Genomic DNA, 72,089 nt, shown 5'->3' with positions numbered 1-72,089 from the left:
ATAGTTACTGGTTGTACTAGACTTATTTCTTTGCATTTACTACAAATTGAATCTGGTTGGGAAACTTTATGTACTAGACGCGAGAAACACAAACTTATTATCTTCTTTAAAATGAAAAATGGTTATACGCCAGATTACTTGTCGGTTTTGGTTCCCCAGACAGTAGGGCAAGCTTCATCAAGAACACTTAGAAATTCATCCAATATATCTAGTTTCCGAGCCCGCACATCTTTGTATATGAATTCATTCCTTTCTTCTACAATATCTGCATGGAATTCTCTTCCAGTTGAAGCAAAGGCAGTCAACAATATCGCTGGTTTTAAATCATACCTCTATTCTGATAGGCCCAAAACACTCAGAATAATTTATTACGGGAAACGCCGGCTTCAGGTCCTACACACTCGCCTACGCAACGATTGTAGTTCCCTGAATAATCATCTCTATGTTAAAAATATTGTTCCGTCACCATTTTGTAGGTGTGGTAGACAGGAGACTACATACCACTATCTCTTTATTTGTCCTCTCTTTACCGAACAAAGGCAAAATATGTTTAATACTGTTCAATCCCTAACTGAGGTTACCCTCCGTTGCTTACTATATGGTGATAACACACTGACTGAAGAGCAAAATAGTACTCTGTATGATGCAGTTCATCGTTTTAAATATTTGTCAATTTTTTTTGAAAGCCAGTGATCGACTCAAACCACCAACACTCACACATCTTTTACTTTGCCTCTCCTTTTTCTTCTTCGTTCTTTCTCATACTATACTATTTTTTTCTACTTCAATACAGTTGATTAATTTAGAATAAAGTTGTTTGTTTTCTATAATAAAGGTTATAGCATTTAAAGTCTCTCATTCAATTGCCTAAATTTTAAACATTATTTAATATGAGCTTGTGTATTAATATAATTATAGCTTCATCACTAGTATCCGCCTCAAATGCTAATTGTAATTTATCACAACAGGGAAAGGAACTCTATTATTTTATTTCTACCGTTCCAATCCTGAAATTTGATTATGCATTTGTATTGAAATGTTGATAAATTTTGCTCAATAAAATATGTTTAAACCAACTTATGAGTTAAGATTGGCATACATAACAGTATTCCAAGAGACAATCGTGTTTTTTTTTTCAAGATAATAAGAATAATGCATTCGGAATTCCTCGGCCAACCTCGGATGTATGCCGGTACATCAGTTGAAGTAGTTCGTAAATTATTGAATTATATCATTAATAAAATGTAGTGTTTTAGAGTTGAGGGTATATACTTTCACTTGAACAGGGTTCAAATCAAACATTAGAAGTCGTTCCATCAATGGAGTTGAAAACCACCACTGCCATTTTGATTCAGGGTAAGTGGGTAACGTTGGAGGAACCCTAAATGTTGTAGATTTACATACTGATGGTTTAGCTAGGCTCTCGGAGTAACCCTGTGGCACGAGACAGAAGACTCCGGCTTCCCTGGCCCTATCCAGTGTGTGAGGTCTAGGCCAGTGTCCAGGGCGTGGTCTGTAAAACATAAACTGGCATACCTCAGGCAGCTGGCCACAATGGTAGGCACTAACATTGTCAATACTTTCATGATTTGTCATTGATGGCCCGTGTCTTATTATTTTACCAAGCTTACTTAAAAAGTCCTGTAAACCTACCGTTGCATTAGCCAATAACAATCTCCCTTCCAGATCCCACACATCGTCAGGACCGTAGTCACGTCTAAGTTTCTGCAAGTAGCAGTGTTAAGGAGGAGTGAGCTCATTCTTTAACACCAAGTAATTAAGTCTTCCATACTGCCATTGACTCAGGTCAAGGGCAACATGCGTTCTGTTTTCACAATACAAGTGGTCAGTATCAGATTTCATCCCTAGCGTCGTTGTGGCCTCACTCTGACTTCCGACAATGTAATAAGACTCTGTTTTACCATATGACATAAATATAACTTTGCTCATAGTCTCCCTCAGCAACTGTGTTCTCCTCCTCATGGCAATTATCCTGCTGTTGACTCCTATATCCTCCATCACTTGGGACAGCTGCAGGGAGAACAGTCTCTCACTTTCCCTGTCACTGTCCATAGCTTATTTCTTTGAAGATCTTTCAATGTGAACATGAACTAACATATCTAAGTTTATTTTTTCTTATCGATTCTTCTTTCGAATTTAGATAACATCAGTTTAAATCATGTGAATACCTGTTACTCCAAGCTCTGTCATTGAAATGGGTCTAACACGTGCACTTTATTCAATGCCATTTTACTGTAAAAAAATGTTTATGAAAAGTTTACTTTTGTTTTTCATTAGCTAAACTGAATTATACTGGTAATACCACCTGAAATAACCTTATTAATTCCCCATTTAGAAAAACCCCACAAACAATGAATACTCATTTATAATGTGAACTGTGTGTGAATTGGAAAGTCCAAAAGTCAATTTGTCTATTTAAAATATGCTTTAAGTTAAGTTTTCAGGCTGACTCCCTTTTAAGAACGTTTTTTCTTCCCATTATCGTGTTTTCCATGCAGTCAAAACCATCCACATATTTGCCTGAAATTGACGCATGTAGTTGGATACAGAGCATATATTCTGAATGCACAGATGATATGCAAAAAACTTAGTTGAAATACACAGAAGTCAGCTTTACTATATTTTTTTCATCTCTGGCAAACTATGCATGTAAACGATCATGATGTATTTTGAAAAGTTTTATTCCTTGCACTTTAAACCTAAAACAGAAATTAAAAAATGACCATCTACATGTAGGTAAATAACGATTGAACTAACAAACAAGACACGTAACAATGCGACGAACTTAGGCTTTCAATGATTAACAGATGAACTTCAGTCTGTGATGTGTAAGGAGCAAATATTTTATTGGCTACATGAATGTATTGAAGCAAGCAATTATTGAAAGGTTTGCAATCAATTTATATTGTATCGTAAATCACTTATTCTACAAGGGAGTTTCAACATATGGAACAAAGATCTCGGCAAGATCTTTTAAACTGCCTCTGAACATGAAAAACACACCGATACTTGACAGCCTACTGTCGTATGACCTTATATGCAGCATTGCATAGTGAACTTAGTTTGACCTTGACATTGGAGGTAGGGACACATGTCTTGCACACGACACATCGTCTTGATATGTCAAACACATGTGGCAAGTTTTTCAAAATATGTCCATATATGCAAAGATTACAGCCCTGACAGGACCACCTTTACTCTTAAGACCTTACATGCGGCAATCCTTAGTGAACAAACAATGTGTAACATTGACCTTAGAGGTAGGGACACGGGTCTTGCATGCGACACGTCGTCTTGGTATGTCAAACACAAGTAATTTTAAAAGCTGCCCACACAAGAGGAAGTTACAGTCCGAACACGTCCACCTTTACTCTTTGTCCTTATACGAAGCATTCCTTCGTTAACAATGACATGACTAAGTGTGACTTTGACTTTAAAGATATGGACAAGGGACTTGCATGCGACAACTTGTCTTGGTATGTCAAACACATGTGGCAAATCATTTTTAAAATCTGTCCATTCAAGAGAAAGTTACAGTTCGGACACGACCACTTATATTCTATATCCTTATATGCAGCATTCCATAGTAAACAAACACTAAGTTTGACCTTTGCCTTGGAAGTAGGGACACGGGTCATGCACGCGACACGTCGTTTTCCCAGTTTCTTCCATGTTTCTTGTTTGTATTTTTATGTTCTATGTCTATGGCGTTTATCCAGTGACATTAAACCGGGTTAATGTTTAAACTTTTTGCTACTGGGCTTGTTTCTGTAGCTTTTCGCATAAATATTAGTATGTCGAACACATGTGGCAAGTAATTTTAAAATATGTCAATACATAAGAAAGTTACAGCCCGGACACGACCACCTAAACCCTATTTTCTTTTATTCAGCATTCCATGGTAAACAATCACAAGAGCTTAAAGGAAGCAAGTGTAACCTTGAGCTTAGAGGTTGGTACACGGATCTTGCACGCAGCACATGGCCTTAGTATGTCGAGCACATGGTGCAAGTTATCATCACTCACATCCAGTTTCTTTCGGGATTTACCGAGTTTTCATTGGATTAAACCTATCCGAAACCGATAAGCCATATTTTATTTTTACCCGTTAGTTCTTAGACTCACGGCCGCGATTATTCCAAAATGTAAACAGAGATACACACATGTATTGATTTTCATTCAGTACGCGTTCATTTTGAAACTATTTGCGTATTCTGCTCTTTCTTATGCGTTTGTAACTCGTCGATATTAAATCAATTGCGCTTTCTATTATTCTTATTTTTTTTAAATGCCACTTACATTTTAGGAATATTCATTACAGTGCTACTTTAGCAAGCTACCTATGCAGAACGCATCTTCGTAACTTTAAGAGCAGATTGGTAATGTAAATTTGGTTGTTGACCACCGCAGTTCTAGCAGCTCTGAAATGGATACGCCCGTGCGCACATTAACTCGTCAACTATCAAAAATGTTATGTCGATCTGCCGATGGTAGATTGCGATTTACGGTTATATATAAGTCTGCAGGCCTAGCGGCCTTAAATTGGTACTAAATCTAAGATCTTCTACTAAAGTTTATTTGAATACTTATCAGAGTATATTTCATAGGAAATGACTAGTTGGTCCAGCTTTGTATTTCCTTATTGTTCGGATTGCCCGTGACCAAGAATGGGTGAAATGGCGTCTCATTAACTATCTAATATTGCAGATTGTAATGTGCGGTTGATCTGCACAATAAGTACTTTTTTTTTTTAAAACATAAGTGATAAAAGGCATTCACATATCTCAATATGAATTAAAAGTTGACGATTGATATGTTTCACTTAATAGCTATTTCCTACTTGTTTCATATCATTGCTATATTATGGTGATTTGTATGTATATACATGATAATTATTTATCCTTTTGCTAGGCCAATCTTTCATCCAAATAGTGATCATAACACATGGTGCTTAGTATTGCAAATGTCCAGTTCGTCAATGACCTAACCCAGTAGCAAGGATTTTGTACTTGTCTCATATACAATCGGCTTTCAATACATAATGTATTAATGGAATAATCTGAATTTCATACAATGATTGTGCAGTCCAATGCAAGTAAATTAAAGAACACGTCATCAGAAAGTGGAGGACTCCTCAATCTTTAATATATTGCGATATTAACAAGATATTGTGTCGAAAAGGATTAATATTGTCCCATAAATACTTGGTTTTATTGGTGTTCGTGTTTCATTGTCTTCTCACAATAAGAAGGCAGAAGTGTTCAACTCTGAATAGTATTTTCAACTGAAAGTTTATCATAACTTCATCTTAAGTTTTTGCATTAAAACCTTAATTATTTCAATTAATTGACAAGTTTGTTTTTGCAACGTAAGTGTAGGTAGTACGAACAGGATTGATACAAACATTAATGTTATCAACCCGGTTTTGTCTCTAACCGTTGTTCATTTAATTTAATGTTGATAATTGCACAAAATGTGTGTTTTCGGTCCGTTGTGAGTATGCGTTAACGAGCAAAAACTAGGCGATATCGATAGAAAACGTTCACAGTAAATTCACGTGCCGTTAACGACCGGCTTTTTGTTTTACATACACGCTTTTAGGGCTCGCAGCGTAACAAAGGACGCTGAGCGAATTATTAAAAAGGATTTACAACTTAATGTATACGGTTACAGTTCCAGCCTCAATAAAGAATTGAACAGAACAATAACAATGATCAATTTCTTATATGTATTTATATCATTACTGAGAATGTAAAACAAGTAGCCTACAAAATAATATGTCAAGTGTTTGACATTAAAATTGTCATTAACTTTGACATTAGAATTGACACGCAATACAATATATATATATATACGTCTGCATTTAATTCTTAATAATAGTGTTAAAAAGTGTGGTACAGTAATATATTCAGTTAACAATTGAAATAAATATTCATTATCATACGAATAAAAAAATATATAAAACAAACAAATATAAAAAAACCCATACGAGTGGCAAAAATTTCGTGTTCATTTCTTATACATTTTAACTGAGGTAATTTATATATTCTGAGCGTGCTCTTTAGCATAATGTCTACAAAACATATACCAATGTTGAAATAAAAGTACGCACGATTAACGTATTTATGGACACTCGAAGCGGGATATAAGTTCTCCTGCGGAGCACTTTAAAATATTTATTATGGTGCAGCAATAAACATAAATTTCAACTTTTATTTGCACTTAAGCTTTCTAGAAATATCACCTACTGTGAAAGATATATTATTTCAATAATTTGGTGTAAATTTCGAATATCCTTTTCATCTTTAGGATTTGAATGCAAACACTCACTCAACTATGACGTCAGATGTGGAACGCCAAATCTTCATTAACTCAAATAATTTAAGAGCTTTTCAAATCAATAAAAGCAGTTTTTAAATGATTTGAGGAGCTCTTTTATCAATTCAAAACTTCTTTAATTGATTTGAAAAGGTCTCTAATTAATGTGAGTGAAGTTAGCAGCACAGCAGCATAGCAGCAAGCTGCTAGCAGCAACAGCAGCTAGCTGCTGTGCTGCTGGCAGCTAGCTGCTGCGTTTTTACTATGAATATAATAATATATATTTACTATAATACAATAGTATATAATTGTTTTTTTATTTCAGCTGTTTATAGGAATACAAATAGGAGTAAGAAAAAAAAGATTTTACTGATTTAGCTTATTTGGTAAAATTTTGATTACGGCAGGTTTTTTTTCATGAGCGGCCCACCAATGCAAACATTTTGTTGAGAAAGGCCATAAATAATAACAATGTTAATGAGGATATCAATGATTCGGCGTTACTTTTGGCTTTGTGAACTAGTGCATGTTAAGAAAGTATGCTCATATATTGACATTTATAGTTAACTAGTGTGTGCTTCAAAAGGCAATGCCTGTTTTGCATTTAAAATAACCAAAACCAAACCAACTAGACATCTCTTATTTCTAACCAGGGATATGCATAGGTCTCCGAGTCACAACAATGATTCCATATTTCATTTTAATTTTAGCAGGGACCGACTACTCCCAAATTTGACATATACAAGAAAAGACCCTTTGTAATGGAAACACTTAGAGAATTAACTAGGATCTTTGTACTTCTTCCTCTATTAAATAATATTGGTATATTATATCAATAGCCGGACGTGACAATTAAACGTAAAAGGGGAATTAATAAAGAACCAACTTTTAACATCTTAATTTGACTTGAGTCATTTGAACGATAAAACTTTGTCGGCACTTAAACAGCGACTCGCAGTTATGTCAGCTAATACCACAAGCTGGTCAAATGCACGTGCCGCTAAGACAGTGTGGCTCGGGCTCGGTGAAGCTGCACTACTCAACCGGAGGTACGGATAATATCCCCCCGGATGATTGCCCCCCAAACATTAGCCCCTAGGACCATAGCTCTCCCGGAAGATAGCCCCCCCCCCCGTCTTAGTGAAAAAAACGGACGATATCCCCCCAATATTAAAATGCATATTATAACCAGTTTATTTAAGCAAATTTGTATGATATTCTCAGACCTCAATGACTCGAAATTGTGAGGACTATTTTTACAAGTCAAAATCGAACTTGTAACACTAATTCCCACAACATTGTCCCCTTCAACACTACAATTCTGTTAGATGGTAATAGGGACAAAAGGCCCGGAGCCAATTAACAAATACACAGGAAATGGCCCCTACTGTGACACCAGTGTAATATTAAGAAGATGCACGGCAGTGGATTATCATGGCAAATATTCCTTAAACTAGGCAGAAGTCAATACAATGAACACTCAAGGTCAATATAATTGTATTTTTTTCGGAACAATTAACTTCTCTGACGGAGTTATTAAAAATAAATATTTAAAATATCAAAATCAAGTTCCATTTCTAGAAATACATATTTGATATTAAAAAGTAATTACGAGATAATCGCCAAATTATAACCAATCAAGCTTAGTTACTTATGAAAATCCCTTAAACAATAAAGGTGTTAATCATAAGTATTTCCCTCTCATTGTCCTCTCGAATGTCTTAAACGATTGAGCAGAATAACGTAAATCTCTTTCGATAAAAATGGCCGAGGAGCTCCGAATGTCTTTTGGCTATATTGGACTAACTTAAACGGATTGAAGATGTTACACTGCGGAAAATGGTTTAATATACGGGAATATACTGAAACCCGTACATCCAATTTGTACGGTAAGTGTACGGGATGTTGAGTATACGGGTGTGTTCAGATTCGTATATTCATAAAACTCGCACATCTTGAGTATACGGGATTCGATGTATGGGCATGCAGTAACCCGTACATCCGTGTTGTAACAAAAAAAAACAATGAATTCTGTAGCCAATTTAGGTCTTTGGGGGTTTAATTTGATAGCACATATAATATGAAAGTCATTTATACCATTGACTTAAACATATCACTGTTTCGTAAAAAACAGGATGGTGTCAGTAAAAATTACCTTTGTAGAAAATTTAATGCTTTAATGGGTTTCGATAGCTTTTGATGAAATTTAAAAGACTGAGGTCTAAATTATAAAAATAAATAATTCGGACAATACTGAGTTGATTGACTAACGACTAGTACTTATACTATTTTGATGGATGTACGGTACATCTCCGTATATCTTGAGTGTACGGGCATGAACGGTCTCCATACATGTTGAAAATACGGGAATTTATGCTCTTCCGTACACTTTGAGAGTATGAGATTACACTATTCCCGTACACGATGAATATAAGGGCTTGTACACTTCCCGCATTATATGGATGTTCGGAAATAAACCAGTTCCCGTGCACACTGAGTGTACGAAATAGTAACAATTCCTGTACATTATGGGTATACGGTAATGTACCCTTTCCCGTACACACATGTTATAAAGGTTTTGAATTTTGTAATAAAGTCAGGAAATTTGGTGTTATATTTGACAGCATACATGATATGAACAACATTTAAATCATACACTGGTATACATTGGCAGGGAAACCGCAATGTGTTAGTAAGGGTCCCGTTGTATAGGAAATGTTATGCTTTTGGTGGGTTTTAACAACCTTTGATGAAATTAAAGCGACATGTTTATAATAATAAATAATAAAAATCGACAATGCTGGTAGGGTTGATGTACGACTGGTACTAACAAAATTTTGATGAATGTACGGTACCATACATCTCCGTATATCTTGAGCGGATGGACATGTATGGTCTCCGTACATGTTGAGTGTACGGGAATTTATGTTCTTCCGTACACGTTGAGCGTACGGGTTTATACCATTCCTGTACACGAAAAATATACGGGCGTGTACATTTCCCGTATTACGGATGTACGGACATATACAAGTTCCAAAAGTTACAATTCCCGTACCCTATGGATATACGGAAATGCACTCTTTCCCGTACGCCCATGTTACAAAAAAGTTTTGTAATCAAGTAAGGTGAGTGGGTGTTTGGGTATGTGGGTATGTGGGTGGGTGGGTGATTGGCTGATTGGCTGATTGGCTGGGTGGGTTGAGTGAGTGGGTTGAGTGAGTGAGTGAGTGAGTGAGTGAGTGAGTGAGTGAGTGAGTGAGTGAGTGAGTGAGTGAGTGAGTGAGTGAGTGAGTGAGTGAGTGAGTGAGTGAGTGAGTGAGTGAGTGAGTGAGTGAGTGAGTGAGTGAGTGAGTGAGTGAGTGAGTGAGTGAGTGAGTGAGTGAGTGAGTGAGTGAGTGAGTGAGTGAGTGAGTGAGTGAGTGAGTGAGTGAGTGAGTGAGTGAGTGAGTGAGTGAGTGAGTGAGTGAGTGAGTGAGTGAGTGAGTGAGTGAGTGAGTGAGTGAGTGAGTGAGTGAGTGAGTGAGTGAGTGAGTGAGTGAGTGAGTGAGTGAGTGAGTGAGTGAGTGAGTGAGTGAGTGAGTGAGTGAGTGAGTGAGTGAGTGAGTGAGTGAGTGAGTGAGTGAGTGAGTGAGTGAGTGAGTGAGTGAGTGAGTGAGTGAGTGAGTGAGTGAGTGAGTGAGTGAGTGAGTGAGTGAGTGAGTGAGTGAGTGAGTGAGTGAGTGAGTGAGTGAGTGAGTGAGTGAGTGAGTGAGTGAGTGAGTGAGTGAGTGAGTGAGTGAGTGAGTGAGTGAGTGAGTGAGTGAGTGAGTGAGTGAGTGAGTGAGTGAGTGAGTGAGTGAGTGAGTGAGTGAGTGAGTGAGTGAGTGAGTGAGTGAGTGAGTGAGTGAGTGAGTGAGTGAGTGAGTGAGTGAGTGAGTGAGTGAGTGAGTGAGTGAGTGAGTGAGTGAGTGAGTGAGTGAGTGAGTGAGTGAGTGAGTGAGTGAGTGAGTGAGTGAGTGAGTGAGTGAGTGAGTGAGTGAGTGAGTGAGTGAGTGAGTGAGTGAGTGAGTGAGTGAGTGAGTGAGTGAGTGAGTGAGTGAGTGAGTGAGTGAGTGAGTGAGTGAGTGAGTGAGTGAGTGAATTGATGTATTCATATTATATAAATTGTAACACCTGCTTTGATGAATGCTGATAAAATACAATCATATCTAAGATTAGAGACCGATTGCTAATTAAAAACAGACTATTGAAATCGAAATTGATTTCAAGTTTTCTAATTGGATGTTATTATTTTTAAGAAGCCAGATTTGTTTTTATCTTATATTTATCTTTATATTATATTTTTACCAACGCTCTATCGATTGAGCTCACTCAATACTGAAGGTGGTGGTGGTGTTAGTAGTTTATACTCCGGGTCCCGGCGTGAGCACATTTAAGGGTCCCAGAGTGACAGTTCAACCACCGCACAGCACTCCTGGGCAGAACCAGTACTTGGTGCCTTCACCTCTGCAAGGAACTGAAAACTTCTGTACATGCCAGGGGCAGTGGTACACTGCGAATGGTCGTAGAAAGGATTTCATAACAAATCACAACAGTAGTGACCTGGTCCGCCCGGGAATCGAACCCGGGTTGTCCGATTTTGAGTTTTACACTCTACCGATTGAGCTAACAGGGCGGACATACTCATAACTGTGTGGGTGTGTAAGCTTATTTATATTCGCACTCGAGCCTTGCCCATTCGGCGAGTGCTCCATTAAGATTGTTAGTCATTTTAGGTTTTTGGAGCATTGTGCAAAGACAGAATGTAACCCTGAGCTACGCTACACTGGTTCTTTAACGTGCACTAGTGTACTGCACTGTCACACGGGACCCCCATTTAACGTCCCTTCCGGAAGACGATTAGTTTTTGTTAGTGATGCGACGGGGGATCGAACCTGTGACCCCTGGATTGATAGTCAAGTGTGTTATCTCAAGACAACGGATCCGCCACACTCACTAGTGCAGATAGTCGGAGGTCGTTTGTTTATTTGAGTTTATCAAAGTCTGCCCGCGCCCATTGGCTGCATTATGGCTTGACCCCGCCGTGACGCCATCACGAGTTAAATTGTGTTTTAATGCCATAAGTGATATGAGATAGAATGACAGCAATTCGCAGTCAAATCCAGACTTTGGAAGACTTGAAGAAACAGAGTGAGATACAAGAGATCCGGGTGTGTTACCCTAGCTCTTTGCGAAGAGACCTCTTGGTTCCTTAACGTGCTCGGTGTAAAGCACCGATACACGGGATACAACTTTCCTGGGTTGAACCAGTACTGAGTACACCACTCTTCCAAGCACTACCCTTTAAATGCCAAGCGCCTTAACCATGGCGGATAACAAAGGGCAACTGATAAGCCACGCCTTATTTGGACGCTGATTGGTCAGTCTGGTATTGGCCGGCTAATTTGACTGACAGCCCGCGTTATGTCAATTAGTGACATGATCATTTGCTTATAAAAACACATGGCCAGTGGGTCATAAAACTATACGAAATGCAACTAAAACACACACATTCTAAATTTAATTAATTAATTCGACAGACTGTGGAAATTTTAATGACCGAATTATAAATCAATTGAAGTAATGACATATAAATAAATCTATAAAAAGGCAGCTTCCTTATCTCACTAATTCTTGTTTTTAAACTACCTAATTTAAACAATTGTGACAATTGTGATAACTGTTTTGAAGAATGATGATAAAATCCTTTCCGAGATCATATCTAAAATAAGAGGCTACTGTTAAAAGAAAAGAGACTGGTTATTTATTTAAATCAAGAACAAGAATATTAATTTCAAGTTTGCATGTTATTGAAAGTTCTGAATTTAAACTTATTGATCATCTCATAAACTGCATATTGAAACCGGCCGATATGGCCGAAATAGAATAGATAGAGCCCAACGTTATTGTCCTATTTGTAACTCTAATGATTTAGAAGATGAATATCATTTAATCATAACATGTCCTGTATATAATGACTTCAGAAAAAAATGATAAAAATATATTACATTAGAAACCCAGGTATGTACAAGTTTATCGAAACTATTGTTATCTAAAAACGTAAGCATACTAAGTAGCTTAAGTAAATTAATAAATCAAGCATTTATGTTAAGAAATTCCTTACTAAATAACATCGTTTAGATCTTTCAACTATTATGTCATTTATAAATAGCCTCCCATAATACTTCATTAGTTAATATAATATATATCTCAGTTTGCATTTGAAATGAATCTTTTTTCCATTTATTGAAACTTTTTTTGTTCTTTAATTTAACTTACTTTTTTTTCCATTTATTGAAACTTTTTTTGTTCTTTAATTTAACTTACTTATACTATTGTCTTTTATTTGTATATAGGCCATGAATCGTTGTGACCATATTGAATATTTATATGTGTGTTTATATTTTTTATTTTTTGGCAAGAAACCGTTAAATAACATGTTTACGACAAAAACATGTCTGGTCGTCCGTCCATCCTTAAGACCGCCCGCCCGTCCCGTACACGTTGGGTGTACTGGGTCGAACACGCCCGTATATTAAAGATGTATGGGGTTGGGTTTAAAAGACTGGCCGGACCGGACCAAATGCGGACGAACGGAAATCTCCGAACTGTTACGGAATTCGTTCGTTTTTTTTTTCTAATTTTGTGTTGGAGTGGCCGGACCGGACAAAATAAACATAATCATTGCTATGTTTTATAGATATTATATTCATTAAAGTTTTATTATGTCTGTCTGTGGGCCTGTACGTGCATCTGTATGTGTGGCTGTACGTGCGTCTGTAGGAATGTCTGTATGTCTGTATGCATGTATGTATGTATGTATGTATGTATGTATGTATGTATGTATGTATGTATGTATGTATGTGACTATATTGTTCACACGGAATCATTTTCAAAGATTAAATTAACTTATGTATATTTTTTTAAATACTATGTAATAATCTGTTAATTATTGTTTTTATTATAATTATATATTACTTTAATAATAATAATAATAAATATTATTATTATTATTATTATTAATATTATTATTATTATTATTATTATTATTATTATTATTATTTTAACCTGACATAATAAAATATCTACGAAACATAGCAATGCGTATTTTAATTTGGTCGGGAAATTAGGTAACCTTCCGAACGATTTCCGTAACAGTTCGGAGATTTCAGTTGGTCCGCATTTGGTCCGGTCCGGCCACTCTTTTATACCTACCCGTGTACGGGACCATTCTTTCCCGTAAATTCAACCATTTTCCGCAGTGTTAGTACAAAATGCGTTACACATGTTGTGAATCATCATTCCTGAAGTTTGATAAGCCGTCTCATGCCACGCTTGCTTTCAGGTGTTCTAATTTTAGTTGTGTTATGTTAGGCTCTTTTTCATTGGCTATAGGCAATCGCCAAGGTTTACCGACTGCAAGATGATCTATTAATAGAATACAGTGAAACGCCTCTGATTGGCTGAAATTGTCTCTGTTTGCTCTCCGAATCTTGGCGATTGATCCAGAGTATAGTCACATATCATCAACATTCTGGTGATCGAGAAAGGTTAACATGATGGGTTCCAAACCTATAATGTATGGCTTATAGAAAGCACATTTTTATATATAATCTGGTAATTTTATACTGTCAGTGAGTTCAAATTTAATTTTGAAACGAAGCTGATCTCTGCATCTTTTAAGGATTTCAGAAAGTTGTTTTTTTTGGACACTTAAAATTTGCAAATATAATTTCGAAATTTGGATTCAAGGCTCTGTCCCCTCCACCCTATAAATAACAAACTAAGCACAATATTTACTTTTTATTATTATTGAAAGCAACTGTTTGCTTTTTTCATATTTTAAATATTGAAGAGAAAGAATGACACATAAAAAAAAACAATCAAATCTTACAAACCCTACCTACATATAGGCGCGACCCTACCGATTGGTTTAAAAAATATTAAAACAACTGTATTAATACTTGTGGTACATTTTCTTTTGGAATAAGAGTGCATCTTTTTTAATATGTAGTTTAAACATTTTTACGTTTTATACAGGAATTCTTTAACGCTATTCGCCAATGGAAAATAACGTTCTTATATCAATATTCTTACATCAAGCCTTATAAAAAAATGCCTGTTTTAACCTTAACCAAATCTTTGTTTTGCCTTATAGTTCTTAACACAAATAAATTATTATAACAGTACAACAATTTAAATAAAATATTAAATGAGTCGCTTTGCTTTATAAATCTTTAATTTTAAATTACAGTACAGGTTTCTCAAGTTATAAATGGTATTATGTTATTGCCAGTAAGTGTTACTGACCATCAAATTTTTGATCAAACAAACGCACTGAACGACCCCCGCTGAGAAAAGTTATAAATAGGTCAGATCTAAGTTGATTACATAAGAAACACCCGCTGCTGACAGTTTATAGTATATTAATTAAGCATCATCGAAGGAACTCCAGATAATGGGAGCAGAAATTAAATCACAGCAGGTGGCTGCTAATAGCACTAAAATGACTCAACAAAGGGCTACACTATAACCACAGATCAAGAGAGGAAATGTTTCACTTTTCTTTAATCTTTACCTATATATATATATATATATATATAAAAGAAGTGAAATGAAAGAAGTCGATCATTTTCATGTACTAAATCGTTAAAAGGTTTTAGTATGTACGGAAATAAATGTAGAGAAATAAATTACTTGACATGACACAGCCGTACACAGCCATTTATTTTGTACAAGTACATACTGAGCCAATAGTTCAGAACTTCAGAATCTTTACTGCTCTAGAAGTTTAATGGAAACACTTGTGATCTGCAGTATTTCTTAACAATCAAAGTCACTGTTATCTTAACATTCCAATGACAGGATGATGAAGAATCAGTGTTTCAATGTCTAATATGTTGTTTAAATAGTTCAGCGTATACTTTGTTGCAACCCTTTTAAAGGGACTGTCTCACAGATAATAAAATAGCGGAAAAAATAAAATTGTCGAATAATGACATACACTTGGCATCACTGTGTACAATGCATTGAAACTTACTAATTGAAGTACCACATAGTTTACAATTTATTTAAGTTTAGCAGTTTTATTGCATTTTAACATTAAAAAAAGATTACTGGGTATGTCTACCAGGTATAATTCATTCCTTATGTGTGATTGGCTAGTCGGTGTTATCACGTGATACTACCGACATAGCTTTATAATTTAATTATGTCTCCCATAGTCATGGTAGCTCAGTATGGTAGGGTGACTTTCAGCACTTTTGAAAACAGGGACCCGGACCCCCCTTTGCTACATTTCATGTTATGTACCAAAATAACCGGGAAGGCCTGAAGTTTATCAGACTGCCGGCATAAATTGGCATAAATGGCGGCGAGCCGAGAAAGTCCAAAATGGCCGACAAAGATGGCCGCCAAAATCTGAAAATCAGCTATGCTCTTTTTTGCCTTGTTAATAGAACTTTTTATCTTATTTTTAAATATTTTTCCATCTCATTTGCAAGAATATAGATGGTTTATGTCTTTTTAGGATGTGACTTGGTAAAAATATAAAAGATTTACAATTTTTTTCATAATATATAGTGAAAATTTTGCCAGAATTTTGCATATGAGGGTACTATTCTAATTTGTATCTTTTTAGTTATTGCACCCATTACCTATTTCTTAGATTAAAAGATAACTATAAACATTTATACATAATTTACAAATTTGTTTCCATCCATCACCAAGTCATAAATTGTCAAAAGCTGTTTTTAGGTGGGTGGGGTAAATTAAAGTGGTTTAAAATTCGGACCAGGTCAGGATTTAGTTCAGAATATACTAAAGAGAACAGACTGTTAAGTTGCAAAACTGCCATCTATAATTATGTTTGATCAAAGCATATTAATTTAAAGATTTCATAAATTAAAAGCCATTTATACAGGTAGAATCATTTTCAAGGGATAAAATTTACATCAGCACCGTGGAAGTTTTTTCGGCAGGAAAATTTAAAAACATGTAAACAAAGGCCTTTTTTCAACATTTGACACTATTTTGACACTAAAGTGAGTATAATTATAATGAATATTAAACATTTATTCCTTCTTAAACATAGTAAGTGTGTTTTGCCATGTATAAAATGTTGAAATATTTAAGAGATGGATGGATTGTTTATTTAAAATTTATGTGATCAGAAACTTGAAAAGTTGATTTGAGAGTGTCCTAGACACAGGTGCTCGTCACATTGTCTGGATACAGTAATACATACTTATTTCATATTTTCTTCTTTTTTTTAATTATTTATTTATTTCGGTCAAGATAGTGAATACATGTCATTTAAAAAATTATTCCACAATATTTCATGAAAGAAAATTAGTATATATAGATTTCAAGCATAATCTTTTATTTTTAATATTTTTTTTATTATTTATTTTGGTCAAAATAGTGAATATATGTCATTTAAAAAAATATTCCACAATTTTTCATGAAAGAAAATTATTATAATATATATATAAATATATTTAAAAAATAAAAAAAATATTAAAAATTATAAAAAAAAAATGTATTACTGTGTCCAGGCAATGTGACGAGCACCTTTGGTCCTAGACAATTTGTTTTGATAATTTGCAATAATGTTATGAGTGAAAATGGTTCAAAAACATGTGTTTACATGTATGTTCAGTATAAGACAGCTGAATAAGTATAAATATTACAATATATGCATGAAATGCAAATAAATCTATTCTATATATGAAAAACGGTGCAACTGTAAATTATATCCCTTCAAATATATCCACTGTATTTTCAGTATGAAAGTTTGATAATGGACGTTTCTGAGGCTGTCCCATGTACTACAAAAAAGAGAAAATTAATATTCAGTCCAGAAACATGTTGTTTTTGTAAGAAAGGTTTCCAGAGCAATAGAATTACACATAATCCAAAGAAGTTTGATTCATTGCTTACAACTTGTAAAGGCAGAAATGATGAAATATCTGCAAATTTTGTAGAGTATGAGTCTATGATAAGGAACAATGAAATAGCAGTTCACTACCATAAGGCATGCAGATCAAAGTTTATGCACCCATTTTATAACGGCTATAATAGCAATGGCATGATTGATCAGCAACAAAATGACAACACACCAAACAAATTTACCAGATCACAAAAAAGAAGAATTTGATTGGAAAGAGAACTGTTTTATCTGTAGTAAAAGATGGAGCAACAAACATAGAAATGAGTGGTCATAAGTGGAAGGCTCCACAAATGAAAATTCTATACTCATAACCAAACTTTTAAAAGTGACTGAAGCCAAAAATTACCATGCATTACATGCTAGGCTACTTGGGTGTAGTGGTGAACTTGTTGCAGTTGAAGCGAGATATCATCGCAAAAAAGCCTGTCTCAGTAATTACTTAAGAGAAAGTGGCAACAACACTGATAAAACTCCACAAAAGAGTAAAGAGACAGAGAATTTCGATCAAGGTCAGTTTGTTGCTAAACTCACAAAAGGCACGTTCAATGCCGTCTGGATAGATTATGTGCTTGAAGTCACAGAAAATAAGGTACTCAACTCCTCTGGTGGTATTATAGGGTTAACACACAATGACAGTGCATTAACACGGTGGTTTTTATCGAGACCGTTAACTGCAAAGTATGCCATAGCATTTGCAAACCGCAGACAGACCACATCAACAAAACATCACACAGACACTCCATTCCATACAAATGCATACAATAGTGCAGTTAGTCAGATGTTGTCCCTTTTTGAGAATGAATCATTTATAGATCCGTTTTCCCTTTCGTCTCCCCCCTGAAAAGCTAGTAAACATCGCTACAGGAGTAGCAGCCCTGCTTGAGGTGGAGGAGAGCCTTTTAAATTGTCATGATACAGGCAAACGATTGCTGCAAACCTTTGTTAGTGAGAGGTTCATAGTTGAAGAAGATCAGTCAACAAAAAAAGTCATTCTTTGATCCAATGACACGAGTTAAAATATAAACCATGGCTGTGTCTAAGTCTGTTGTTCGAATGGTCACAAAATCTGTTCAGATGAATGGTGAGGAGATGTATCTTCGGCTTTTAGCCATTAATACATTCAAAAAGGTGCCTTTGCAACAGGTTTTATCATTTGAAAATGCCCCAGTCCCTCTTAGTTTGTTCACTGATGAAGGTTCCATAACAATGACAAAGAAATCTGACTTCCTAGACAAAATTGAAGGTCTTGTTAAAGAATAGGTTATTTACAGTATCCCAGCTGCTTCTGATTGTATTGTCTTTGATGGGATGGCTATTGTCCAAATGCTTCAACCTTCAACACATAGACAAATCACTTACTCAGAAATGGCTTCAGAGTTTTGGAGATGTGTATTAGCCAGTAGTTATGGTATCAAACACATCCATGTGGTTTTCGATAGGTATATGACTAACAGTTTGAAGGCCCAAATGCGCCAAAAACGGGGTGAAACTCTTTCCCATGCGCCAGTTACAATTCAACCAAATATGCAGATCAGGGACTGGAAAATGCAGATCAGGGACTGGAAAAGTATACTGACCAGCACTAAGAGCAAAAGTGAGTTGACTTAACTTTATACAGAACACCTTGCATTGCATGCCCATGATATTCTTGTCAATGGTGAGACATTGTTTGTTGCTGGTGGTATGGGTACAAAGGATTTAAAAGTCACCGGTCTGTCAGTAGCATTTGTTGGTGACCTAACATCCGACCAGGAGGAAGCAGATGTGCACATGCATCTGATTTAGGTGCAAATACAATTGTTGTTGCTAGTCCAGACACCGACGTGTTTGTTTTCCTTGTACATCATTTTGATTAGTTGAGAGTTGAAAAGATATTTTTCAAAACGGGTCGTAAAGTGGCGTATTCTGATCGAACAAGGTATATTCCAGTTCATTCCGCAGTTGAATTTCTTCAGCCAGAAGTTACACAAATATTGTTACCGGTATTTTGTATCACGGCTGTGATACATGTTCTTCATTATTTGGTATTGGTAAAAAGAGAGCTTTCCAAGTCATGACCAAATCGGCAGAGCAAGTCAGTGATCTTGCAGACCTTGGGGCTCAGTCCACACTTTTACCTCAGGCAGCAGCTTTTGTTTTTGTTGGCTTGTTGTATGGTCAAAACAATTGTAAATCACTGAATGTTTTAAGAACAAATCTTGTTCTTGCAAAAACAAAAGTAAACCAAGGAAACTTCCTCCAACCAATGACAGTTTCATGCTCCACTTGCTTTGATGTATGTACCTATTGTTGATCTGGAGAGGTGCATTATCCCCAACACCATTGGCTGATCCAGTGGACTATGGTTATACTGTTGATCCACATTCAGAATTTTTTATTCCTCAGATGATGACACAATCTGCAGCTGCCCCTGAATTGCTAAGTGATTTAGTTTGTAGAACTTTGCTGTAATTCATGCAAAGATGATTGTGTTTGTTGTTCGAATGAGCAACCTTGTACCGAAGCATGCGATTGTAAGGGGTGCTTGACAAACACAAGTTCATGTCAGAACTTGTTTACTGAACTTGCAGATGTTGAGTTAGAAGATTGCTAAATTAGCTTTATGATTTTATTAGTTCCCAGAAGTGTTATTAAGATGCACTTGTATATACTCATATGCAAAATGGTAAAAAATATGTGTATGTGCCTACTGTTATTTTGTCAAAGATATCAAATATTAGCAACCATCTTGGAAGTCATTATGTTATCCATCATTGATTTAATGAAGTTAATTCATTTTGAAAAATAATATAATTGTTTAAATATCACTATTTTGTTATTTGTTCATTAATAAACTTTCATCTACTTATACACTTTTTAATACTATTATAAATATAATCATGAAAAATTGTCCATGTTGCCGGGAATCCAACCTAAAGGTCAGCCATCTTGGATAATTTTAGCTCGCCACTGTTTATGCAAATTTATGCTTTTACCCTGATAATCATGCTTTGATACAACATAATTGCAGGTGTCAGTTGCATGCAACAGTTTTTTCCTCACAATGAAACTTTAAGAAAATTCTCAATTTTTGGTCCGGTTTTCAGAACTGCTTCAATTTACCCTACCCACCTGAAACAGCTTTTGGTTGGATAAAAATTGGTTAAAACTCATATAAAAACATATTTATTTATGTATAAGTAATTAAAGTTATCTTATAATACAATAAAAAGTTACTGGATGCAATTATTCAAAAGATATATGTTAGAATTCCACACTCCCTTGCAACATTTGGGCATTTTTTTATATATTTTTTGTATAAAAGTTATATTTCCCCTTTTTCCCCCTATGTCATCACTAAAAAGCATAAACTATGATCATTCTTACAGTTTAGGCGAAAAATAATGTTGAAACGAGATGAAAAGTTCAATTAACAAGGCAAAAAAGAGCATAGCTGATTTTCAGATTTTGGCGGCCATCTTTGTCGGCCATCTTGGATTTTCTCGGCTCGCCGCCATTTATGCATTTTATGCCGGCAGTCTGATAAACTTCAGACCTTCCCGGTCATTTTGGTATATAACATGAAATGTAGCAAAGGGGGGTCCGGGTTACCCCTTTTAATAGTGGCCTTTTGAGCTGAAATTCACCCCAGTAAGGAAGACGCCGAATTTCAATTTTGGCAACGCGGGTTCGAACCCAGTCCCGTACACAATCTTTTTTTTTTCATTTTGGTACTTTTTTACAATTATGATATCAAAGCGTAACAAATTCTATTAGATTAATGTCCTGAGATTCGTTACAGAAAAAAACTTTTTGGTGCAAATCTGTGACACAGAATTTTCTTAATGAAACCCCCTCTGTCCCCCTCTACTTAAACACTGTTTACACTCCGTACCTCTTATACCATTCAAAATATTACCTCTGTGTACCCTCCGTTGATACGTATGTACGGTACTAGTCAATAGTTTGCTCGCCATTAGAATGTTTGTCGTTAGATGCGAACTGGGGATTGCAAATTTCTTAATATAAAGCATTAAATGTAAATTTTTGGCAATATCTGTCTCTAAATATATAAAGCTATTGTTTTTGTTGAGCAGGTGTTATTCGCCTATTGTTTGTTTTATTTTCGGCAATTTTAATTCGAACGTGCGCTTAACGGACCCACTTCAATTGCAAATCAGCGCCTAGGATTCAAACCTGTTGTCTACTAGCCGGCGTTAATCAATCTCCATTGACATGCATAATAGATCCCTGCCTGGAATTCAGTTACATATACTTTTTAATGAGTTTTAAATACTAGTAACCATGATTGTTTCGAATGAACCTGACAATGCCTAGCTGAACATGAGCCAAAGGAGCGTTAAGCGAAGAATGTTCAACATTACACTTTTCGCTTAAGATCTCTCAGTCGAATTTTTGGGTTCTATTTTCGCCTACTCAGGACAAAAGCTCCAACTATCGAAATAGCACACATTGTAGGGCTCGTGGCCTAGTTCATCCCTGCACTTTTCGTTATGGTCCCCTTACTCGAATTTTCGGGTCAGTGCGTCCCCAAAATGGCTTTTACAGCAGCAAATTTCGATTTTCGAGCTCTATTTTCGCCTACTCAGGACAAAAGCTCCAACTATCGAAATAGCACACATTGTAGGGCTCGTGGCCTAGTTCATCCCTGCACTTTTCGTTATGGTCCCCTTACTCGAATTTTCGGGTCAGTGCGTCCCCAAAATGGCTTTTACAGCAGCAAATTTCGATTTTCGAGCTCTATTTTCGCCTACTCAGGACAAAAGCTCCAACTATCGAAATAGCACACATTGTAGAGCTCGTGGCCTAGTTCATCCCTGCACTTTTCGTTATGGTCCCCTTACTCGAATTTTCGGGTCAGTGCGTCCCCAAAATGGCTTTTACAGCAGCAAATTTCGATTTTCGAGCTCTATTTTCGCCTACTCAGGACAAAAGCTCCAACTATCGAAATAGCACACATTGTAGGGCTCGTGGCCTAGTTCATCCCTGCACTTTTCGTTATGGTCCCCTTACTCGAATTTTCGGGTCAGTGCGTCCCCAAAATGGCTTTTACAGCAGCAAGTTTCGATTTTCGAGCTCTATTTTCGCCTACTCAGGACAAAAGCTCCAACTATCGAAATAGCACACATTGTAGGGCTCGTGGCCTAGTTCATCCCTGCACTTTTCGTTATGGTCCCCTTACTCGAATTTTCGGGTCAGTGCGTCCCCAAAATGGCTTTTACAGCAGCAAATTTCGATTTTCGAGCTCTATTTTCGCCTACTCAGGACAAAAGCTCCAACTATCGAAATAGCACACATTGTAGGGCTCGTGGCCTAGTTCATCCCTGCACTTTTCGTCCGCATGGGATTTGAACATTTATCATACCTACTCGTAATGGTAGTCAACTCTTAGGCATTGTAGTTTCCTTACTATAAATAAAGATTACGTTTAGTTGGTATGGTCCCGTTGGCCCTAGCTGCTCTGTAAGATGAGAAATTGTTCTTTCGCAAGAAAATAACTGTGTTGGTGGACTGCTTATCAAAAAGACCCGAATAATCAAAAGTTTACCAAACATTAAGCTAAAACAGTAAAATCTCATTTTTTCTTACCACTATTTATATTCCTATAAACAGCTGGAAAGCATACAATATTAACTAAAGTAGTATATAGTTCATATAAATCATTATATTCATATTTAAAAAATGTAGCAGCTAGCTGCCAGCAGCATAGCAGCTAGCTGCCAGCAGCATATCAACTTGCTGCTGGCTGCTATGATGCTATGCTGCTAACTTCACGTACATCTCTAATTATGTGTTGCTATCATAATATAAGTATTGCTGGCAACACTTTTGATGTTGCTCTCACTAATTGAATTAGAGCATTCTTCAAATCAATTGAAGAGAGCTCTCATTAAATAAACGGCACCAAATGATTTGTAGATAAACCAATTCTACCTAATCCATACATAATCATTATTAATTTAAAGAAAGCTCTTATTATTTTATTAATGAGCTCTATTGATTTGTAGATATATCCAAATGATTTCAATATGCATTTTAATTAATTGGTGTTATCATTTATTCGATTGGAACTCTCTTTTATTGAATTTAAGATATCTTTATTTATTTTATGAGCCCTTCAAATATTTGAGTTTATGGATATTTGACTTTCATAAGCGCTTTACATACACACTTAAAGATTTAAAAATATAAATGGTATTTCAATTTAATGAACAAATAAATGAAATACAAGAAGGCTTGCTTGAAGGAAAGGGCATGCATTGTTTAAATTTTCGTCTTTCATGAACTTTTGATCTGTCTATTTGTCCTTGTTTTGGGCACGTGCTAGGTGTCCTGACACCATAAAAATGCGTAGTGATTTTTCATGTGAAAGATTAACAGAACAGAACAGAACAGAATATACATTAGACTGAAGCATAACAAACTTATCGTCATAATAACACATATACAAACAAAAAACAAGCACTCTATTTCCAAACTTATTCACTAGACCCTTCATACTAAAAATGCCTTTAATATACTTCGATCAATTGCTGTTGTTTATGAGGCTACTGTAATAAGCGATAAACCTACTGTACGTTAGTTTGTCCTCTGTTCAAGACTGATATCATGGAGTGCCAGTGACGGGGAGTTATCGTTTATAAAAATACAAGGGATAGCTTAAGAAAGCACCAGGCTGTGTCAACAAGGCCATATACAATGACTACTTAGCTGGCAATAAACGTGCCATGCATGCCTTAAACCAGGCCTTACAATAAACTGATAGGAGTGTTACTTTAGGATGAAAGCAAAGGCATTGTAAATTACGACAAACAAATAGTATTTGGTAATCTTATTACAATAACCTTCTGTTTTTGACGGATAGACTGCAGACAGAATTGAATTACAACTATAAATTTAACAAACATATGCACCAAAATATAAATAAGCATAATTTATGGTTTCTAATATCTACATATTCCTCAGAAGATAACAAACTAAAAAAGGCAGGAAATCTTCAACACCTTTGGAATAAATTTTCAACATAACGAATGTCTTTTTCTCAAGCAATGTTGTAAGTAACTAATATAGTCTCTAACGACTTTATTTACTGCGGAAGAGTAAATATGATGTAGTCAGTGGCGTATAATTCGCGAGGGCCCCTTAATTGTCAAAACGAACTTTTCATGTCAAAATAAAAGCAGCATTATACATACATTACACACAAATGCGTTTTTAACCTTAAAACATCAAACAATTCTTTCGGAAATGTTCCCAAACCCCCATACCTAATTTGAAGCCGAACTTTAACCGTTTCTAGGCCGGCAACAAGATTACTTGCCATTGTTACTAACAGTTTTAAAATCAACCTTGCCTGTTCCGATATTATAATAATTATAGTGGAGTTGGACGAAATTGTTTTGTAACAAATGTGAAAAACATGCTATTTATGTATATTTGAACCTCAACTTCCATTCCTTAAATGAACTGCCTTTCGGCAATTGCGTTTATCAATCGATGAACGCAACATCTTCGGATATGTTCGGATCGCAATTCATCGCATAATGTTTGTATTGTGTCAGCAGGTCCCGTAAACTATATAGAGGATATTTGTTTATTTCAGTGTAAGATCGTATTTTATTTCACGAGTATCATAGAAAATGTAGTTTTTCTATGATCACGAGTGAAATTAAATACGATTTTACACTGAAATAAACAAATTTTCTGTTTCTTTATGCTTATTTTCGGAGTTTTATTAGTTTTTTAAATTTATTTCTAAAGTACCCCCTTTTTTGAAAATGGTGTTATTAACGCCGCTGCCCGTGAGGCGCCCCTCACGCAAAATTATAGCTGTCAACTTTTCTATTTTCGGTTTCTTGAGAAATAGTTCTCTGCTTTTCATTCTTATAGTTTATTATTCCCTCGTTTTTTAGTGCAAAGCTTTTATGAACAGTAATAAATGAAGTTTTATAAGTGCACATATGTTCTAAAAAATAACGAAAACACTTTTATTTTAAGTGAGGCATGAATACATTTCCAAATTACTACGCCGCTATTTAAGGAATGAAAATTTGGAAGGTCAAATGTGTTAGCAAAACAAATGCGGATACTCATTGGATTTTAAACATTCTTCTTAGTTTAAGACTGCATGTGTTTCATAGTAAATGAATATTCAGTCATCTTACTGTCAGAGACCAGTCTGTTTCGCTTGAAAACAGGTTTGTTCATGAAAAGAGTGAATGCCACGCTAGTTTGTTGACAAATTTTGAGGCGTGGGTGGGGTAAAAAATATCGGATTATCTGTGAATTGTTTTGTGAATTTTCCGGGAAGCTCATTTTACGTAAATACAACGGCAAACAGTTCAAAATACATTGGAACGATGATATAAAATTCTATTTATGTTCGAACAGTTGTTTTCGTCTGTAATTTGTTTGGTATGAAAGCAAATGTTCGAACATTCAGCTTCAAGATCAAGAAAACGTTTAAAAAAAAGGGATAACCTGTAATAAACGGTAAGTTGTTAATTTCCAAATATATATTTATTTAAATTTATAAAAAAAACTTTAATCTAGACCCCTTTTTTTGCCAACTGGTTCAAAGTGAAGTGTTCTGTTTTGATCAAGGCAAGTACAAAGGAATATAAAAGTAGTTCTGGAAGTTAATATTTTCACTCCTTATATTGCAGTGAAAATATGAAATTGATATATTCACTGTTGTTATTTCACTGTTAAACCCCCATATTTCATCGAAAAATCAACATTTTAGAAAGTGTTTATTAATTATATTTTAAATGTATTGTTGCCATAAGTGCTTTCATTTTTGGATATTTCAAGACGTTGGGGAAGACAATTATCTATATTCCCTTACATCTTTAAGCAGAGTCATAATGATAGTTCTAATAAAAACAATAATCTGTACACAATTCAACTCATTTTATCGACATTTTAAAACCCTGTTTACGGAATGAATTGCGAGCTTGATGTCATTATCAGGGTATGAACGCAATTGGGCTGGTCAAAGTGTGTGGAGTCCGAAGGATTCCACGTGTACTTTGACCAGCCCAATTGCGTTCATTATGCATTCCAAAAAAGTTCGATATGTTACTAATTAGTTGTGTCCCTCCATTTAGAAAGTCCTGGATTCGCCACTGTCGTATATATATATATGTGTGTGTGTGTGTGTGTGTGTGTGTGTGTGTGCGTGCGTGCGTGCGTGCGTGCGTGCGTGCGTGCGTGCGCGTGCGAGCGTGCGTGCGTGCGTGTGTGTTTTTAAAGATAATTAGACTGTGAATGCCATGCTTTTTTCAAACGTGATAAATATAGTTATTGACGTGTACAATACTTACTTAATTGGAATTATAATGACACATATTTAAATGCTTCACAGAATGATTTGAAATAAAACCATGACGAAACAATCACAAATTAAATAAGCATGCATACCATCTGATATTGAACATAAATAGCGAAAGGGAAGTAATCATGTTTAATATATGAAATATGTTTGTTATGATGCATTCCGTGACACAACTCCTAATTCATTATGTTGTATGCTATGCAACTTGGACCGGTAGTTTAAACATTTTCTCTAAGAATGTTAATAACTTTCTTTCAGCATTGCTTTCATAGGGCTTCTTTTATAAATATTTCACAAATTGCAAATAATTTTACAGAATAACTATGATTATTTCCAGATTGACATCATTGTAAGACATTTAAAAAAGACTTAATCAATTCATATAAGGCCTGTCAACGAAAATCATTTTAAATTGAAGTGTTTTGTATCAAACTGTGCATGGACAAGAACCTTGATACTGTAGGGCCAATAAACTTAACTGTTGGGACAATACATTCAACTGATGGGACAATAAGCGCTAGTATTGGGACAATAAACTTAACTGTTAGGACAATATACTTAACTGATGGGACAATATACTTAACTGATGGGACAATAAACGTAACTGTTAGGACAGTAAGCGTTAGTGTTGGGAACATTAAACGTAACTGTTGGGACAATCAACGTTTTTGTTGGGACAGTAAGTGTAAGTGTTGGGAACAATAAACGTAACTGTTGGGACAATCAACGTAACTGATGGGACAATAAACGTAATTGTTTGGAAAATTCTCGTTACTTTTGGGACAATGAACGTCACTATTGGGACAATAAAGGTAATTGTTGGGACAATAAACTTAACTGTTGGGACAATAAACTTAATTGTTGGGACACTAAACGCAACTGTTTGGACATTGAACTTAACTGTTGGTACAATAAACGTAATTGTTGGGACAATGAACTTAAATGTTGGTACAATAAACGTAATTGTTGGGACAATGAACTTAAATGTTTGGGACAATAAACGTTACTGTTGGGACAATAAACGTTTCTGTTAGGACAATAAACGTAAACGTTGGGACAATAAACGTAATTGTTTGTAAAATAACCGCTGCGACAATAAACTTAACCGTTGCGACAATTCACGTTAATGTTGGGAACGATTAACGTAACTATTGGGACAATCAACGTAACTGTTTGGAACCATAAAAGTAACTGATGGGACAATAAACGTAATTGTTTGGACAATACTCGTTACTTTTGGGACAATAAACGTCACTATTGGGACAAATAACATAATTGTTGGGACAATGAACTTAACTGTTGGTACAATACATGTAATTGTTGGGACAATGAACTTATATGTTTGGGACAATAAACGTTAATGTTGGATCAATAAACGTAATCGTTGTGACAATAAACGTAACCGTTGGGATAATAAAGTTAACCGTTGGGATAATTAACGTTACTGTTGGGACAATTAACGTACGTGTTTGGACAATAAACGTAACTGTTTAGACAATAATCGTAACTGTTTGGGACAATAAACGTAATTGCTGGGATAATAAACGTTACTGCTGGGACAATAAACGTAACCGTTGGGACAATAAACTTAACCGTTGGGACAATTTACGTCATTGTTTGGACAATAAACGTAGCTGTTGGGACAATAAACTTAAGCGTTGGGACAAAAAGCGTTATTGTTGGGACAATAAACGTAACTGTTTGAATAATAAACGTAATTGTTGGGACAATAAACGTAACTGTTGGGACAATAAACGTAACTGTTAGGGACAATAAACGTAACTGTTGGGACAATAAATGTAATTGTTGGAACAAAAAACGATGTTGTTTGGACAATAAGCGTTACTGTTGGGACAATAGAGATTACTGTTGGGACACATTTCAAGGTTGTTTTTTCAAGATCATCGTAGGACAGCATTAACATCTTACCTGAAATACAAAGCATAAGCTAGTTTTAACGAAGTTATTAATTAAGTGTATATAAACACGTTTGCTTAACTGTTAAACCATTTGTGTTTGGAAAAAAGTGTTGTTCCTCGGGATACATGGGTTATTTTATTCACGCAACCGAAGGCCAAGAGTATATAGTAATTGTAGGCCTTTGTGTGTGTATGTGTATGCATGTGTGCGTCAAATATAGATACATCTCAATAGGGAAAGATGCAGCGCACAGAAGCCGTAGCTTAGATTGCTGTTTTTAAGCAATTGCCATTTGTTAAACTTCGTATTAATTCTTTTTGGTCCGAAGCATTACTTAAACATATATACTTCAAACTTCATATACAAATTGATCTGATTTAGGGGAAGGTCAGTGCACAAGAACCACAACTCTTGTTGAAGTATTGAGCTAATTTCATTTTATCAAAGTGCTCAAGGTGAGCTATTGTGGTCGCCTTTTGTCCGGTGGCTGTATGCATCTTCATGTAGTGGTCCTTTACCAAAAGGTTCAAATTATGTCTGGAGCAAAATTGGACCCATCCAAGGGTCCCAGGATTTCGAAATAATAAAGTAGTAAAATATGCCCAGACCCTTGATATTCGGTAGGCAGCCTTATGTAGAGGTCCTTTTCCAAGATTTTTAAATTGTGTTCCTAGGGTCAAACGTGGCCCCGCCCTAGGGATCACCAGTTTTTCATACAAAATATAATAAAATCTTTGACAATCTTCTTCTCTAAGACCGCAAGGCCCAGACCCCTTATATTTTGTATTCAGCCTTCGTGAACGAGTGAGAAAGATTGTTCAAATAATGCACGTGGGATTAAAAGAGGCACTGCCCTAGAGGTAACAAGTTTTCTATTTATACTTCTTTCTAAAATCTTAGACAATCTTCTCTGAAACCGGAAGGTCCGGACCCTTTATAATTGGTTTTCAGCCTCATGTAGATTATGCAACGATTGTACAAAGTATATCTATGAGGGTAAAAGTATACTTATATAGTAAACTCTTTAAATATCTTCAAGGCCCACACCCTTGATAATTTGTATACAGCCTCATGTAGCGGTCATTTACCAATATTGTACAATACGACCCTGGTGTAAAAAAATGACCCTGGCCCAGCGGTCCCAGTTTGTTTTTCTATACACGTATATATATACTTTGAAAATCTTCTTATCTCAAACTGCAAAGCCAATATTTTTGATAATTGGTATTTAGCCTCATGTAATGGCCGTTTACCAAGATTGATCAAAGAATGTCGAATGGACCTAAGCTCGCCCCGCCCTGGATATCCCATGATGTTTATATTCTTTGTAAAATAAAATTGCAAAATGAGAGAGAGAGAGAGACAGAGAGACAGAGAGAGAGAGAGAGAGAGAGAGTTTTCGTTATTATCATTTTCAATGGGAAGTTCAACTATAAACTAATTTAAACTACCCGACTGCCCAATAAGCATCCAGATTCGACGGGGCTTATCAGTTGTGCGTTGCTATCTGCCATGCTCTCCGACAAGTTGCACATATCAACAGTAATGTAAACAAGCTGTTGTTTATAATACAAAATATGGTCCTCATAACTGAGATAAAATTTAGACAAATAAGGAAAGTCAAACTACTGACATTTTCCGCTAATGTTGATCAAGTTATGCATTTTTGTTTGTATCTGATTGACAACAATGTGACCATGAAATATACTATCTAATACCTCAAAACGGATTTATTTTCCGTTAGAGTAATCATACATAATATACAATCGTATATTTTCTGTTAGTCTTAAAAAAATATAATTTTTAGTGGGTATTATTGACGATATCTTGCTCTTTTTTATTTGAAAATTTATCTCCTTTTTGTGCTGAAAGTTTTAAATCAAATACATATAAAATGTGTGTTTTAATTTAGATAAGAAACTTAATACGAAAAAAACGCCACACAGAAAATATGCGTAAAGATAAAACACAATCATCTTTGTAAATGACCCAAATCAAAGTATAAACTTGTGCATGTATGACTTACGTTATCATTTGCAACTTCTTGTTTACATGATGAACAGTTTTGATTTCGTTTCAAATGAAAATCAATACATTAAGCGAAACATTAAGGGAGTTATATAATTAATAATAATTCATAAAACTTGCATAAAACAGATGTTTCATCACGGAGAAAGGAAGAAAACAGCGAAATTCTTTGAGTTTTGAAACTTGATCCAAACAAACGTCATCTTATGTCTACTTTCGTAAAGGAAATTAATTATAATGCACGTTTTGTTTCCCTAAATTTGAGTCGTTTTGCTTTAACACAATCTCGATGTTATTTAGAAATAAAGTCTTTCAGAGTCAAGACCTGAATTTGAATTGTTTTATATATGTTATACTTGCTTTTATTGTTATAATGTACTACGTTCCATGCAATTTTTTCTGATTGTCGAGTTTTGTATAAATATTGTGTGTTTCTGCATACGTGTCGGAAGGCCTTTACTAAGGGGTCACGTGACAAGTTACGCGTAGCCTTATCGCTATCGGTGTGGTGTCAGTTTGATAAAAGTAGGATTTACATGAAATCCCCACACACAATTGAGTTATGTCGTTACATATCCTCATTTGCAATTAAGTACCAAAAATCAAGCCATGTATTGTGATAGAGGGAGTTAGGGCCTGTATTCCACGCGGCTGTCACGGGTGATGGGGATATCGGGGTCAACAGTTGCATAACTGCCAGCAGGAGGAGAATATATCTGAGGTTGACTGTGAGTATACTACTGATAAAAATAGTACTTGTGACGAAATCGGAGTCAGACTTAGGCCACAGCAAGACTAGGAATGTATTGTATCTGGTTTACAACGCACATGTGACTCTCGACTTATTTGAGTGGCAATATGGAAAACCAATTTTTCGGGACTACAGAATAGGCTCACCCCTCTCAGCACTTCTACTTATAGCCTCAGAGGGAACTGCCACTACAAGCAGTACAAGCAGAATATCCTGACTAATTGTTGGATGGGGTGGGGAGAGTTTTGTTGACTTTTACAAGTGTTCAATGTCAGGACAATGTGAGGACATAATAAAGGCCCTATGTGTGTCTGGTGAAATAATGAGAAAAAGGCTATCAATGGCACACGATTAAGAGGTAGACATTGCCAATGCCTACCATTTGCGGTCAATGTGACTAACTACTCGAGGAATGCCACTTCATGTTTCACACACCCGACCTGACACACTGGCCATGGTTAGGGGCCCATACTACATTAATTTTAATGAGGTTTGTAAATATTGATAGGAAAATAACACACTCGGGGAGTGGAGCATTGCATTATATACAAAGGGAGAGTACTTATTGTAATCACCTAAAAATACTTTATTCCAATAATTATTATTCTAGCCTGAATTATGAGATATCGGCTGTGTTCCCATTACAACATGTACGCAGGTGTTGATTTTCTGGATTTGGTGATTAAACGCAAAAAAATGATACATGGATTCTCTCAAGGTACTCTATATTTTCTGCGTAGCCCCAGACCTCACAGGGGCACTATTGTGTGATCAAACAATTTAAGATGAAGATCAATAGGTAATTTAAAGTTGTGTATTCGTTTATACAGAAGATGCATTGCTTTATTGGCTTGTTCTGCAATGCGTATTTTGGTTTTGTTGAAGCTTCCTGATGGGGTAAAATATACAGCAAGGTATTTATAATTGTCCACAATTTCTAACCTGGTATTGTTAAGCATGAAATTGAAACGTGGCCAAGATCTTCGATTAGATAAAAATACATAACTTTAGTTTTTGCGGTATTTAGTCAGAATGAGTTCGGACCAGTATTATAGTATCATCTGCAAAGAGCAGTACCAATATTTTAAGGTACGCTGCTGTTTCGTTGATAATATAGTCTCTATGAATAATGCCTGGATTTTGTAAATTTGATAAATACTCATTAAGGTCATGAATGTAAAGGGAAAAAAAGTAATGGAGACAGGCCTTCTCCCTGCAAAATGCCACAATTTTGTGCGTAGAATACTGAACGCCTACCGCGTACACATGTCTTTATATTGTTGTATATATTTCGAATCATTTTAATGAATTCTCCATCAACTCCATTATAAAGTAGTTTGTAGAATAACTAGGTACTTGGGATTGTTTCAAAACAATGAGAAAATTCAACGAACTTAACGAACAGCTTTTGCTTTTGGGATTTAAATAAGTTAATCAAATAATTCAAAGGAAATACATGGTCGGTAGAATATTAGCTTTTCCTCAATCTAGCTTGATTCCTATTGATTATTTGGTGCTGGTCACTTTACTTAGTGCATCGAGCTTTAAAGACCGAGGTTAATAATTTTCCAAGGCAACTTAATACAGTAATCGGGCGGTATTTTGCGGGAACTAAAGGCGTACATTTGCCTTTATAGATTGGAATTAAGTAACCAATTGTCCAGTTTTCAGGTACCTCTCAAGAATCAACTATTAGGTTGAAAAGTTTAGTATACACAGGTAAGAGTAAGTGTTGAGGGTTAGAGTTTGTAGAGTTTTGTGCTGTTCTATGTTTCTTGTTTGTGATTTTGTGTTCTATGTCTTTGGCGTTTACCCATTGCCACTAAACCGGGTTTATGTTTAAACTTTTTGCTACTGAGCATGTTTCTGTAGCTTTTTGCATATATATTGAGTTTCTTTAATGTACCAATTGCTGTTCGTCTGATAAACTACCGGCTTTACCATTATTGCATTTTATTATCGTTTTTTTTGTTTCACTTTCAGTAAAAGGTGAGTTTTATATTACATCAATGGTCGTTAAATCAGGGGTTATATTTATGTTTTCATTTCCTTTTACACAACTGGAAGTTTTAAAGAAACCGTAAAAATCATCGAGTTTAAATTCAAACTTTAAAGATACTTTAAAGATTTAAGGTTAGCGTTATGCATAGTTCTTAATTTGTGTTATTTTTATATTGATATTTACTTATGTAAAAAACATTGTTTTCTTTAAAACCTTGCTCGCCTTATTAAGGGTGGTTTGGACCGGTCAAAGTCTCGTCCGGGCCAAGGTCGGTCAGTGCGGAATTTACTATTAGTGTTTACATAAATACTAGTGTTATCCATGTTAACGTACGGCTGGTTACTAATTCTACTCGTCGGGAACTTTTATGTCGTGCATACTATGTCGACATCACATATTTCGAACGTATTAAGATGTTGAAGCATTTCCTTAGGCACAATTATATAGTCGATAACCGAAGTTTCCCTAAATGTGAATTTACCTATATTTTTGTCAGAAAAAAATACTCCCTTTGAGATGTATAAGTTATTATTTTTACAACTATCAAACATATTTCGGCCAATAAGGGACTTTGTCTTGTGATACTCTACTGATATTTAAGTTTGCTTCTCTCAGATAATGCTCATGGTAAACAGAATCATCTTAAATTAAAAAAAACACCGAGAGGAAGTGATCAACATTAATAAAGTCGTTTAAGTTCGAGGTGTGGCCATTGCAATCACCATTGCAAATCTAATGATTATAATTGTTTCGCATAAGGCTGTTTTCTTCTTTAAAATTAAACAATTCATCACAGTCAAAAACAGACTGACGACTCTGGGGAAATATATATACTCGTGTACCCTATTACAAAACTACTTCGAACATTGTTATTTGCAAATAGTAATTTTATCCACATTACATAATGTGATTCTGTGGCAATATTTTCGCCATAAAGTGAGATCTTTTTAATAATAAAAAACCCCGATACCACCAGATTTACGACGATATTTTTTTTAATTTCTAAACTAATAATAAAGTAAAACCTTTGACGTCAATAACATCATTTTCATCAAGTCAACAAACTTTTTCTAATGTAGGCAACATTAAAGGAAACAAACCGTAGTTTACCACTAACACTGTCCCCATTTCACCGTAAGCCATGCTTTCCATAATAGGTGTAGGCGGCTGTTCACCACCGGAATCGCTACCTCCTGTGTTTTCACTGATGGGCTGTGTCATGTCCGATGGTGGCGTCAGTGGCGGCGGCATCTAAGCGAGCGACTTGTCACCTCTGGGAGCATTACTGGTAACTTTCGATCCGGATTTAGTGACGGCTCGTTGATGATTTTTTTGTGTTATCAGTGGAGTTTTCTTTGCACGGCCCAGGCATCTGGTAGTGGAGGCTACTCTACTTACCGTTTCGAAGTCTGTTTCGATAGCACTTAGTGTCTGAATAATGTTTATCGACTGACGATGTATCACTCTTTCATACTCTCGAATCTTAATTATTGTCCCTTTACTTGGCACTTCTCTGGTGAGACAAATACAGCTAAGATTGAGAAAATCCAGTGCTAAGCCCTTCGTTTCATTCATAATGATTATACAAGCTCCTATGAAACACTACTTGAAAAATCTGGATTACCATCACTTGAAGATCGGAGAATGAGAACTGCTGCTATTGAAGTTTTTAAGATTTTGAATAAACAGTGACCTTTATATCTACATGATGTTATAAATATTAAACATTCTCACTATGATTTTAGATATATAAATGCGACTGGACTGCCAAAAGTCTATTGTACAAGGTATGGTTTGAACTCCTTTAGGCATTCAGCAGTCAGACTACGGAACTCTTTACAAAATCACATCAGACAAATATCAATGCTGTCTCAATTCAAAACAATTGTAGAGATAAGTCTCTCTGACGGTTTAACATGTTCTTGTCGATCTTGTAAAACATAGTCTGGATGCTTAATCATATGTTGGCTTACTGCTTTTGCTGTGAATATTAGTTATCATATGCATGCTTATACTTTTGATATGCAAAAATATTATATGAGCTTTTACCAGTTAATTATTCATTAATGTTTTTTAACAGGTATTGACTTTGTTATCTAAAATGCATTACTTGTCATTTAATGTATTTTTGAAATCGGTATCAAAAGCTGTGCAGAGCTTGTGTTATATTGTTAATGTTCCGACCTTTAAATAATATTTACTTGACTTGACTTGACTTGACTGACTTGAGATAGCAGGAGCTCTGTGCCATCTGAACTATAAGTACTAGTGTGGAGGTCACAATGTTGTTAGATGGAAACATTGTACTTCGTTTTTCGTTTAGGTGTGCGAGGTCCTGCGCGAGGGAGTTGTCGCTCGGGACAAGAGGTAGTGGGCCGTTTGTGGTGGGTGGTTGTGGTGCATCCGCGTCGCTCGAGCGATAATCCAAGATTTTTTGGTCTCGGAATATCTGAGTTCCTGTTTCAGTCAAAATGGATGGCTGCTGGGTAAGCCAGCTTCACTCGTTCCTAACCATGAATTGAACCGAGGCCCTTGTACTCAGGCTGGGACCCGTCGTCCTTAATCTCTTATGGGTAGTCCCTTGAAATTCTAATGGAGGTTCCGGCAAGGCGATAAGCATTGTCAACCAGCGCCGCAGCGAAAAAGGAGACAAATACTTCACGTAGGCGAATAAGTCGTCTATCACTTTGCAAGGGAGTGAAAACACGGCTGAGCCTACGGGCTTCCACTATGTTAAAGCATTCGTTTTCAAGTTATAATGCTAATTATTGTATCCATTGCTCTCCCTCACCTAACACTCATTGACTTCTATATTCTAGCTACAGTAACCTTCGGTCGACCAACTCCATGGTGGCATTGTTAACAATAGTGTTCCAGAGTACGTGCTCGATTTTGTTGTTTAATATCTTTAGCTCTGACTTATTGTTTATCAAAAGGTTAAGTTTTTCGTCAATAGTCATTGCATTGAACAATTCCACGTTCCACTCTGCTCAACGACGATACATGCGATGGCATAACACCTCGGTGCACCCACTGTACTTGTGGGACCTGTTGCATGTCTCGGGCGTTTATTGGGGTAAGAAGGGTAAGAGGTATAATTACTCGATGAAAAGCCCTATCAAATTATTGAAGTGAAACCAATAACTCGACGATATATCGAAAAATATAAAAAATACAAAAAATGTCGGTGCACGAGTAATTTGCCACGTCTACACAGCTTCGGATATCCTCTGTCTACACTGTAAATGACGTCAGAATCTTGTGGTATGTGCACCATTATGTTATTGACAATTGAAATGTGGAGTTCTCCAAACACTGACGTAGGGATTTTTTGTCCGCGTCGTCATTGCACTTACGTTTCAACGACTTGTCAAATATTCAAACTTTGTATTCTCATTGGTTATGGTCAGTAGATGACCCTATTAATTTTGGCCCAGTAGGTTGAATGTCAAGTTTATAACGACATTCACTAGAACAATAATTGCACTCCTGACAAGCGACACATTCGATGTGTGGAGTTCTAGCCTGGTAGTTCAAAATACCATACATGCATGCGATCGAGTTAATGGGCTTATAACTTATAGCGGACTAAGATGGTGCGGGCGGACCCGGCACGCGCCCCCTATGAAAACGTCCAAACTCTCTGGATGGAGAAGCTTCAAATGCAAACAGCCTATGCCATGAACTTTCGGTTCTGAGGTATAACATTTTGTTTTAAAGATATTATTACGACAAAGTATAACTGTCCTTATTATAATGCACCCATATCGTTTCAATATTTCATAGTTCTTTTTTGTATACATGTAAAATAACAGACATACAGACATCCAAGCAGCAGAAATGTTTATTGCCGTAAACATGTCATAAAACAGTTTCTTGACAAAATATAATAACTGTAATCATATGATTATATAAATAGTCAGTATGATATAGAAGTGCCCTAGTCCAAAAACCCATTAAACTTGTTTAAAACAGGTGAGTCTGAATGGAGAAAGGAAGAAAAACAGCCAAATCCATTGAGTTTTGACATTTGATCTTAACAAACGACGTTTTTTGTTGACTTTCGTAAAGGAAATTAATACATGTTTTGTTTCCCTAATCTGCCTTTCTACTGTATTTAATTTTACAAATTGTAATAAGTTCGTTTTGTAATCGAATCTCCTTTTTAAACAGTTTTTCTGTTGTTAACGTAAATATCTCATCAGGACTCATTTTTTTCAGATGACGACATTGTGTGTGTGTGCGTGCGCATTCATGCGTGCGTGCTTGCGTGCGTGCGTGTTTGTGTGTGTGTGTGTGTGTGTGTGTGTGTGTGTGTGTGTGTGTGTGTGTGTGTGTGTGTGCTGAAACATATGATTAGTAATTTTCCTCAGTAATTTTCAAACAGGTGACACATGAAGTCAGCCAAATATGCACTTAACAAGAGTACATGAATGACTGTCTTTAGCACTAGGTTTTAGTTAGTTTAAAAACTGATGTAGTATTCTGGCTGCATGCCAGACGGAGACGTTGTCTCTGTGATTAATTTGCAATGATCTGCTGTAACACTTCCAGGCCAGGTCAAGCCTGTTCTGAAGTTCATAGCAGTGACCCAGCATGTTGAAGGCTGTTTCAATGTGACCACTGTGTGTCACCGTTGTGTACACAAATAGGCTACGCAGTGCTGTCTGCGCTCTTGGCTGGTGTAGTTTCGTGTAGGTGAGATACTGTAGGTAGTACAGGAATGGGATACAGTCAGTGACCACATTGTTCTTCCATGCGTCGGGAGTTATATTGTATTCTTCTCTTATTCTTCTAATCATTTCATATGCAAGATGTTGTGGCACGCATTTTTTTTCTTCTCTTGTGAAGGATATACACATCATTGTATATTTCTTTCGCACCTCCGTGGTTGGACAGTCTATCAACTTGTTCCTGTATTCAGTACTTTGTTTCAGGCGATTCCTTCCAAAATGTGCACAGCACTGCCACACTTCTGGGCCCAGCTGTCCTTCACAGAAACTCAGTACTGCAGCTTCCTCATACTGCCCTATGCAGTACAACATGGAGGCAAATTTCAACCTACTGGACATAAGGTCAGAATCCAGTGATAGCTGGTACAAGTTTAAGATACCCAATGTGATTGGTTGTCCCAGGTTGATGCGTCTTGAAGCAAGAATAGAAGCAAGGGTGCTGTAAAGGAATGGGATCAGCAAGGATACTATTTCCTGTTGAAGGTTACTTTGGGAATCAGATATACTCTGTAGAACAAACAGTTGGCTTGTAATCTGGATTACAATGTCATCAAATAATTGTTCAGTAATTATAACATCTAAATATGATATAAACCCAGTAAGTTCTGAAAGTAATAGGTCAGAGAGAATATTTCTGGATGTTTGGGCTTGAGTACATACATTCTGACATGGTATAACTTCATGTCCTGGGTACTGTAGCAGTCGCAAGTTAATATTATCAATTCGAGTATCATACAAACACTGCATTTTAGTTTTGATGAGATTTGAAATGATGCTGCATAAATTAGGAAGTTCACAATTTCGCAGCTTTCCCACAAACAGATTTACACCTGATATTGTGAAATGAGGACAGTGTTTCTGCCTCAACCATCTTTGCAGTGTTTTCAGAAGTAGACTCACACATTGCACAATGTTGTCTTCCCTCCATATGTCAAGAGGATAGTTTTCGATTGTAAACAACATCGCTGTTTTGATATGGAAAGTGCTGAATCTGTCTCCAAACACTGCTTTAATAAATGATTTTCTCATTATTTTAGTAAGAGTATATACTTTCACTTGAACAGGGTTTAAATCGAACATAAGAAATCGTTCCATCAATGAAGTTGAAAATCTCCACTGCCATTTTGAATACGGGTAACTGGTTAGCTTTAAAGGAACCATAAATGCTTCAGATCTACAATTGGATTGCTGAGTTGGGTACTCAGTATAGCCCTGTGGCACTAGAAAGACTCCAGTCTCCCTTGCTCTCACCAGGGTGTCAGGTCTTGGCCAGTGTCCAGGGCGTGGTCTGTTGAACATGAACTGGCATTCCTCAGGCAGCTGGCCACAATGGAATGCCAGGACATTGTCAGTTTTTTCATCATGTGTCACTGATGGCCCATGTCTAAATATATTACCAGACTCACTGATGCTCTGCACAAAGTCCAGATGTTCAACTCCTGTATTAGTTAATAAAACTCTCCCCTCCCCATCTAGCACATCATCAAGACCTTCTGCTTGTACTTCTGGTAGTGGACAGTCACCTCTCAGTCTCTGTAAGTAGCAGTGTTGAGGAGGGGTGAGCTCATTCTTTAACGCCAGCAGATTTGGCTTTCCATATTGCCAGTGACTGAAGTCAAGAGCCACATGTCCAATGTTATAACATATCAAGTGGTCAGTATCAGATTCCATTCCTGGTGTAGTTGTTGCCTCACTCTGACTACCGAAAACGTAATTTGTAGAATTCATATCACGCAACAAGGGAAAAATATTGTCAAAAGTCTCACACCTCAGGTATGATCTCCTCCTCCTTGCTTTTATCCAGCTGTTTACCCCGATCTCCCCCATCACACGGGACAGCCGCAGGGAAAATAGTGTCTCACTCTCCTTTTCACTATCCATGGCTTGTTCGGGTTAATATATTGTCAATAAGAACATGAAATGACAGTTCTTAATTGTGCGTTTTTCTTCCGTATAAAATTTACTTTCGAAATCAGATATCATCAGTTTAAATCAGGCTGTAGTTTTACTTCCGGAAATATAATTTCAAAAACTTTAAATGGCACATATTTTTGCTTTTAATCAATGATTACAGATGGGGTGGATGCATACATTTGCATTTTAGAAGTGCTAGTTCTACAACTAAATTATATTTCACAGCACTATACCAGTTCATTTGATGTATCTGTTTTGGGCCAATTGCAAATCAAAGTCGCTCGCGCTGTAAAGTCAGGACTGTACAAACAAGTTTCCCCGGCTGCATACTCGGTCAGACGGAACTGATCTATTACAATTTCATCATCAATCAGGAAAAGACGTCTATCAATAAATGGGTATAACATAAAATGAAGGCCAAAATGGCCGTTTAATGTTCACTTGATTAAAATGACTAAAAGGTCAGTGGTTATAAAGAATGTAGTTGCTTCCCCAGGAAGTAAGTGGTTGCCGAGTAGTTTGATGGTTGATAAGAGGGTTGGTCCTTGTAAAGCGAAATCAATAATATTTTAATGAAGGCAAGACATTGTCAGTTGGTTGTTCTCAGGGACAATTGATTTGAGGGCTATAGAAACCGACTGTTTCTTTGATAAGATTTACCTTTAAAAAATAACGTTTTTACTTAATTCAGGATTGCTGGGATAAGAGTGAGGTTTGTGCACGTTAACTGGTTTAAACCCCTAGTATTTTAAAATTTAACTGACCGTCTTAAGGCGGTACCTATCAAACTTCTATAAACATACCTTAGTTTTTTTATATAGTATATATGCACTGTACTGTTTGTTGAGTTTTGTGCTGTTGTTCAATGTTTCTTGTTAGTAAATTTTGTTTGTTTTTGTGTTCTTTGTCTTTGGCGTTTACCCTGTGCCATTAAACGGGGTTTATGTTTAAATGTTTGGCTATTGAGCTTGTTTCTGTAGTTTTTCGCATAAATTTGGAAGTCAAAGGTTGCTAAGGAAGACATTGAATGGTATGGATGTAGGTAATCGTAAAGAATGAAGTGGTTGCTAAACAAGTCATATGTGGCTAAGTACGTCATTAAGTAATGCGAAAGTTATTGGTTGCTATGGATAAAGGTAGTTGGAAAGGAACTTGGATTGGAAACAGTCATTGGCTGTTAAGAGAGGCATTGGTTGCTAAGGAAGAAAGCCGTTGCTAGGAAGTCACTAGTAACTGAGGAAGTCAAATTTTGCTTAGGAAGTTATTGGTTCCTTTGGCTGAAGGTAAGTGCTTAGAAGTGAGTCGTTGCAAAATAAGTCATTGGTTTCTAAGGAAGTCATTGTTTGCTTAGGAAGAAGGTGGATGCTATGGGATTATCTGGTTGCTAAGGTAGTTATTGGTTGCTAAGAAAGTCATTGGTTGCTAAGCAAGTCATCGGTGACTGAGAAAGTCATACGTTGCTTAGGTAGTCAATGGTGGTTAAGGTTGTTAGTGTTTGCTAAGGAAGTAATTGGTTAATGAGATAGTCAATGGTTCCTGGAAGTCATTGGTTGGAAAAAATGACATTGGTTGCTATGGATGAAGGTAGTTGCTAAGGCATGTTTTGTTGCTAAAAGTGTCGTTATTTGGTAAGGAAGTAATTGGTTACTAAGATGGTCAATTGTTCCTGGAAGTCATTGGTTTTAAGTTTGAGAGTTTTTCAAATTTTCACAGCATAAGTATTTAAAACGTGTGATTCCGGGGCGAGGCCAGCTTTGATCCCAGGTGCATTATTTGAACACGTTTGGTGAAGAACCACTACATAAGGCTACATAACAAATTTAATAGGTCCGGGCAATGCGATTTCAGAGAAGCATAAATTCAAATGTTTACTTTATCAGTAAATAGAAATCCTTTCATTCCCAGGGCAGACCAAACTTTGACCCAAAATTACATAATTTTGAAAATCATGGTACCCGGACACTACATGAGCTGCGGTTTAAGAGAGTTTTTACTATACATTGAGATAAACGTGGACCCCTGGGGCAGGGCCAGCTTCGACCCAGGTACATGATCTGAAGAGGTTTATGAGAAGATTTTCAAAAATATACTATATAAATATAAAGTAACCCTGAGACTCCTAGGACTTTGTCACTTTTGCCGCAGGTCATAATTAGAACATTCTTACAAATGGACTTCTACATGGGGCTACATACTAAATATCAAGGGTCTGCGCCCTGTGGTTTCAGAGAAAAATATTATCAAAAAATTACTATAGAAGTTTCTAGAAAACCTTGGGTCCTCGTGGCGAGGCCAGTTTGACACAAGAGACATAATTTGAACAACCTTGTTAACCGGCCATTACATGATACTAGAAGTGACGTTAACGCCATACACTGTTTAATGACAACACGTCGTTTAGCGGCAAATCCAAGACGTTTGATACAAACAGAAATATGATATACTCACATACACATGAACATACAGTATAATGGACCACACTTGATACAATAACCTACTAGAAATTGTGTTATAAAAACGTAGATATAAGCTAACATAGTAAATTGTGACAAATATTTGACTGTCTTAAATATCATATTGAAGTTTATTATTGGACCCCTCCGGAACCATGATTTTAAGTGTATGGATCCGAAATGTTTCCTTGTGATCAAGGTTATTCGTAATAACATCTTACATTTTTTTGAAGAAAAGAAATCAGACAATCAACATTCATGATCTGATGACCCACAAATGGGTCGCAACATGTGAAAAAGGATCGATAAAACATTTTTTACATCAAATATATGTGAATTCATTTTACGGGGAGCATTTTGATTAGTTTGACCGACATTTTGTATATAACATTTTATAACATAATAAGGTATAGAACATCGAAGTACAATCTACGTCAAAATGCGAATCGTATGATAAAACTGTGACGCTTATGTCAAGACATCCAGAGTAACTTTGTACAAATCTTTTGTCAATTTGATATTATTAACTTTTGTGATAACAATAGTTTTATCCTTTACGTAAGAGGGTAAGTACTGCATATAAGGATATAATATATAGTATAACTATTTGGACACATGTTCTGTGCTTGAGTTGTATGCGGACACGATGGATCGATCTGGGAATCCAAGCTGAAGGTTGTCGTCAAAGGGCTTTGGAGTCCGAATACTGGACGGGAAAATGTAAAAATGTTTGTAGTACCGTTATTGTGATGTTTGATTTTTTCAACATAGCGTATAATATGTTTGTAGTCTCATGTTGAGTTTTGTCCACCAATGTATATTATGTTTCGTTGCTTAATTGACGTCTTACTTCTTGATTGTATTTATGTTTTATCTATGGCAACAATTGTGTTAGATTTATCCGCCTTTTTTATAACGATGTTATCATCCAATTGTTCAGCGCATGTAATTTCGCCGTAGGCCAGAAAAATGAAGAATTGCATTTGTTACTGCCTCTATGTAGAAATCAAGGTAATCATCTCTTCCGCTAGTTGATGTAATTGTGGATGATTTTTGCAAATTGGCAAAGTATTTTCTTTTCGCAATGGACTTGTTTATTGAAACACTTCTTTTGCTAGCTTAATTTTATCGTGCAACTTATTTTACTTATGCAAACTATTCACTGCCTGTTAATTGACGCAATGATAAATTAAAAACAAATGTATTCTTACCCTATAAAATGAGTTTCTTTCCTTTCTGAAACTTTTTGTGCTTACATCTTGTTGTAAATCGTGTGAAGCTCCCTGTTTTTGGTCTGTTGAAACTGTCAGAAGATCCTTGATTGTTTTTATGAGGGTTCAATGCTCTGAATCAGCGATGACTGCCTCAGTTGTTCCTTCTGTATGTTCGGCACCCCGTTGATTACGGCCTCCGCGTATGATTTACTGATATCCGGAGTATGCTCGTTTTTTTTTTGGAATTCTGTTTCGTATTTGCATTGACACAACTTAGTTGTTTTTCAGTTTGCTTAGTCATTTTCTTTTCTTTTGATTCGCCTTATTAGCCGTTCGTATTGTGACGGTCCCAGTTTATTTTTATTTTTTATTTATTTTTTATAGAAATAAAGAATACCTTGTCGGCCAAGTCTTTTACGAACCAAGATGGTTTGAAGGAATTTGACAAAGAGTCTCCTAAGAAACATTGCTGTGAACTTATTTTGGCAGGTGGTTTCTGAAGAAAAGATTTTTAACGTTTTCCATATAGTCATACAATGAAAACTAGCGCCGCACCCTATCGGCAAAGATTTTCCTTAGTGTTGTCATGGCGACCAGAGTTTTACAAGGAAGCATTTTATTCTGGAAGACGACAACCCAAAGAACATCCCATGGATATTTGATTGCAATTAGCAATACTAATAATAAGACAGCTACATTTTCTATACATCTATTACACAAACGCTTAGTACTTAATTATAGCTGTACATACGTTTAAATAAGCATGTGTTATCGACGTCGTTAAGTGACGTATAAACAAAAAAAAACACATTTCTGATCGCTTAAGGGATGAAAAGGTATTGTATTTATAATCAGCTGAAACTGCGGGGACAGCGGAAGAAAACAATGCTCAGGGTTTACGGTTTCCTCACTGCATGCTCATGACAGATCCTGACCTTAGTAATCATTGAAAAGATCTGGATTAAGGTCGCTGCGTTTATTTCGTATTCGAACATGGTACATAGCATATTGACGTTCGCCTTCTAAGTATAATGACTGTACTGAATGCGCTTTATAAATGATGGCAGGGTATCTTATACTTGGATCCAGGTCATTCAAAATTTAAGTTATTATGTTAATGTTGATGGTGAATATATGTTGGTTCTTCTTGCTATCGATTTATAAATTGACTTGTTACGTAGACAGTTAGGGTTGTTATTGGCTGAGTGTACAAATTGAGGAAAAGGCTGGCATAAAAAATAGGCAGAATAGTTTCTTTCTGTGTAAACAAGCTTTTGAATTTTGTGTCTGTCAGATACAAACACCCATACAATTAATGTTAACAAGTTATAAATTGAGGTTGATCTGGTGAGACCAGTTACGAATCTTGCGGCATCGTATTGGACCTTTTCAATTGAATCTTTCTCAAATTAAGTACAATTGTCCAATACTAATGCTGAAAACGTCAACTGTGGCCGTACGTAGGATATATATATAATATCAAACGTGAATTTTGTTTTCCCATTGTTATAGAACAACTTTGTTCAGCATTGAAATAGAGTTGGGCCAGAAATTTATATTTATAAACGTACCGCGCTTAATACAGAATTAAGTTCCTAGTTTCAGGTTCTAGCACTGCATGAATTATAGGTTGGTCGTGGCTTATATAATACATCGGAAACTCATCCACTTTGTGGCGATACTTTGTAAATCGTATTATAACAATCACACAACCTTCTGTATAACTGTTATTGTAATATCTCCCTTTAAAGGAAAATGACTCTAGAAAGTAATAGGACGTAGTCCACAAAACTTCGTCAGATATTAGCACTGTTCATGTTGATAATGCGTAACAAGCACCAGACCATCGCTTTAAACAGTGAAAATATTTCGCTGCAGAAACAGTTTGCAACGAGGCGCCAAACTTGCCGCCCACCAAGAATCAAAGTGCTGATAGCGCTGTATGAACAGGGTTGTCACCATTATGATTTACGATCATGTGTGTATTAATAAGGTGCTGATATGTCGCACAGTGAATCTTATGGCCCAGTCACATAGCCCGGCCGATGTCCGGCATCGGTAGAGCTCGGTGGATTTTTTTGGTGCCACCGAGCTCTCCTCATCGGAAGCAGAGCTCGGTGACGTGAACGGACTCCGTCCGGACATCTTCAGGCGACCGACCGAACACCGGCCGGTGACCGTACGGAGTCTGTCTCAAAATGAGTTTTTTTCTGCCGATGTGGCAGCAACTACCGGCCGGAGGTCGGCCGGAGGTCGGCCGGACATCGGAAGGAATACGGCCGGTACCCGAGCAGGTAACAGGACACCGTGCGATCGCCGGCCGGGTTGTTAACGGGCTCTGAACAATGACCGGCCGATGCTCGTCCGATGTAACACAGACTTGGGTGCCGAGCTATTCCGTTCTTCCTACCTGACATTGTCAGTTCATCACTATGGCTGCACCGAGGAGACTTCAAATGGCACTGCTCGAACACGAACTGGCTCAAGCAAGGTTCCAGTACAACCTGGTCCTGGCGGCAATACTAGAAGCCGCCGAGAGGGAGCGACAGAGGGCCCGCAGAAGAGAAAGACGCTGGTGGGTGCGAGAGTGGATCCTACGCAGACCCCTTTTCGGCCAGTACGATACTCTAATGAAGGAACTCGAGGCTGAGCACGCTGCCGACTTCAAAGCCTTCCGCCACATGGAGCCACAGATGTACTATGAGTTGCTTAACCGAGTTGGCCCCCGCATTACCAAGAGTACAACGTAAGTTAATCCGTATTTTGCAAACAAAATTCCCTCCAAACATTATATTCTTGCTAAGGTTCAATCATATTTCATCCTCTTCTGTTGCAGGCATCGAACCCCCTTGGACCCTGGGCTGAAGCTGGCAATCACCTTGAGGTTTTTGGCGACCGGAAGCAGGTACCACGATCTTGCGATTGCGTTTCGTGTCCCACACAACACCATCGCCCTTTTCATCCCCGAGGTGTGTCAGGCCATCTACGACGTATACGAGGATGAGATGTGGGCCAGACAGAAGATGAATGGCGCCCGGTGGCCGAGGGATTCGGAGACAGGTGGAACTTCCCCCCACTGTTGTGGCGCGATCGATGGGAAACACGTCGCAATCAAGAAGCCCCCCAAGAGTGGCTCACTCTACTACAACTATAAAGGCTTCTTTTCTATCGTCATGCTTGCGGTGGTAGACTCGAACTACAAGTTCATCTGGGTGGATGTGGGGTCACCAGGGTCGTGTTCCGATGCCGGCATCTTTAACCGGTCGCGGCTAGAGCCAGGTCTTCGTGAGGGAACGATCGGACTCCCCCAACCGGATTCCCTGCCTAATGACGACCGGGACACACCCTACTACATGGTCGGAGACGACGCCTTCCCCCTTCGGCAATACATGTTAAAGCCCTACCCTCATCGTCACCTGGCACGGGACGAGCGGATCTTCAATTACCGGTGTTCCAGGGCACGCCGTGTGGTTGAAAATGCGTTTGGTATACTTGCCAATCGCTTCATAAGTCTTCTAACAACCCTGGGAATGAGACCGTCGACAGTTACTAAGACCGTCATGGCCTGCATGACCCTACACAACCTCATGAGGACTCGTTACCCCAACATTCAGAATGCCGATCCCGACCGGGAAGATGAGCAGGGCCAGTTCATCGCGGGTGCATGGCGAGACCAAGCCGTGCTCGAAGATGTGCAAGCAGCAGGGAACGGACCAAGATTGACCGGACCAGGCAAAGAACTGCGCGCATACCTCAAGAATTACTTTTGCAGTCCTGCCGGGAGTGTGCCATGGCAAGATTTTGCATCTGGTCTTGGGTGATCTCCTCTATCGGCACACCAACGGCTCGCCGCGACGCAGACGCCGACGAGGACTTGGACTTGGACTTGGACGAGGACGTGGGCTTGGACTGCGACGACTTTGACGCCTGGGACGCCATGGACTCAGCATCGGATATCTCTGATTGCTCCCCCTCCGTACCACTGGCACCCCCTTCTTCCTCTTGTATCCTCTTTCGGGGAGATTTTCTGGTCTTCACTGCTAGCGTCTTCTGCTTCTTCTGGCCCTATTTTCTTGCTGCTAGCTGGCTGCTGCCTCTTCTTGCCGCAATTCTTCTCATCTCCATCACTTTCCTTGACTAATTTTGGCATCCTGTTTATAAAGTCTGTCAAGAGTGAATCGTGTGGATACAACTTGCTGAATGCTGTACACAGACAGGAGCGAACAGTATATATACTAGCAGAGATATCCGGCCGGGTTACGGCCGAGTTCCGGCCGAGCATCGGCCGGTGTCCCTTACATCGGTCAGCCACCGGTACTATACTTTCCAAGGCTCTGTCCCACATCGGCCGGAGCTCGGTCGGAGCTCGGCCGGTGTCCGTTAAAAAAAAACTCGTCCTCTGGTTGTCTCAGATGCACGGGACACCGGCCGATACTCGGCCGTGCACCGGCCGACGTGTTTTCCGATGTGGTTACGATGGGGCTGCGATGAGGGAGCTCGGTGAGAGCCCGGTGAAATTTAGCTCCGAAGTTAAAATTTCACCGAGCTGCCACCGATGCGGTTTTAAGCAACAAACGCCACGGATGTCCGGCCGGTGTCCGGCCGGTGTTCGGTGAAAATCGCATCGCTGGCTCATCGGAACCTCATCGGCCGGGCTATGTGACTGAGTCATAAGAGTCCGCGTGTAAAACAACCCCAGGTTTATTGAAGCATGTTGGTAAATGAAAAATTAATATTTTATTGACAATAAAATTAATGTCGCTGTGTAAGAAGGCAAACAATGATGGACAACGTAACCAATCCGAGCAGAACTCCATCATATGGTGTTACATATGAGTATATATATACTAATCAAACTTTACTCATTAGAAATAGTTTGCCTATGTTTGCCTTGTTATTCACAAAACAACTTTAAAACAGAATAAGAGAAATGTTTTCTTAATTTGAATGATGAAAAATTCAATAATTGATTTCAATCAATTGTAGATATATATACATCATATAAAGTAAGCATAAAATCTTTAATTTCAAAACTTTTTTCCTTTATTGTCTATATGGTCAGCGACTCTCTTCTATTTCTATATCATCAGGTAATTCGTCAGCACTTTAGCACGCTTGTTATTCCCACGTGGGTTATCACGTGATGTTTTAAGCAGGGAAACTGTGTGGTAATTGGTTTAAATACAAAATCTGCTGATGTCGTAAAAATACATGACAAAACTAAATAAATGCAGCTGAATGAAATAATGATCAATCCAATCCATTGCTAACCCAAGACAAAAGATTACAAATGCAAATCAATACTAACCATCAGAACATCAGATTCCAAGTTTTCTAAAACAAAGTAAAACAAACATCTCTGTAGACTTCAAATGTTCACGACAATCAATCAAGCTTGGATTTCCCGCTTCTTCTTTACAAAGGCAAGGCAGAGAAATCTGTTTAACTTACTGCATTATCTCATTACAGGATTATCTCTCTTCGACTGTAAATTCTCTTGGCTATATCATTGTGTCACGTGATTGAATGATGCGCTTAGAGTGGCTAGTAATTCTTTGTTTACATTTCGATGTTCATTCATCTTTTGGTGCAGGGATACTACTTTAATGTTATCTTTATTTAAGTTCAACAGATTAAATTATTTAAATAGATATTGCGTTATGATTGCTTCTTGCTTTGTCAAATCTACCTCGGTTATTTGAAACATAGCTTGCAATTAATATAGTCTGCACTTTCTCAAACTATATGTTTGGTGGTAAATCGGCTGGCGACATTTGTTACTATTAATAGGATTTTTCTGTTGTGAGTGTCGAGTTTGTGGCTACACTGAACAGGGTTGAAAACACCCTGTTCAAAAACAATAACTGTATTGTGACTCCAATATACTTCGTTGAAGGGACATACTGAGTCATTGTGTTAGCTTAACTGAATACCATTGGTAGCAGTATCAGTAAGGGATAACAATATTTAAAAACAAATATAAAATGAAAAGTTTTTTCACAATCTCTGACCAATACCGCCATCCGAAGGATTCGAAAGGCACCAAAGAAAACGTCGATAAATAAAAATGTTTTATTCTGTCCACCAAAACAATTACAGTGTACATGTTAACATATACTTTCATTGGAAGACCTCATGAACAATTTTGATGTATCAGTCCATAGGAAATATTACCTTAATACATGACATATTGGTGTATACAATTGAGCTGAAGTATATAATGAATCTTCCGTTTCAAAGTTGGATATATTCTCAACTTAGGACTGATAAATCAAAACCAAATAAAGAATAAAATAACAGGTTCAAGAACCATATTGTCGTCAACAGTATTCATCTACTCGTAAAAAATGTTTTAACAAAAAGGACTTCAATAAAAATGTAAATAATTTTATAAATATACCATTTAAATTTTAACAGATTATTTAATTAATTTGATTTAAATTTAAATATTGCTGCTTCAAGTACGAATAACAGACAATAAGGCTCGATCCATGTCGAAATTAACACACAGCACACCAATTATATTAACAGAAAATACTATTATTAATGTTTATTTCGCAAGATAGACACATTTATTTAACTTTTTAAAGTTATTCTCCCATAAAAGGGCTGATGTTATCTTTATGAACTTTGCAGTCGGTGTTTTTGAACAATCTCTATGAATTTAGATTTTATTATAGAACTGACTTAAGGACCTAGTTGTTTTCATGACTGGAGATTTTCATTTCTTACGTCTTTTTTTCTTCTTATTTATATCTGTTTGTTTCATTTTTTTTTGGCAAACTCTTTTACATTCACATGAGAGTTGTCAAAAAGCTGGCCACGAGGATGATCAACGAAGCTGTTACACCAGAGGCACCATCTGTAAGAAAAAAGAAACATGTTTAGTAAGATATATATCAATTTTGTTCGGAAATTAGTGATAATTCGTATTTCTCTGGTAACTGTCATGCTAAACATATTAATACTACTTCAGTGTGTATTTTGAATACGGTAAATATATCTTCCCTATACTATGTCTTGGTCGATAAGATTGATTTCCCTTGTTTTAATACTTAGCAATCAGAGTTAGCACGAGTGCTTTAAGAAGCATTGTTTTGTAACTATATTTACAGTGTCAAAATCATCATTAAATGACACTTCTGAAACAGCTGATATTCCTTTATTGATGAACAATAGCACAATAAATGGATCCGGAGAAAAATAAAAAGAGATTCATTTTAGGACTAGGCTTATTTCTAATTAAAATAAAGGCAGAAGGTTCATTCTATTGGATGGGAGATTATGGGAGCTATTCTCTCACCGCTCACGTTTGAGTTATGTTTTGAATATGTAGACTTCACTGATTTGTATACAGATGAAGGTTGCTTTTGGTTGTATCCAGCAATATGGCAATGTGGAAATGTTGACAAATGATGGTGGAAAGGCGTCTGGAGTAAAGCCGCCAATGGTTGGGGTGGGGTATCAGTCAAGAGAGCGTTTAATGCATTTCTTTCAATAGCAAAACGTCAAGTAGTTTTTGTATTGTTTTATTTAAGAATACCTTTCATGCACAATTTTTCTGAGTTAGCATTGTAGTCGGTATTACAAGAGCAAGTTGTATCACATGCAGCATTCTCCACGCATTGATTTCCGGTGCAGATGCCGCCATCACCTAGAAAGGGATTATTTTATTCGGTACAGATACTTGATTTTATTATACAAGAAACACTAACAAATTAGTTTCATTTAACATGATTTAGATTTCAAATACACATCAGATTAGTAATAGACTGAAGAAACTGTTAACATGACGCGACTGATCACTTGTCGGAGGTTGTTGTCAATTTATTGGACAATCGAATAACAGAATGACAAATGACGTAAAAATATTTTAAGTGATTTAACGATTACTTAAGTTCATATAAAGGGGGATTTAAACAAAGTATATATGCAATATCGTCTTAGTATTTCTTAGTTCAAAACACTTTGACTTTTCTCGAAATGATATATGAACTCAAGCAGTAAACCATTCACGTACCGACTTTGCAGACGGAAGGTGTAGCTGTTGTATCGCAGATCGTCGCAACATTGGTTACAGTATCACAGTCCGTCGTGGCAGAGCAGGCGGTGCCGATAACTGAGTGAAGAGATAACTATTTCCGTTGTGGAAAACACAGAGGATAATTTAATCAATGATATATTAATTAAACTGTATCGTGTCAGCAACAGAAACAAAATGTTTGGACGAGGTTCAAATCTTCTCTTATCAACTTTCGATGTTAATAAGATGAAAAATAAGCTTTAATATGACATATTTACACCTCAACTCCCATTCCTTAAATGAACTGCTTTTCGGCAATTGCGTTCATCAATCGATGTACGCAACATCTTCGGATATGTTCGGATCGCGATTCATCTCATAACAATATACATGCAAACAATTGATGTTGTTATTGTTTGTATTGTTTCAGCAGGTCCCGTAAAATATATGTCAACATTTTAGAAAGTGTTAATTTATTATATTTTAACTGTATTGTTGTCATAACTGTTTGAATTTTACGTTTAAAAGCAAGTGGTTGATCTTTTCCCGCGATATTGTGACGTCATTTGAAAAAATGCTTCCGGTTACATTCGGGTCGTTCTATTTACAGAATGGGTAGGAAAGGGTTACTGAAAGTTTTTTTTTAAATGAAATTAAGTATTTTTCTAACAATTATTGAATGAAATAATGAACTATTGGTGTAAATATAAGTAATGAATTGCGGGCTTGATGTCATTATCGGGGATATGAACGCAATTGGGCTGGTCAAAGTACGCGTGGAGTCCTTCTCCGTTCATACCCCGATAATGACACCAAGCCCGCAATTCATTCCAAATATTGTGTGTTTTCTAAATCATAACATACAATATATATTAAAATGAAGGTCATGCAAAGTAAATTGCATTCTTAAATCCAGGAGATAAATTTAAATTTATTTTCACTAATTTAATGAAAATCTTTCTAATCTAACGTTATATAAACAACAACAAACAAGAAATTGTTGAATGGACGATCTGAAATTATTTCATCGCAAAAGTTGCTCAACTCCATATTACCACACAATATGTTGCATGGGATGTTTGTACATAATTTTAAAAAAAATAAACAAAATACTTGAACGGTACTGAGATGGGATCGTCTCTGGTCGTCAGTCACTGCTTTTGAGACTGGTAAGATGCATTGAATTAACAAGCGGTATTTTAATGTGAAGCGAACAAAATAAGATGTTATTCATTAAGCATGCTCGTCTGATCAGTGTGTCAATACTCACTATTATACTTGGGAGTTCAACGTTGATGGTAAAGTCCCGCTTTAGTTGCGTTCACAGAAAGGTCAACAGTGTAAAATTTACTTACGTGACACATTAATAATGCGCGGATTTTATATATTTTTTTGTTATTTCAAGTTTATGCCTAGTTTAAGAAATACATAATCTATGTATAGATGGAAATGACTTTCCAGAAACAACTTGAATATAATTCTTTTCCTAATGTTTCTTAACGAATATTTGAATAATTTACTGTAAGTGTTAAAATATATCAGTTCATACCCGCTTTACAGGTTGTTCCCTCCTGGGTGTATCCAGTGACACAGACGCATTTCGTCGTCTTGCACTCGTTATTCGGAGCAGTACAGTCTGCGTTAGTAACACACGTTTCCTGTGGTAGAGCTGCAATAACAAAACATGCGTTACTTTGAATTATATAATGGATTATAGATATGGACAATGCACTTCCTTAAATTTTATGGTTTGAGCAGCAGTTTTACATCAAAATTGAGGAACTATGCCCTCAAGTACTACATACATTTCCATCACTACTATATTATCATAACTAGCAGCATTCTCCATTGACATGTCTTAACTACCATCTTACAATTGAAATCATAACCATACACATGAAAACAGACTTATGTCAGTTGATTGGATTCGTGAAATGATTGGCCTTAATGTGGAAGTAAGAAGCGATTTGATCCCCAAAACTAGTCAAGGATTTTTTTGGATTATACATTTCATCTTATGTTAATGAAGATGTACATGACAGTAGAAAATGAAAGCATGTACTTTTGTGAATCTGGACAAACTACTTTCTATTGATTCTATGTTTGGTGTCTTATGGGCAAACAACAACAAAACAGATTTTAAAACTCAAAAGGAAATTGCATTTATGTAGTTAATTTAATCATGAAAAATGGGAGATTTAATCTTACCGTAATAATATTTTGCTTTGGAAATTTATAAAGGATCCAGATTAAAGCTTCGTTTTAAAGTTTTGTATTGCCGGACATGCTATGGGCTAAAACAATATATATACATAGCTCAAAGATTATGCGCCGCTTTGAATTTTTTTCTTGATGTTCGTTTTTTTTTGAAATTTAAACCTTACGCTTAACGTATACTTTTTTGGGTGGCCTTATCCAAAATCTCATTTCGATAAAGCAGGCATTACATATGCGGTCCAGAGGGTTTCGGAATATAAAACTAGTTCCGTTTCAAAAATGACGAAGTGCCGCCTGTTGTCCGTTTGGCGGAGATGCACGGGATGATCATGCAATGGTATATAAGAAGGAAAAGGGCGTGTTGTTTGCCAGTCATAGCTTCGTTTAGCAGCAATAACATTCATTTATACTTGTCTTGCCCATCTATCCTCGTTTAATGAGGTGTTATATTCAAAATGAGAATCAAGCAATGCATACTGTTGACGTTTATATTGCAGGCGAAAGAAAAATTTGGATTCTCGTTAAAAAGATGAATGAGGATCGAAGAAGCAAAATTTATATCGATGTTGACCTGATACTTTAAGAAGTCATGAAACCGGTTGAGTAAAAAGAAGACCGTTATACATTTTATAATAAACAAGCAAGTTGTATATTTTGTTTTAAAGGTTTTATTAGTTTCGTTTTAGTTCCAACATTCAGACGATCCCAATTGCTTACATTTAGCCGTTTGTTTTATGGATGGAAACGTTCGATTTTCGGTGCTGAATGCGGTATGGTTTTGAGCGGATGACCTACGTGGACGCCGTCAGTTTAGACACATTGTATGACTGGGCTGCACTCTCACAGATTTAACGTTTTAACAACTTTTTTTTATTTTTTGTCTTGAAACGAGCCATTATTTGGGAAAATGCATGGAAACCAGTAATATAAGACTGCTGACAAAAATTGGATCGCAGATATTTGTATTGAAGTTCAAAAATTGATGTTTTATGCAATTTTCTTAGCCATAAAAATATTAATTTTTCGAACGGAAAATGAAATTCTGCGACCTGATCTTTTGTCAGCAATCTTTTATCATTGGTTTGCAGATATTAACGCAAACATTTGACTTCAAGACAAAAAATAAAAAAGTTGTAAAAACGGTAAATCTGTGAGAGTGCAGCTTTAACAATTACGGTTGATGTGTATGATTTCATGTTTGCATTTCTGTCAGCGTGAATTTACTTTTGATGATGACAGTTATGTTAATATTGAAAATGCATTGTTTTTCGTTGATGTGATTGGTATAGTTTTCAAAAGATGTTAGCATTTTGTAATAGGGCTCATATTGTTATATCATGTTGTCAAATCATGAGCGAATAGTCTACAAATCATATATATTATTAAGCCTCTTTAAACGGGTTCTAAGTCTGGTTTTCACTCTAGCCTAACGCATCTTTGGTAGCGAATGTGAAGTTTGTTTGTCACCAATCGTAATGTTGTGCTTGCGGACGATTTCGATAAAATATTAATCTAATCTTTATATGAAATAGATACTATTGATACAAATACTAATCTGCTATACTATCGTAGTAGTAGTAGTAGTAGTAGTAGTAGTAGTAGTTGTAGTAGTAGTAGTAGTAGTAGTAGTAGTAGTAGTAGTAGTAGTAGTAGTAGTAGTAGTAGTAGTAGTAGTATTTTTGTAATAGAGATATACCTACAGTTTTTTTATTAAACATAAATAAGCAATCAATTACAAATTTGATAACTAATACATTGAAAAAACTTTACAATTAACATGGCGCGACTGATCACTTGTCGTAGGTTGTTGTCAATGACAAAATGACAACCAACGTCGTGTAAAAAGCTGTATGAAAGGTTTTTACTCTGATTATACGATAACTTCAGTTCATGTTGAAATATAATTTAAGCAGACTATATATGAAATATCTTCGTAGTATTTTTGTTTAAATCATTTTGACTTTTCTCGAATTGATCAATAAACTCTATGCAGTAAATCATTTACCTACCAACTTTGCAGACGGAAGTTGTAGCTGTTGTATCGCAGATCGTCGCAGCATTGGTTACAGTATCACAGTCTGTCGTGGCAGAGCAGGCGGTTCCGATATCTGAATGAAAAGAGAACTATTTCCGTTGTGGAAACACAGAGGATAGATATCATTGATATAATATTTAAACTGTATCGTATTAGCACCAGAATAAATGTTTGGACGAGGTTTCAAACTTCTCTTATCAACTTATCGATGTACATAAGAGTCAAATAATTATCAGTATCACGTGATATAGTTTACCTTTTAAGAATTTTGTTATGAAACTATTAAACTCCCAAAACAAAATATTTAAACGTCAATGTGATTAAAAAACAACAACCTACTAAGTACTTCTACAGAGTCATCAGTTTGTTTGCTATTTCATATTATCATATGTAAACTTGGAAATGAATTTTTGAAAACAACATGAATATGATTTTGAATAAACATTTCGTTAAAGACGAATATTTGCTAAATTTACTGCAAAGTGTGAGAAGATAATCATTCATACCCGCTTTACAGGCTGCTCCCTGCTTGGTGTATCCAGAAGCACAGATGCATATCGTGCTGCACTCGCTATTTGCCACAGTGCAGACATCAGTAGCATCACACGATCCGTCCAGTACAGCTGCAATGACAAAAACAGTATTACCTTAAATTCAATTATTAACTTCATATATGGGCAATATATCCATCACAACAACATCATCATAACGACGATCACGATTTAGTATCATAGTTCTATGCTTAAAATACATAATTTTAACACTTTTTTGAGTTAAATGATTTTGATAATTACTAAAACAAATTGGTAAATTACAAGTAAAGAGTGCGATGTATTTTAGCATTTACAAATGTTTACTGAAATAAAGTTAGGTTCTTTGTTTGGCTAAGTGATATTTGAGGATATGCAACGGATAATAACTCTATGATGTATCAAAAGGGACAAATCGTCTTATGCCACTCCAGTCTTCATTTTGGTAGCACTAACAATCATTTAGTCGATACGTCCCGCCCAGCCGCCACTGTTAAATGATGCTTTATTTATTAAGGTGTGTTTAAACAATGCATGCCGTTGACGTTTATATTACAGGCAAGTGAGTATTAAGAATACGCGCTAAATCAAAGATGAATCAGGACGGCAGAAGTATAAAAAAATTATATTGATTTTGTCAAAATAATATTAGTGTTGCAGATAACTGTTGAAAAAGAACACTACTGGAAATATATTACACATTGTGATGTAGAAACGAATTGCATAAATTAAGTGTATCAACGGTTAAAACATATTTGTTTCAGTTGAAAAATTCAGACGTTCCCAATCGTTTCTTTTGTCGCTGCCTTGTGGATGGAAACGTTCGATTTTTGGTGCATCGTGCGGTATAATTTCTAGTGGATGACGTGCGTGGACGCTGTCAGTTTCGACGCTGTAAATGACATGTATTTCAAACATTCAAATTCTCGAATCCAAAGACACTAATTCTGCTTAACATTTACAGATTATGTGTAAAATTGAATGTTAACATTTTTGTCACCGTGAATTTTGATGATGATTTTATATTAATATCGAAAACGCATTGCATAAGCATACATTTTTTCATACTTGTTGGATAGATGTGGTTGGTGTAGTTTTCCGGATTTGATTTACAATTCATAATTAGGCGAACGTTTTAACTCTGGTTTTCAATTTGACCTAGCGCAGCTTGGCTAAATTTTGATTGCCATTAATTGTAATGCTGTGTTTGTGGACAATTTGAATGAAATATTGATCATATCAATATAAACACTTGAAAATATATATACGTACAAATGGTAATCTGCTATTGCATCTCGTAAGTTTTTTTTAATGCATTTACCCTTTTTATTTACCAATAATATAAATTTAAAATATGGTACATGCACTATTTATACATAACATTTGAATACTACAGTATGAGTTACTGAAATATGCAACAAAAACGTAAAGATTGCGAAGAGCGATGAAAGTTGTCACTATTGTATCTAACAGTTGAATGAACCCGATACGGTGTAAAAAGTGATCACATTGTATGTTCATGTTTGGGAAAATGCGTGCATGCCTTGGTACGAACTTATCTTCCAAGTTGTTTTTATTATTTTTGATCTTAGTATGAAACGATAAGAATGCAAATAAGCACTGTTTAATAGAAATTGACCACGCAATACCAAATACGGGCAACACGCGGAAAACTTAAGCTTGATACAGGTATAAAGCACAGAACAAACAGTCCTGTTTACAAATCCATTAAAGACACATTTAAAGTCCATACCTGCGTCTACCATTGATGTCATAGAAGCAACAAGCACAACAACAATAGTTACGAAGGGGCGGCCCTGAAGTTGAAAAAAGAAGACAATTGTATGTATAGAAATATATTGTTAAGTTAAATATATTGTCATGGTTTGTCTTTATTTTCGCAAAAACAGAGATGACCAACTTTGTTAGATGGACATGGTTATTATGCTTTACCACGTCCGTGTCTCACTTGCATTTTGTACAGGAGAGCATCATCCAAAAAAATAAAAAAAACATCATATATAATAAGTTTGTATTATGTGCACAGGTCGGTTCAAATATGAATAAATGAATATCTATTACATCTTTTTTATTACCCTATTATTTCTGCACAAACTAACATTTAGTTTAAAAAACATCAAGCAGAATCTGCTCCTGCTTCTGCGTGTTGTGTTTTAATAGCTAAATAGTTGCACATTGTTTTACTTAGTTGTTTCTACATTAATTGGAAATGACATAAACAACCATTTTCTGAAATACTGCAAAATTAGTATTGTTTAATTTCATATACATACATACCATCCCTTGAATAGAAATGTTTTAGATAGCTTTGTTCAATGTCCATTTTGCCTACGGTAAACACCACATTTACCCGTTAATAGATTGAAAAATCATATTTGTTTTTACACAACACAACCGCAGGCTTTCGGAACTCGGAATGATGCTCCGTTATCCGTTAGCTAATCAAAATATCCGTATTTGTTATACAATCGGGCAAAATTTACTTCAATATTAAAAAAATATATAAAAAAACTATACGTTGTTTGAAAAAAGAATAGAAGGGCACTTTAATTTCAATTTAAATTTGCTACTGAAATACATTGATGAATTGCTACACTCAGATTCATACGGCAGACACCTGTCTAGTTCTAATTATTGATTGTATCATGTCTCTTGTCATCTTAAACTTTAAATTAGAAAAAATAAATAAGTGAGTTTTCTTTAAAATATCATCGTCTATGCTTGCTCTACCCCTTTACTTTACTGTTGATCAAGGAGCACTACTCGGGAAATATACTTGAGCCCAATTCATATGGCTTTGGAGGCATTATCCGTGTGTCAGTGTGAATATGTGTAACAAGTGGCATGATTTTGTTTGTTGTAAAAATGCAATGTGTGCACGAAATCGCCAAAGACACCAGTGTCAATCATGTCCCATATAAAAGCAGACACACTAAGAAAATAAGTAATTTTATATAGACGTGAACAAATTGCAAACGGACAAAATTTATTGTATATCTGGCAAGTCCATGATTTAACTTAAGCGTTTTCGTTATCCATTTTAGTTAATTTATATTTTATTATAATATATTGCATCGAGTTATTTGTAGTTTTAATCTTAATAACCTGAATTTAGAGTTTACAAATATTAAAATATGAATATGTGTATCAAGTTTTAAAATAAACTGAGTTTGTCCGCTACACAATGAAAATATTTCAAACACCCATGTTATTCTCGGTCTGCTCTTAATGAAGCAAAATAGTCAATTCAGAAATCACAGTTTCATGATGCAAAAACGTAGATTATTATATTTAAATTTATATTCTAATGTGTTTAACTGTATTTACTAACGTCAAACCACTGAAAAAATGTAAACTAGACAAACAAGGTAGAAAATCCACACTGTTATTTTTGTTTAATAAAAATATTGCCATTATCATTTGGTCATACAAAGAATAGGTCGAAGATTTTTTTAAATTACACAACAATAATTATAATTCTCTTACCATTTTGAAGACGCTTAAGATTTCCACTCTCAGAATTTCTTAAGGACGAATAGATTTTCGACCTGCCAGCTCGTTTTTATACAACTATAGTTGCTACGACGCGATGGTTCGTTCAAGACATTGGTCCATCGTTTCCATCACAGTCCTTTTGTTAGTAACAAGACCATGTGGTGCATTTTAGGGGTTACGCACTAAAGGTCGTCCACTTGAAGCAATATGTGTCTAAGCATGTCTATGGTCTTATAATATGGTATCATTAAATTTGCTGACTGTTGTTAAAATTCATTGTGTACTTCAACACTGTTCTTGTTCAAATAGCGGATTCATTATAATTTCAAAATATCTTTCAAGGACCAGCTCGATGCGTTGCATTGCGTAAAACACGTTTTATATTAGTGCTTCATTGGATGTAAAATCACAATTTTACAAGCATGTTAACGGCTTTAAAAAAACTGAAGCTGTGAATCATATAATCTCAAAAGAACATTATTAATGCTAAAATACCTTCAATAAACTTTTGTTTTATTGTTGAGTTTATGATTAAATCTAGTTAACGAATACAATTGAGAAGGCAAGTAGTTTAATTCCTTAACGCCTCGAATTTTACTTTTCAAATATAAAGGAATCGATAATTATTCTATATCGCCATTAATCAAAAGGGCATCCCCATCATTGGATATATTTCGAAATACAGCAGTTGTAAAAGTGTAGAACATTCCGCCTTCTTGTCGAAGGACTAAAAGCGAATTAATTGGAGCTACCACCATTTAATTGCGAACATGTAATTGAGCACATAAATTAATTGTTTTCAGCTGGCAGATGCTAAAACAGTTTTTATTATCTCGTACCAAAACGAAAAGCACCAATGCCAGATAGTTGTATTTTGATGAGTAAGCTCGATTTGATATCTGATCCTGTTCGTTAGATATTTGAAAATTAATCATAAGTTTATATAAACTGATCAAAAAATCGATTTGTATTGTATTGATATTGGTGCAAAATTTCTCACAAAGTGATAAATTGACCACAGTTGTTACATGTGGGGTTCCTACACTCATAGTACATATGTCCGCTCGCACTGATAAGGCCAAACAAAATGTTTGTTTCCTATTTCACTGCCAAAAAAGATAGGGTCGGTAAGTCGAATTAAAACAAATGTTTAGGAAAGGTTGTTTCTAAATATCATGTTCCCACAAAAACCTTCTCTATAAAGTCTGTATTAACTAGATCTAAACGTTAACCATAGCGCTCTATAAACCAATACATTAACGCGTCTATCTGAAGTTAGAGACTGCCGACAATAAGAACAATGACATTCAGAAAAACGTGTCCTGACTCACTAATAGAAAATAGGGTCGGGTACAAACAGGTACGGTCGAGTTACCGGAAAACATTTAAATAATGCCTAAGTGGTCGTCGGTACCAGCCCCATGCAGGCACTGTTTCGGGTGATTTCATAATAAACGCCGTATGTTTGTGTAAATGGTTGCCTTGCTGTTGTTCCGTGTTTTCTGTTTGTGTTTTTGTGTTCTATGTAATTGGCGTTTACCCTGTGCCATTAAACGGGGTTCATGTTTATACCTTTGGCTACTGAGCTTGTTTCTGTAGCTTTTCATATAAATATATCATTGCAAAATCGTACTGCTTATTAGAGATCATAAAGGTGTTGGTGCTTTTACATACAACGGTAAAAATGATCGAGCGTTGTTGATTAGTTTAAATTTAAGTTTGTATAACATATGTAAGATTCTTCAAATGGATGGACACCCGAAAAGTTCGAAATATAAAGTGTCTGCAGATATAAAAAATCTCAGCGCCAAAAAAAGCACAGCTTTGGGGCAGCGTCAATCAATTATCAAAAAAAAAAATTGAATTATTTATGTGTATATTGGCCAGAGGCCTTCATTTACAATACATGTTTGAATTTTAAATATGCTTTGAAAACTGCCTTTAATGCATATTTTATTTAGCAATGGACATGTATATCAAATCGAAGCTTTTTTATTTTAGTTGATAGGAATAGATTTTCTTTTTGCCAGAACACATTATATACATTTAAATGAATAAAACTTAATATTAACAAATATAATTAATCAAATTTATTTTAAAAGAACTGTCATTTATCATAATTCGTTCGCCAACAATAATTACTAGTATTATCAGTTAACACAGTCCATGTGATAAAACTTTTTTTTTTTTTAGTTTAGCGCAAACCATGATAATATTATTGTTTGGTTTAGCAAATTTGAAATAGATTTGTTTTGCTTATTGGCCAATGAGTTTGGCTGGCTCAGCAGCATTGATAATAGCATTGTCCTAAGAATATCATTATTTGGTTTGCCAGCTTTGAGAATAGCATTTTTTTGCTTGACAGCGTCGATGATAATTTTGTTCAGCTAAGCAGCCAGTCATTCGCATAACGTTATGTTTTAGCTATTAGAAGAATTGCTGAATACTGTTATCAATAGTTCTATTGTTGCAATAAGTTAGTATTTCCGAGATTGTTACACTCTTAATTATCACTATGTATTGTTGAACGGATTCATGAAAACGGATTTCGGATTAAACAATATAAGGAAAAGCAATAAAATGTGTATTGAACCAACATCTCAACAGGCTACATTCATTTACGATGCATACATTGAATACTTAAACAATTGTATTTATCAATGTTTTAAAATAATATTAGCGTTTTTAAATGACTTTTAAAATGAAATACTCGTCTGATGAGTTGTGTTGAATGGAATAGTGTTTTAAAATATGCTTTATCAAATTATTTTTGTCAAAATTTCGAATTATATCAGGTAAATTGTTTTTACGAAGTCATAAACCATCTGCATGGCCAAAACCATTTGTTCATTTTATGCAAATATTGAGAACTGAAGGTAATGATAAGAGTACTTTGTTTTATTTGAAGATGCTGTCGGACTGGTTTTTGACTCTTGTGGAATCAAGTGTTTGAGCGAAGAAATAAGTCAGCAGTACTACTTGGTTATTTACAACGCCATAAACATCAGTGGAGTTTTTAAAACCATTATTTATATTGTTATTATCCACGCACAATTAATCTGTACGGGGAGTTGTACACTGGATTCTGCTGACGCATTTTGTTTTTTTGCATTTATCCGGTTTGTCTTCCGTTTGAAGCTGTAAATATGTGTTTATGCACGTGTATGGTTATTCAATGAGTCATTTTTAACGGAGCAGACGTGTATGCATAGTTTTCATGAATATTGACCAAACAGTACCTTTCATTCATTTAATTACATAGTACATACTTAAAGTTTGTTTAACGAAATCGATATATTTTTATCAGCATAATTATAAGCTTTCTGTCTTTTTACTAATCGGATTTTTTTTGTTATACGAATCGTTGTAACAGCAAAATGTGTTCATGAAACAACAACTTATATATGCATCATTGGTAATTATCGAGAACTTTCTTGACATCATAAATATACATTTATATGTTGATTGTATGCGTAAAGTTACATAAATAGAATATGACATTCGTGTATGAAATGTATTATACTTATTTACTAAAAGGCTCATAAAGGCTACTTTTATCAACTTTGAAACATCTTTAATAGACTTCTGTTAAGCGACTTACTCATGTTATTATATCATTCTATTCCGCCAGAAGCACTAGTATTGTAATGGCGTAGTAGTGTCGACTAGGAAAAAAATAAAAAAAAATAGAAAAAAGGAACTTTATAAATCAGATATAGTATAATTTTGTAAATTTAAGAGATACCCTAATAATGAAAATGTTTTATTTATTTACAAAAAAATGGTTTCTAGTAGTCTTTACTGGATGTCAATCCTAGTCTAAATCCATTGTTTCCATTTTCTTACATTCTTGAAATTGTTCTTTAAAGTAAAATGTCAAGTCCATGTTGGACGCCTTATAAATGCATGACTGTTTATATGTTTCCACCTTTTTCGGTGATAGTCTCAATGCAATAAAAAGTAATTCAGTAGATTTCTGGTAGGCCGTGATGCATGCTAGATAAAAAAAGTTCAGTTTCTGGGCGTGCTGCGAAGTTTTCATTGTTTTACTATTGCCAATTTCATTGTTATAAAAACGAACTGGCAACTTCAAAATGTGATGTGCCAATAAAAAATTGTTACTGTTGTTAAATAAATAGTTATCGTTTAAGAACTGTTGGCTATTTAGAACTGAAAAGGTTATCTAGCATATTTTCGTTTTTGCACGCGTACTAGTATTTGAGGTGAAGTTTTCATGCTAGCTATTTCGTAGGAAGCGATACTATGAAGCAAGTCGTTCTACCACCAGCCCATAATAAAGTTGTTCTCCAACCAGCGCCTATTGAAGTTGTTCTCCCACCAGCCCCTAATGAAGTCGTCTTCCCACAAGCCACCGAAGACGTCGTTGTCTCGCCAGCCACCGAAGACGTCGTTGTCCCGCCCACCACCGAATAAGTAGTTCTCCCACTAGCCACCGAAGCAATCGTTTTCTAACCAGCCACCGAAGAAGTCGTTCTTCCATCAGCCACCGATGTAGTTGTTTTCCAACCAGCCACCGAAGAACTCGTTCTCCCGCCAGCCACCGAAGTCATTGTTGTCCCGCCAGCCAACGAAGACATCGTTGTCCCGCCAGCCAACGAAGACATCGTTGTTTCGCCAGTCACCGAAGACATCGTTGTCCCGCCAGCCACCGAATACGTCATTGTCCCACCAGCCACCGAAGACGTCATTGTTCCGCAAGCCACCGAAGACATCGTTGTCCCGCCAGCCACCGAAGACATCGTTGTCCCGCCAGCAACCGAAGACGTCATTGTCCCGCCAGCCACCGAAGACGTCATTGTCCCACCAGCCACCGAAGACATCGTTGTCCCGCCAACCACCGAAGACGTCACTGTCCCACCAGCAACTGAAGACGTCATTGTCCCACCAGCAACCGAAGACGTCATTGTCCCGCCAGCAACCAAAGACGTCTTTGTCCCGCCAGCCACCGAAGACGTCATTGTCCCACCAGCCACCGAATAAGTAATTCTCCCACCAGCTACCGAAGCAATCGTTTTCTAACCAGCCAACGAATAAGTCGTTTTTCCACCAGCCACCGATGTAGTTGTTTTCTAACCAGCCACTGAAGAACTCGTTCTCCCGCCAGCCACCGAAGACATTGTTGTCCCGCCAGCCAACGAAGACATCGTTGTCACGCCAGCCAACGAAGAAGTCGTTTGTAAACCAGCCACCGAAAAAGTCGTTCTCCAAACAGCCATCGAATACGTCGTTGTCCCGCCAGCCATCGAATACGTCGTTGTCCCGCCAGCCACCGAATACGTCGTTATCCTGCCAGCCACCGAAGGAGTTCGTCTGACACCAGCCACCGAAGACGTCGTTGTCCCGCCAGCAACCGAAGAAGTCGTTGTCCCACCAGCCACCGAAGACGTCATTGTCCCACCAGCCACCGAAGAAGTCGTTGTCCCACCAGCCACCGAAGTCGTCGTTGTCCCGCCAGCAACCGAAGGAGTTCTTCTCCCACCAGCCACCGAATACGTCGTTATCCTGCCAGCCACCGAATGAGTTCTTCTTCCAGCAGCCACCGAAGACGTCATTGTCCAACCAGCAACCGAAGAAGTCGTTGTCCCACCAGCCACCGAAGACGTCGTTGTCCCGCCAGTCACCGAAGACGTCGTTGTCCCGCCAGCAACCGAAGACGTCGTTATCCCGCCAGCAATCGAAGCAGTTGTTCTCCCACCAGCCAACGAGAAGTCGATGTCCCACTGGCCACCGAAGAAGTTGCTGTCCTACTAGCCACCGAAGAAGTCTTTCTCGTAATAGCCACCGAAGAAGTCGTTTTCCAACCAGCCACCAAATAAATCGTTCTCCCACCATCCCATCCTTTAGGTTTATAATCCGACCGCCAGGAAAACTGAAATTAAGCAAGTTACGTAAATGACTTGCAACTTGCCTTTGAGGGGGCATAACGAGAATTTTAACTCAATTTTATGTTTTTTGTGTGACGAAAATTTAGTTGCTAAAGCAACGTTAATAATGAAAAGAGCACGTTTGAACTGGAGTTTGGCATGCCCATATATATAGTATTATAACTACGTTGGTGAAACTTCGTATATGGTTTAAAGGCAATAAGGAGCTTGTGCGCGTTTTTATATTTTAACTAAACCGAATTGGGTTATCAAAGTAAATTCGTTGTAAACGTACAAAAATACTTCAAAGGGAGCTTAAGTCTTTTTAACGGTTGAGCCATAAAAGAGTAAAACCTTTCACGCAATCAAATACTAATAAGCGTTTATCGATATAATGCCTATATGTCCACATAATGCCAGCATCTGCTTGAAGATACAGGTGAAGAATAATTAAAGGTCAGCCCTAATTGTGAATGAAAGTGGAACTTTAACAATGCATTCCTTCTTTAATTGAAGTCTATATGTAAACAGTATAGAATAATTGATGACATTCAAAAATATTTTTAAAATGAAATGTTCGGCTAATAATTATATAAGTTTTGTTAAACGGAAATTGAAGAATTCAGGAATACATGTAGCCACAAACGTGGTTTAAAGTACGTTAAAACTAAACGCTGAGTACAGGATGCCCTCTCTATATCAAAATTGTGAGTGCTACTTTAGATTTATATTTTGTTTAAGTCTGAGTGATGCACATAATTTATAGTTTTAATACTTAAAATTCCGTCCAATACCTAACTCAGACAGAAACATTTCATAAATATCTACGAGATAAAATGTGTCGAAATAGAACTTCCGGCTTTATATAACATGGATTCCTTGGAAAGTTAACGGTGCTAAATTCAATGTGTGTGAATTTTCTTAGGAAAAGGCGACACATCTGGGTTTGACTGAACGTTACGGAAAAGTATGGTTGTCATATACGTGAAACGATAGAAATAGCTCGTTTTTCCAATCATGAGAGTAACCTGTTGACATTGAAATGTATAGGGAACTTAATAAGACGTGTATAACCCGAATAGACAAAAACATGAATTTTTGAACTTAAATATAAAAATATGCGATCTAGTTTTTGTCAGCAGTCTTATATAACTGGTTTCCATGGATTTTTGTAAAAATTGGATCGTTCCAAGACAAAACAAAAACGTTGTCAAAACGTTCAATCAGTGAGAGTGCAGCTTTAACGGAATATCTCACTCCTTAACACTCCAGATCATGCAGAAAAGGATATATGTTATATCATTGCGAAATAATGTACCGCAAATTTAAATGCATTTTTAAAATCTTTTTATTGGCTTTTCCGACCCACTTTGTTCTATGAATATTTAAAATGGCAATTTTCGAGATAACGTTAATGTCAAAATCAGGAATTAAATCCTACTGAAGTATCCTTAAAGTTATAACTTATTTGTAATGGATTGCAGTTTTTGCACAATTAATGCAAGCATTGAAAACTAAATAAGCGCTTCGTTCATTTGAAGTTGTTTTTAAAGCGGACCAGCTTTTATTGTTTTTGCAATAAAACGACTAAATTAAATCTTGAAAATGATTTATATACACTTAACCAAAGTTCTAACGCATAACGTGGGGTTTAATTGATTTCGCTAAGACGAACGAGGTGTTGCAAACTCGAGTTCATGTTTTCTTAAGTACAACACCAACTTAGCAAGTCGAAAAATAAACAATGAAATATCATAGATAAGGTAACCCGCTAACTCATATTTTAAACATTGCAATAAACGTGACTGCGTGTCAGTATCGGGTGGGATCTTCCCCCTTTCTACGATGATTGTGGTTAAGCGACTTCACATGGTCATTATGTAATCACAAAGCCCACGTTGCGCTTGTTAACTTCATCCTGTTCCTTCATCCCCAAAGAGTGTGTTGAATTCCGCGCATAAATACCAATTGCATTATGATTAAAATTCCGTAGTTTTTTTTCAAAAGCTATAAGACATTTTACAAAAAAAACCCTGATACTTTATAAAAGTGGATTTATCATCATTTTGCATGCTTAAAATAACAAAAATACGTTGTACGTCATTTAATTATTGGAGTGTTTGTGGTTACATTGGTTTATGAATATCTGCGCGTTTGAAGCATAACATAATACTCCTTAGCTGTCATTGCAAGGTATATTATTATGTATATGCCTATATTCTTTAGAAATGACATTGTTACGACATTTTTAAATTTTGTAACTTTATTTTTATGAAACGTTATAATCGGAATCAGTTTTCAGTTCTTTTGTTGTTATACGCCATGACTTTATACAAACGTAAAACGCGACGATTTTTGTTTTTGTTTTCATAAAAAAACCCATATATCTTAGCGTTTACGACGTGGTTATCAAGTGTGGCAAGTAATTTTTAAAATCCTTTAAAATATATAAAGATGAATATAGTCATACGGCACCTAAAATGCACAAACAGACCAGTCAAATATACATAAAGAAGAAAAACAACATCTTTGGTACCTCCTTCGCAGTGTTCACTGTTTGAATCCACTGTGTATCTAACGACACAAGCACATGCATCTGACGATCCAATTCAACCGAAGTAAACAATACACTTGTCTGTTTTCCCTGCACAACTCGAACCAGCCTCTGTTAATAATAGTACCCACACTGTTTATTCATTGGTTATTTATCGAAGGTCATGCAACTAATTTCTTATTCCACATAACATTCACACATGAGTTTAAGTTTTTGTTGTGACATAATTAAAAATTCTTTCTTACTTCAGTACATACATTATTGATAATTATCCGTTTACGAATTGTTTCTGTTTGGAGCAATATTGCGTAGTGATGAAGCGATTATCGAGTACAATCGATAAATCGTCGCTGACAATGTTATGTCGGCGACAATCGATAGTGGTTGTCCAAAATCGATGTCGCTTATGTTACTTCCGGTAAGTACGATTTTTTTTTTTATGCGGTAAAAGTAGAGTAAATGTCATTTTTTCTTTCCGGTAAATTCTCGTTGAGTTCATTTTAACAAGGGATGCGACTCTCTTAAACAAATGCGATGGATGTAAACACTTTTGCTTAAAAACTTACAAACCCTCCCAAAATTACATTTTTAATAGTCTATATATTTCATAAAACCTCAATAATTTGTCCCTATGGTGTAGTGGGTCCGGTCTTACTTACTTACTCAAATTTTCTTTTTTGTGAAAGTTTTATGAAATTAATATATTTTAATGAAATCTTCAATATTACAGATTAGTGAAAGTTAAGCTGGTTAACAAATATTGAATATGCTTTTACATGGATAAAATGCTAAGATAACTTACATGATGTGGTGTGCATCATTTTGCAATTGATGTGCCATTGTTAAGTATGTGTTTTGTTGTTATGTTTTTTCGTTAAGTTATTGACAGAAAAAGGTTATGGATATTTTCTTACTGTTGTAAAAAGCATGACTATAGCATCACACGTACTGATTCCAGGTTAACCATTTAAATGATCATGATTATACTATGTATAAAGAATGTATTCCTAAATGATATTATGAACTTTCGATTATTGTCCGATAGTAAATTGAGATACTTGATCCGATTCAATTTGATTATCGATAGCAAATGGAGTACGATTTTTAAACACTAATATTGCGAACAGAATATTATTTTTTTGCTTAGGTTCTACCACTTTTCCTCTGAGAGACGTGCCATTTGTGTGATAATTTTATCTTGATAATCAGTTGTATCTTCGTTTCTGTCGGAACAGATTTTATGAGAGTCTAATATCTTATGATATCGATGCTCCGTACGCCGTTCAAATATTCGATTTGATTAAAAACGAAAACATAATTGGTTCTATAATCGACAACTTCTAAATGTGTTCAAAATATTTTAGACCTTTTTCATACCACTGTTTGTAGAATAGCGTTTTTCCAACTTTGTAAACGCTTGTGTTATGCCATATTCCTGATTCGGTTATTTGTTTGTTTGTTTCAAGTCATTAGCTTGTTTTATTTGCTACATGCTGAAGGAATATCATTCAGTACAATGTTGATTGGAGAAGGTAATACCTAATGCTGTTGCAAATTCTGAATTCCATATGAAAGATTTAGCTTGACAATAATTATTGTAGTGCTTTAATGGTAAATTAGGAATATTCATTCATAATTGTTGGGGTTTCGGTTCGAACATAATGAAAACAACTCTAATGATTTGATCAAAGATTCAAAAGATTTTTTTGTTTGATTTCACTATTGCCGCCACTGCCTTAATACCGAGGGTTTATTTATATCGGTTGATAGTATTTTTAGACATAGTATGAATAAAATCGATGAGAGTGGACAGCCTTGCGGTACCCCCTTTTAGATTTGTAATGCTTCAGACAAGTGACCATTGCTTGTAATTATCCTTTGTATATCGTTATATAAGAGTTTCGCCCAGTTTATGATATCCGAGCCAATATTTTTTCAAAGTTTTCTGACGGTCAAATATAAACACTAATCCTAATGTTTCAAGTTAATGAACAAAAACATTAAATAACTAAAATGAGCATCGCATGAATAAATATGACCCAATTACACTGACTGTCATTTACTATTTGAACTATTTGAAAAGTCAAAAGTGTATATATGTACAAATTAAATGTGGTTAAGCAGTAGATTAAAACATTTGTCCAAGTTATATAATTCGTTTCATGTCACTCTTTCATTCTCGCTGTCAGATATAAGTCTGATTGGCTTGAAGACTGGTCGTGAGGCTGAAGAGTGAAAACCACGCTTCTTTGTTGACAGTTGAAGTGCTTCAAAATATTTTTTATGGTGTATTTGAGTTAATTAATCAGCTTATTGTTGTTTGAAGTTCCCGGAAAGTTCGTTTTACAAAGTCAGACAGTTTATAAATATATCGAACATATGCTTTAACATCGAATTTATGTTCAAGCATTTGTTTTCGTTTGTCATGATTTTGTACGAAAGCAAATGTCAGAGCATTCAGGTTCAAGAAGACTTAGAATGACCATTTCCATAATACACAGTAAGTGTTGATTATTTACAAAAACATACATTTTTATCTAAACACAATTTTTTTTTTAATTTCAAATAATTGTTTTAAACATAATTCGCTGATTCAAAAGTGAGGTACTCAGTTTTGATCAAAGGGAAGTTAGTACAGTAGTTCTTAAAATGGCACAATATAGGTTACTGCCAATATATATATATATATATATATATATATATATATATATATATATATAATATATATTTTTTTTAATGCATTATTCTGTTTAGCTCATTCGACTGTAATGATCAAACGGAAAACACAAAATTTCTGTACAGATAAAAAAGCCTTTATAAATAAAACTTTTCAGTTAATAGCTACAAATTCACAAGTAAATTAAGCGCCACAATTTCGCTTATATATTTTTTATCTGTGTACAAATCATTTTTGTTTGTTTTGTTCATAACAGTCAAATGAGTTAAACATAATAATGCATTAACATTGAAAACATTTTTTGCATCAAACTATATTTAAATGTGTTAATTTAACTTCTTAGATTAAAAAGTTATTATTTCACTGAAAAACTCCATATTTAACCGGTTATGAAGGAAATACCTTTATTGGCCTGTTTTCAAAATATCCAGCTTATGCAACATGACATGTCTTCTTTTAAATGTGATTCACATGTAGTTCAGCAGATTAAAGCACATGCTAAATTTAAAGTACATTATTTATGCTGAAGGATGTATTCCACACAGACTGCTATGAGCTTGGCAGATCATCATCTGTAGATCCAACGTGTTTGTGTTTTATTTGTTTGTTCTCATGAAGCATGTTATTTGGCTTTTGATATAAGCCATGATAGATGAATGGCTTATGCGGAGGCATCTGTAGTTTTTCAACTTTCGACACAGCAGAATATGTATTCAAAGACACATTTTACGGGTGTCGTTTGTGAAGAAAAGGAAAATCACGAAGTGCAACATTCTTAACTAAAGTTTGAGAAATTGTTAAGTGGCATGGAGATCAAGATCGGAATGAAAACAGACAAAAAGAAGCGAAGAACACCAAAAATACATTAAAGTTAAAAGGTCCACGGTCAGGGTTGAACACAAGTCAGGACAAGAACGCATGACAGAGAGAGAGAGAGAGAGGGAGGGAGGGAGGGAGGGAGAGAGAGAGAGAGAGAGAGAGAGTTAAGTACA

General features: G+C 36.0%; 3 protein-coding genes across 3 annotated transcripts; 1 reads left to right on the top strand and 2 right to left on the bottom strand.

Moving 5' to 3' along the window:
* Window positions 1–46,092: 46,092 nt before the first annotated feature.
* Window positions 46,093–47,481, top strand: LOC128208734 (putative nuclease HARBI1). Its single transcript, XM_052912281.1, has 2 exons — window positions 46,093–46,406; window positions 46,497–47,481. The coding sequence occupies exons 1-2, from the start codon at window positions 46,093–46,095 to the stop codon at window positions 47,479–47,481; spliced, it is 1,299 nt and encodes a 432-aa protein (XP_052768241.1).
* Window positions 47,482–50,416: 2,935 nt separating this feature from the next.
* Window positions 50,417–60,032, bottom strand: LOC128208733 (stabilin-2-like). The gene is made up of 8 exons (XM_052912280.1): window positions 59,973–60,032; window positions 58,219–58,282; window positions 56,442–56,558; window positions 55,910–56,008; window positions 53,233–53,352; window positions 51,681–51,779; window positions 51,204–51,314; window positions 50,417–50,522 (listed from the first exon to the last, which is right to left on the bottom strand). The coding sequence occupies exons 1-8, from the start codon at window positions 59,973–59,975 to the stop codon at window positions 50,455–50,457; spliced, it is 681 nt and encodes a 226-aa protein (XP_052768240.1). The 5' UTR covers window positions 59,976–60,032; the 3' UTR covers window positions 50,417–50,454.
* Window positions 60,033–64,481: 4,449 nt separating this feature from the next.
* LOC128208732 (uncharacterized) lies at window positions 64,482–65,834 on the bottom strand. Its single transcript, XM_052912279.1, has one exon. The coding sequence runs from the start codon at window positions 65,832–65,834 to the stop codon at window positions 64,482–64,484; it is 1,353 nt and encodes a 450-aa protein (XP_052768239.1).
* Window positions 65,835–72,089: the final 6,255 nt, after the last annotated feature.

The sequence above is a fragment of the Mya arenaria genome, chromosome 11, assembly GCF_026914265.1.
Source record: "Mya arenaria isolate MELC-2E11 chromosome 11, ASM2691426v1".
Classification (NCBI taxonomy): Eukaryota; Metazoa; Mollusca; class Bivalvia; order Myida; family Myidae; genus Mya; species Mya arenaria.
Note: the sequence above shows the minus strand (reverse complement) of the source record. Positions and strands in the feature narration are given on the sequence as shown.

Bases quoted from the DNA above. Each gene is read 5' to 3' on its own strand.
- LOC128208733 (XM_052912280.1), bottom strand. The intron at 56,009-56,441 runs GTATGAATGATT...CTTTTCATTCAG, and splicing joins GGGAGCAGCCTGTAAAGCGG to ATATCGGAACCGCCTGCTCT. The intron at 50,523-51,203 runs GTATTCTTAAAT...TTTTTCTTACAG, and splicing joins AGAAAAATTGTGCATGAAAG to ATGGTGCCTCTGGTGTAACA.
- LOC128208732 (XM_052912279.1), bottom strand. From the start codon at position 65,834: ATGGTGGGAGAACGATTTATTTGGTGGCTGGTTGGAAAACGACTTCTT.
- LOC128208734 (XM_052912281.1), top strand. From the start codon at position 46,093: ATGGCTGCACCGAGGAGACTTCAAATGGCACTGCTCGAACACGAACTG. The intron at 46,407-46,496 runs GTAAGTTAATCC...CTTCTGTTGCAG, and splicing joins CGCATTACCAAGAGTACAAC to GCATCGAACCCCCTTGGACC.